Here is a 72,089-nt window from a genome sequence, read left to right as displayed (position 1 = left end):
TGCTACAACAACCGAATAAAGTCTGATGGGCTTCAGATGCACAAGTGAATACAGCAACAGTATCTAATTTAGACAGTATCCTGCCTTTAGTACAACAGAGAAAACGTTTGATCAAGTTCCACATATACTGCAGATGTCCTCGTCAAAGCCTTTTTTCCAGTACTGTAGAAAAAATATCATAGTTCCATTAAAACACTCTGTTTCATCAGCAGTAAACGTAAAAAATTACTTGCGTATATAGGAATGTTTCTCACGTTGTCTGCTATACTAAGTAAGCAAAACCGCATCCCTATAAGTTTACTCATTCAGAATATATTTCTGACGGTCGGATTAGCTGTTTCACCTTGCATATCGAATATGGTTTACAACTTTTTTTTCCTTTATTATATTTCAATTCCCCACCAGGGCGGGCTGGCAGCAGCATAAGCGCTGCTCTTCAGCCGAAAGACGTAGAACAAACAATAGAAGACATTTAAAAAGAACAAAGGAGAAAACGTGGTGAACACAGATATAAAAAAGGAGGAACATCATGCAAGACAATAGACAAAAAAAGGGGCGCTTGTAAAATGGAGATAAAAACCGTAAAAATGTAGCGCACACAAAAACCCCACAAACTGGGACAATTAAAAGAACACAAGGCACAGCATGACTGGAGCATAAAAGTATCGACGGATGTCGTAGCACATAACAAACACTGACAGTAGCACTAAGTACAAGGCCAGCAAACAATTAAAATCACACCTCTCGACCCACAGGAGCAACAGTATAACACACAACACTGACGTGGCACACTGATGATCTGACAGGCGCAAGGAGATGAGGGAGAACGGAAGAAGGGAGGGAGGGGAAGAGAGGGGGGAGACGGGCGGGGGGCGCGCCGAAGAGGGCCAGGTAGGGAGGGACGTGGGAGGGAAAGAGACAAGGATGGGATGCAGGGTTATATTGTTAACAATCGCTGTCCGTCTATTTGAATCCTCCAAAAGAAACGTTTCACTTCGGCAGACATTTTTCAATCATATTATGTATTTTTAGTCAGCAACTTTCTTCCTTGCTATTCTGTGACAAAGTGACACTGTATCTCAATTTGCTCATGTTCGCTTCACGTCACAAGCAATATGCAGCTACGATAATTCCTACGCAATGAGGTGACAAAAGTCATGGGATAGCGACATGCACGTATACAGGTGGCGGTAGTATCGCGTACACGAGGTATAAAAGAGCACTGCATTGGCGGCTGTCATTTGTACTCAAGTGATTCACGTCAAAAGGTTTCCGTCTTGATTATGGCTGCACGACGGGAATTACCGGACCTTGAACGCGGAATGGTGACTGTAGCAAGAGTCATGGGACGTTCCAGTTTCGGAAATTGTCAGGATATTCAAAATTTCGAGATCCACGGTGACAAGACTGTGCCGAGAATACCAACTTTCAGGCATTATTCCTCACCACGGACAACGTAACGGCACATGACCGTCACTTAACGACCGGGAGCAGTAGCTTTTGGTAGAATTTTTAGTGCTAATAGACAAGCAGGAACCACAGCAAGTACTATGACCAGCGGGAGATGAGAAAACTTGGATTTCATGACCGAGCTGCTGCTCATAAGCCACAAATCACGCTGGTAAATGCCGAACGACGCCTCGCTTGGTGTAAGAAGCGTAAACATTGGACATCTGGCGATCCGATAGCAGGGTGCGAGTGTGGCGAATGGCCAGTGATTGTCATCTGCCAGCGCGTGTAGTGCCAACAGTAAAATCTGAAGGCGGTGGGGTTGTGGCGTGGTTTTGTTTTTCATAGAGGGGGCTTGCACCCGTTGTTGCTCTGTGTGGCACTATCAGAACACAGGCGTACACTGATGTTTTAAGCACTTTATTGCTTCCCAATGTTGATGAACAATTCGTCGATGACGATTGTATCTTTCAGCACGATAGAGCACCTGTTCATTATGCACGGACTGTGGTGGAGTGGTTACACGACAATAACATCCGTGTAATGGACTGGCCTGCACAGAGCCGTGACCTGAATCCTATAGAACACCTTTGGACCGTTTAGGAACGCCAACTTCGTGCCAGGCCTCAGCGACCGACATCGATGTCTCTCCTCAGTGCAGCACTCTGTAAAGAATGAAATGCCATTCCCCAAGAAACCTTCCAGCACCTGATTGAAAGTATGGCTGCAAGAGTGGACTCATCATCAAGGCTAAGGGTGGGAAAACACCCTACTGAATTCGAGCATTACCGATGGAGGGCGCTACGAACTTGTAAGTCATTTTCAGCCAGGTGCCCAGAACGTTTGGTCACTTAGTATATACTTTTGTTTATGTCGAGAAACACTTGCCATACACCATGCTTCGCTACTCTGAAGATCTTTATGCATTTTGCTACAAGATTCTAGCGCTGCGACTTCTCCGTATAAAACAGTATCATTTGCGAAAAGCTACGTCTGTCTTATACAGGGTGTCCCATTTGTCTTGACTACCCTAGATAATTGTCTGTCCAAATACAAATTACAGAATATTTCAAGCAAATGTTCTTTAGCCGTCAGGGGGACATCAATCAGCATGATTGCCTTCGTTGTAGCTTTGTTTTTTACAATGAGAAGAACAGTGGTATGACTTTTTTAAAATGGCACCCTGTATTTTTTATTCGGTAATTCATTTCCTCTCCTAAAAACCTATTCAAAAATGTATCACAATGTACCATTCACTGAAACACAACGTTATTAATTACATAACTCAACATTGACTTTGAGCCTGGGATCACAACTCGTCGACTTGCTGGAGTGGCCAGAGAACAAATGAAAACCAAGTAAAAACATAGCACAAAATTGACTTTGACTCTCCTGTACCATTGTCCAGGACTAGGACATTCAAAGGTCATCAGAGTGGTGACTCTGGCCACCGATACACTGGTGCACTCGTTGAATGAAAGAATTACTTACTGCTTCCAGTGTTGCCTGCTGAAGAGAATTACAAGCAAGCACGATACGTTCCTGAATGTAATCTAGAGTTATTGGAATATTGCAGTGGACATCTTTAATGCATCCCCAAAGAATCACCCTGTATGCCTCGTACAATCATTTATGGTGCCACTTGGAAAGCTACCAGCTATAGATATCGTGTAGTTCTTTCCTGGGAAATTATGATGTGTCGTTCTGGATATACGGAAGGTAGTTCAGAGTCAGAATCAAGCGGTAACTGAAGGAAGAAAACTTTGTTGCACGGTCGACACCAGTGTCATTAGAGATGCAGCTGAAAAAAAAATTGAACGAGTCTGCAGTGAACCGGCGGTTACATTTTTTAGGAACCATTAGCCAAAGGTACATTAGGGACACTCCGTAAAAAACGAAGACATGACAACCGAACAGTGCTCTGAAACCATTTCTTCCCGAATAGAGACCAGCGACTTAACAGATGTGCTTTTCGTGCTTTGGCAGTAATATTAGTGTAATGTTGACGTCGACGGCATATTTGTGATATATGGCGTTCAAGGATCTACGAAGAACGGTTACAGGCATGTTCCGTGATGCTCTATAGAAATTGGTCAAAATACTAAGTAGAAAATATCTAACCATTACAATACTTACTTTTTTTACTATATGATAAGGAATTTCTACAAGTTACCATTATTTCTTGATTGTAACCACTTAGACGCCTAGTATTAGCAACTGAAATAGTGTTTCAGGAAGATGAGATGGGTTATAAAATCAGAATATTCTTTATCGCACTAAAATCACAATGAAATAAAAAAGAGTGCCACGTTGTAAAGTATTTTCATTAATTTTGCTCTTCACTGTTAAGTTTCATTGTGGCTATACTCGCACGCAAAAGAATGATGTAGGAGAGAAACCAAAACACTTAATTCTATTGTCCCGAAAATGTTTCACTGAGGGAGCACCATAGTGACAGATACCGAAGTAAGTGGCCACAGAACAGAAAAATCAACTAAACTGTTCAATAGGGGAAAGGCGACTGAGCCTACATAGCATATGCGAAAGAACTATCTCGTCTTTTATCAGCTGCCTACAGCGTGCCACTCAGTGAGCCTCTTTGCGGATAATATCTGGCCTGTCATTGTACGTTTAAACGTTTCCCTAAAGCGCAGGGAGCAGTGACACTCATTAAATAATTGGTAGTATTTGTACAGAGCAGTTTTAAGCGAAACGACCTCATAAAAATAACGGCAATACAAGCAGAATCCACACTGAGATTCATTGGAAGAATCCTCAGGAAGTGTAGTCCACTCCTGAAGGAGGTAGTTCATAAGACGCTTTGAAACCAATGTATCCGTTTTGCTTTCTCAATCTGGAAACCATACCAAATAATACCAAATAAGGTTCACAGAAAAAACAGAAAAGGTCCCAAGAAGAGCAGCGCTTTTCGTTACAGGCTTATTTACTAAGCGCGAAAGTTTGATGTACATACTCCTGGAACTCCTGTAGTAGATGTTACAAGAGAGACTTTGTGCATCATGGTGTGCCATATTGTTAGAATTCCGTAACCGAACTCTCCTAGTAATGTTAATCAGTATATTGCTTCCTCCTACTTACATCTCGGGAAAAACTTATTACGGTACAATTAAACAGAATCGAGTTCATACTGATTCTTACCAGGAACCACTCTCCCTGCGAACCACTCGCGACTGGAACACCAAAGTTGAACAGTGACAGTGGTTCCAAAATATCCATTCATTCACTTTATAGCATGGTTTTTGGAACAGAGATAACATCTAAGTAGCGTTCTTGAAATGTATGTAATGAGATGTCAATCTTTCAGACATCATTACTTAGCAATTCCCTGCAACAATAACAACACACCCTACAGTGAGCAAAGTTCCGTTCTCTATTTAGTGTTGAAGAAAACAATAGATGACATAATATAAAATTTTACTCTGCATATTTTCACGCGTTCAGAGAGTAGTTGCAAGCAGAAAACTATGTCGCAATTCGCGTATGCGCAGATGCAGTGACATTATATATGCATCGAACAGTTGCTCTTCGGGAGCCTGGAATTCACAGTAATCTGTCTTGCAGCTAACGGAACAATAAGAAAATATGAAGAACGCTATCCCTACGTGAATAACGAGACAGAAGAGCAGCGACAAGACTATAAGCGAGTTAAGAGGATTCGCGCTGCTCTTATCTAGAGAGCCATGCGAAAGGGATTCTAGAGCTGCTGCAGAGGAAAGTGAGACGTTCGTGGAATCGCCATTGGTAGGACTTCAGTGAAGAGAATTTCGTCTGTGACAATAGAGTGCAAGGATCTCATTAATTATACGCTCATTTTCTACGAATTTTCCGATTTTGTCACGTGTACTAGGCCACCACATTGCGGAGTTCTGTATTAAGAAATATGCGTTTGAATCCCAGGGCGCCATATGTTGTTGTTACTGCGTACATACACACAGTTGCAAGGGGTCAATTTTTTTCGCTTATCCTCGCAGTGATTTTTACTCTTTCTCGTTACTAGCAAACGTGCCGTTCCACAATTCGGTAATAAAATATGATACCGTCTGTAAATGACGAAACGAGTACTTCATAGTCACTTTTACCACACTTCGGACATTCTTGTCGTCTGTTAGACACGAAATTTAATATCATATACCAATTATGAGCTGGAAAGTCTCACGTCAATGAATCATGCTTTCTGAACCTATCGGACGTGGGAGTAGGAAGCTGCAGAACTACACTGAAATATTTCGTAGTACTTTATATTCAACCAAACAGAATGTCAAAATTTAGTGTAATCTGAGTCTAACTATACAGGGTGAAAAGTATTTAAACCGAAAATCTCTCAGAGGTTGTAGGGGACATCAAAACAAATATTTTTCCCTAATGTCATTTTTTCCTATAAGGATTATTTAAACCGGTGGAGGCCGTATTACGCTCTTCAGTTGTTAGAGGGCGAATTACGCTCTTCAGTTGTAGGCAACTGCTGTCCAAGAGTGTAGTAGTGCATTGTCTCTGTTCATTAATGGAGCAGTACACCTGGAGCGAGTTCACTGATATGGTTGGTGCGTACGACGTAGCGCACTACAACGGACGAGCAGCACAGCTGGTTTATGAACAACAACATCCTAATCGCCGTATCCCGCATCATAAGACCTTTGCTGCTGTGCACCAACGTCTGCGTGACACCGGGTCATTTAGCAGATTATCTGGATAGGGACACCATCGCACAGTAAAAACTCTGCAATTTGTGGAAGCTGTCTTGCAGCGTGCTGAGCGGGGTCCTTCAATCAGCACTCTTGCAATTGCATGTAACATGGGGACGAATGAGATGAATGTAATAATTGTTACGATCATTACACTTACAGCGTGTCAAAACCTGGAACCAGTTGATTATCCACCCAGAGCACAATTATAGCAGTGGTGCCTGGAACAGTGTGAAATGCCTCCTATATTTCCATCTTCTGTGTTACTGACCGATGAAGGAACGTTCGGGGGTGATGGAGTCTTCAACATGTACAATTCACATGTTTGGAGTAAGGATAAGCCACATGCCAAAGTTTCTAGCGCTCATCAAGTGCGGTTCTTCGTTAATGGGTGGGTCGGTGTTGTTGGGGACTGTTTAATTGGGCCGTGTCTGTTAGTGTCTGCTACCTAGGCCATTAAATGGCACGCACTATTACAATTTTCTCGCCAGAGCATTGCCAGAACTGCTGGAAGACGTCCCGCTCCCTACAAGACAACGCATGTGGTTCCAACATGACACGGCGCCGGCACATTTTAGTCGTCGTGTGCGTCGATTCCTGGACCAACGGTTCCCAGAAACGTGGATTGGCAGAGGCGGTCTTGTATCATAGCCTGCTCGATCCCCAGCTATGTCCTCTCTGGACTTTCTTGTGTGGGGAAAGATGCGCAACCTTGTTTTTGGAACTCCTGTTGAATCAGAAGAGGATCTGGTTGCCCGAATAGTAGCAGCAGCAGGAACAATTCAAGATACTCCTGGGGTTTTTGCCCGTCTCAAGCAGAACATGATCCGACGGTGTAACCATTGTTTACGTGTCAATGTAGGAATTTTTGAAAATCTACTGTAATTGAAATTGGGTTGTGTTAATGTGTAGTCTCTTGGTCATAAAAAATGGAAAAGTGTTTGCTGGTTTAATTAATTTGTCGCTAGAGAAATCTTCCTCTACCGGTTTAAATACTCTTCATAGGAAAAAATGACATTAGGGAAAAATATTTGTTTTGATGTCCCCTACAAACTCTCAGAGTTTGTCGGTTTAAATACTTTTCACCCTGTATACTCACTTAATGTGTTGACAAATGTTTTCTAAAAATAACGACCTGGGTGCGTAATATAAAATGAGTCTTAATATATAGTCTGTTGGGGCTCTTCAACATTCCCCATAGTGCTTTGCATCGTCTCTGAGACTCATGTACAGATGTAAGAAAAGCAAAAAGGGTACAAAAAGTATGTTGTATGAAATTTAATAGTGCAGTAATTGTTAGTTATTCGGGTTGTTCAATAACCTCTGATAACGGCAAAATGTGACTTGTAACTACTGCTATTTAACAACGACTGCTACTTTGTGCTGTACTCTCCGTGAACTGTAACATGTGTACTATTTTGTGTATCCCTGAAACTGACATCACGTCAATGTTTTGCGATGAATAAACGTGATTCGTATTTAGGAAAGCAAGGTAGTGTTGTCAACTGAAACATGGTAATGTCTACATAGAATGGCTGTGTTTAGATGTTAAAGATAATCATTTTATTGTGTAATTATTTATCGCTGAAAAAAAGAAACAGGTCAGAAGCTAATTGACAGCTTCCAACTTCTATCATAAAGAAAATTTTATTCAATAGCTCACTTCTATATCAGCTTACACACTCCAAAATTCATGAAATAATTTAGTAATACAAAAGTTAAGAGTTATTAGTTGCAATTAAAAGGTGTAACTTATCCTATTATTGCTGTCAACGGAGGCTTTATGATCTTTCACTATGGCAAAAGTAAAGTTACGTGTCTAAATTTTTGGTCCTGAACAGCAGATGACAGCAGCGGAACTATGAAAAAATTGTGTCTTGTTTAAACAGGAGACTCTCATGCAAGACCGTCTACTTTACCCACCGTAATGCCTCCAGGCAGCTCCTAAGTCTACTCAAGTTGCTGACCCCATTATATCAGAAGTTTCGTACTTCAGGGGATGCTGAAGTCCAGCTGACACATAGTGTCGGCAACACTATCGTCTCGCTGCCATAACAAGCCTTTGTTAGGGCCAAGTTCGACCTCTGTTACCCTGAAGTTTTAATGAGCGTTAGTTATAACTTTGAGTTTTATTTGTTTTCAAACGACATATGGATTACCTGGAGGAAGTTCTATATGCCTTTGATAACATAGCGTAACAAAATTTAAGCCACGTTTTTGCCTATCATAATATTTTAAATCTTGCTTACGACTTTATCATGCTGATTAAGGATATAAAACTTTATTTTGCACAATTTTTATATGTTTAGATGTAATTTCAAAATATTCACTCTCACTAAACCTAGATTATTATAAGTAACTATTCCGTATATATATACTCCTGGAAATGGAAAAACGAACACATTGACACCGGTGTGTCAGACCCACCATACTTGCTCCGGACACTGCGAGAGGGCTGTACAAGCAATAATCACACGCACGGCACAGCGGACACACCAGGAACCGCGGTGTTGGCCGTCGAATGGCGCTAGCTGCACAGCATTTGTGCACCGCCGCCGTCAGTGTCAGCCAGTTTGCCGTGGCATACGGAGCTCCATCGCAGTCTTTAACACTGGTAGCATGCCGCCACAGCGTGGACGTGAACCGTATGTGCAGTTGACGGACTTTGAGCGAGGGCGTATAGTGGGCATGCGGGAGGCCGGGTGGACGTACCGCCGAATTGCTCAACACGTGGGGCGTGAGGTCTCCACAGTACATCGATGTTGTCGCCAGTGGTCGGCGGAAGGTGCACGTGCCCGTCGACCTGGGACCAGACCGCAGCGACGCACGGATGCACGCCAAGACCGTAGGATCCTACGCAGTGCCGTAGGGGACCGCACCGCCACTTCCCAGCAAATTAGGGACACTGTTGCTCCTGGGGTATCGGCGAGGACCATTCGCAACCGTCTCCATGAAGCTGGGCTACGGTCCCGCACACCGTTAGGCCGTCTTCCGCTCACGCCCCAACATCGTGCAGCCCGCCTCCAGTGGTGTCGCGACAGGCGTGAATGGAGGGACGAATGGAGACGTGTCGTCTTCAGCGATGAGAGTCGCTTCTGCCTTGGTGCCAATGATGGTCGTATGCGTGTTTGGCGCCGTGCAGGTGAGCGCCACAATCAGGACTGCATACGACCCAGGCACACAGGGCGAACACCCGGCATCATGGTGTGGGGAGCGATCTCCTACACTGACCGTACACCTCTGGTGATCGTCGAGGGGACACTGAATAGTGCACGGTACATCCAAACCATCTTCGAACCCATCGTTCTACCATTCCTAGACCGGCAAGGGAACTTGCCGTTCCAACAGGACAATGCACGTCCACATGTATCCCGTGCCACCCAACGTGCTCTAGAAGGTGTAAGTCAACGACCCTGGCCAGCAAGATCTCCGGATCTGTCCCCCATTGAGCATGTCTGGGACTGGATGAAGCGTCGTCTCACGTGGTCTGCACGTCCAGCACGAACGCTGGTCCAACTGAGGCGCCAGGTGGAAATGGCATGGCAAGCCGTTCCACAGGACTACATCCAGCATCTCTACGATCGTCTCCATGGGAGAATAGCAGCCTGCATTGCTGCGAAAGGTGGATATACACTGTACTAGTGCCGACATTGTGCATGCTCTGTTGCCTGTGTTTATGTGCCTGTGGTTCTGTCAGTGTGATCATGTGATGTATCGGACCCCAGGAATGTGTGAATAATGTTTCCCTTTCCTGGGACAATGAATTCACGGTGTTCTTATTTCAATTTCCAGGAGTGTATATATATATATATATATATATATATATATATATATATATATATATATATATATATATATATATTCGTTTATGTCATGTTCCCTTCGTTCCACACATTAATCCCCTGCTACAGCTCCCCTTCATAGCTGTACACCTTCTTTGGTATCATTTTTCTGTAGACAAAGGGGTTGGGTTGGGTTGTTTGGGGGAGAGACCAAACAGCCAGGTCATCGGTCTCATTGGATTAGGGAAGGACTGAGAAGGAAGTCGGCCGTGCCCTATCAAAGGAACCATCGCGGCATTTGCCTGTAGAGATTTAGGGAAATCACGGAAAAACCTAAATCAGGATGGCCGGACGCGGGATTGAACCGTCGTTGCCGGCCGTGGTGGTCTCGCGGTTCTAGGCGCGCAGTCCGGAACCGTGCGACTGCTACGGTCGCAGGTTCGAATCCTGCCTCGGGAATGGATGTGTGTGATGTCCTTAGGTTAGTTAGGTTTAAGTAGTTCTACGTTCTAGGGGACTGATGACCACAGCAGTTGAGTCCCATAGTGCTCAGAGCCATTTGAACCATTTTTGAACCGTCGTTCTCCCGAAAGTGAGTGTAGACAAAGTATTGGTGAAAACGTTCGCCATGTTCTTCACTCACATCTCCCAAATTCTAGCTAAAGAAATCAAAAAGTGCGTTTTAATTGACATTCTGCATCCAAGGGCATTGTTACCTACAAAAATGAATTACACTATGTTATTTTCAACAATATTCAAAAAGTACAGCTTTTTATCTCTTTAGTTGCAAATACCTTATTAAGTGCTCCAAATCTTCCTGTTTCGGAAAATATGGTTCCAATGCCGTGTCTTCCTCACTGTCGCTTAAACCAGAGTCATTGTTGCTGTTTTGTGATAAATGACTTGGTGGTACTGGAATTGGTAACTCTTGACTTTGTGGCACTGGAGGCATAAATGAGGCTACGGTAGGGTGAACCAAACATATTCATTTCTTTGTACTTCCAAAACTTCATATGTACAGTACAAAAATAACAATACCCACGATGTTGTGTCGGCTCTCTCCAAAATCTAGAAAACGCATACTGTTTCTTGTCCCACGAAGCTATCCTTCCAATGAAGACTTGCAGTTTTCACATGACACATAAGAAGCCCATGAAAAATTCAGATATATAACCGGCATTCCAAAGTAAGTTTTATATGCATCACAAAAATTTGTCGGTAATACAGTGTTATCTTAACTTGGTTAGGCCCAATTTAATACCCACAGATTTAGCAAAAAGTGTAGCTGGTAATTTACACCTTGTTCTGCTTGCAATTCTTTTAAATGATCTTCAAAGAACACACAACAACAGCTTACACACAGTTTTGAATAATCTAGAAAACAATGGAGTAATTTTGTCCATGAATGTTATCTTCTAACCACCTTTGGTACCAACAACGAAAATGAAGGTACAACTAGTAAAATACAAGACACTAGTAGCTGTTTGGTATTTATTTATATAAATTTTTTTATTCCATATGTTACAAAAACAAGTTATTCTAAACACTATAAAAGATGATTGTTATTTGGACAATATTCTGGCGATTTACGTGTTCTGTAGGACATTTCTACTCCGAAAGTGCTGCTAAATTTACAAACAATTTCTTGTTACTTAGTGCAGTGGATCGTGGACTATGCTTTAATTGTCTTAAGGCGTTCTTAGTAAATGTCTGCGTGAAATTTTACAGCTCAGTATTTGTTTACCTATCTCCATCTTTTATTAGATCATAAGATATTTCTGAGTAAAGATAGACGTAGTCCCTAATGGTCATCCTATTCGTTTCACAGATCTTTCTAGATAAGAGGTCAGCGACAGTTTTTGTGGCAGAGAAAATTAGAATTCAAAGGAGAATGAGTATAATTCCCTGTCACAAATGAGACTGCCACCTATTGAAAGTTCAGCCACAATAAAGGTAGTGACGTGGCAAAAGACCGAGGGACATCATTGGAGGCTACGTCGTATCTCTGTTGTTGATATTATCGTGTCAGCGTCTGAATTGATTCAAGCGAGTCACATGTTCATAACTTCAAAACACTAACCATATCGAATGTATTCTCAAAGTATGACTATTTTAGCAGGTCACATGGCGAATTCTATGTTTGATACTATAAATGACCACGCATTACTGTGGGGTGACACACCATCGTGGGTATTGTTATTTGTGTACTGTACATATCAAGCTACGGAAGTACAAAGAAATGAATATGTTTGGTTCACCCTACCGTAACCTCATGTATTGCTCCAGTGCCACAAGGACAAGAGCTACCAATTCCAGTACCACCAAGTCATTTATCACAAGAACAGCAACAATAGCTTTGAGCACTATGGGACTTAACATCTGAGGTCATCAGTCCCCTAGAACTTAGAACGGCTTAAACCTAACCAACATAAGGACCTCACACACATCCACGCCCGAGGCAGGATTCGAACCTGCGACCGGAGCAGTAGTGCTGTTCCGGATGAAGCGCTTAGAACCGCTCGGCTGACAAAAGTCATGCGATGGTGATACGCACATATACAGATGGCGGTGGTATCGCGTCCACAAGTTATAAAAGGGTAGTGCACTGGCGGAGGGGCCTTTTGTAGTCCGGTAATTCAAGTGAAAAGGTTTGCGACGTTATTATGGCCAAACGACGGGAATTAACAGACCTTGAACGTGTAGTGGTAGCTGGAGCAAGACGCATGGGACATCCCATTTCGGACATAGTTAGGGGATTCAATAATTCGAGATCCACAGTGTCAAGAGTATGCTGAGAATATCAAACGTCCGGCATTACCCCACACTACGGGCAACGCAGTGGCCGACTGCCTTCACTTAACGACCAAAAGCAGCAGCGTTTGCGAAGAGTTCTCAGTGCTAACAGAGAAGCAACGCTGAGTGAAATAACTGCAGAAATCAGTGTGGGACCTACGACGAACGTATCCTTTAGGACAGAGCGGCGAAATTTGACGTTAATAGGCTATGGCAGCGGATGACCGACGCGAATGCCTTTGCTAGCAGGACGACTTTGCCTGGGTTCCTGACAATCCTGGTTGGACACTTGACGACTGGAAGACCGTGGACTGGTCAAAAGAGTCCTGGCCTGCAGTTGGTAAGTGCTGACTGTAGGGGTCGAGTGTGGTTCAGACCCCATGAACCCAAGTTGTCAACTAGGTACTGTTCAAATTGGTGGTGGCGCCCTAATGGGGTGGGCTTTATTTACATTTCGTAGATTGGGTCCTCTGGTCCCACTGAACATAACATAGACTTGGAGACCATTTGCAGCCATTCATGGACTTCATGTTCCCAAACAACGATGGAATTTTGTATGGATGATAATGCGTCATGTCGGCGGACGACTGATTTGAAGGACGTTCTGGACAAGTGAAGAGGTCAGTCGGTGTACAAAATCCTACACTGGCCACACTTTCGCAGCTATGGGCGGTTATGAAGGCAGCATGGCTCAATATTTCTGCAGAGGACTTCCAGCGACTTGTCGAGTCGATGACACGTTGATCTGCAGCACTACGCCGTTCAAAAGGATGTCCGACACGATATGAGGAGAAATTCTATGACTTTTGCCACCTCTGTGTAGGCCATTTGTTTCCAAAAATTATCAAAAGAAGACTGACTTGCTGTTCATTGTACTTAAATGATAATGGATGGTCTCAGTTTTGGAAATGTATTACCGGGTTCTGTACTTTAGCCTTGAGGAAACATCATGAGAAGAACTTCGACATGGACCGATGGCCTTTGCAGTCTGGTCGCTTCAAACCCCACAAATCAACACCGACATGAAGATATTCCGCTAGCGAGGAGGTTAAACATTGCAGATATGAAATGTCTGTGTGCTGATTGTTCCGTGGACGTGGCAGGAGTTGACAATTGTTACGCCTGTATATTCATATGTCAATGTTACACACTACCGTTATTATGGAAAATTAGTTTCGCCTGCTTTGCTGTGAACTGTATCGTTAACCAGTGTCACAACATATCCTTTAACCTATCTAGTTACATAACATGTGTCGGTAAGTACCCCTAATATTTATACAGAATAGGAAGTAGAATATTGGGATTATGTGACTGTGGATTAGGAATCCCTTAGCATGCGGTTCTGACATTCATTCTCGAAGCAGAAGGTAGGTGGTATGAACATCCTTAGGAGGAAATGTCGCTCTTAGAATACCGAATCATGCATGTTATCGAACAATGAAACAACTATGTACCTAGTAACGAACTAAGATAGTACTGAGTAGATATTACCAGTAGTGATAGGCACAGAGGTTTGAGTGATGTTAATATACTGTTCGCCAGTAAAATTCAATCATAGGGGTGGACTGCAAGAAAGGCCAAAGTGGTATGAAGTGTATTACTACATGCATTAGCATATCAGCAGTATCCACATAAAGTAGCTAAAAGTAATGTGATCCACATTCTGTGTTGTAGAAAAAAGACGAAACGGGTTTCTGACTCAGAAATCTCACTTCAGTGCTGGTTGTTAGCGAGAAGGTCGTGTTGGGTCTCACGTGAGAAGGCGACATGTCTAGCAGCATGTGTCAGTAACGCGACAGTGCCGTGTCGTATTGAGACTGCTGTTTCTCGTTCCGCGATATTGCCGCTGACGTTGATAGGGATCCGAAGATTGGAATGCGTATACTGAGCGAAACACCTAAAATTTGCACAGCAGATATTGCGGAAATGGAAAGTGCTATTGATCTGCGATGTTTACAGATTGGACTGGTAGTCAGGGGCTCGTATTTTTCGTCAATGCGCAGATTGCAGTAATACTTAGAAAGTGTATTTTTGTGCAAACATACACTCTTTTAAATGGAGCAATGCCTATTGACAGTAACAGACTAACAGATGAGTAAATTAGTATGTCAGTGGTGTTCCAGTGCGATTAATTTACAATATGCCGCATTTTGAAATGATTCCACATCGACACTTGTTTATGACATACAACTTGCGTAGTTGCTAGGTACGACGTTGTCATGTTTCCTTACAGTGTGCTTGTGTGTTCCTCGAGTGCGATTCGACTGGCTAGTCAGAAGTTGTGTGGCAGTCCAAGCAGCAGGTCTTGAATGGACAATGGGATTTGTCAGTGCAGAACAGGCCGACATGCTTATGGTGTATGGAGAGGGGAGGAAGAATGCAGTCTGTTCTTATAAGTGTATGAGGCAAGATATCCCAATAGACGTCAACCATCTCGGCAGTTATTTATCAGTATCTTCAACCAGTTACGTGAAAGTGTTAGTGTAATACCTAGTCAACGTAACAGAAGGAAACAAGTGACGACAGAAGAGGGTAAAATGAATGTTATTGTTGCTGTTGCGGTTGACCGGCACGTTAGCTCCTGCGCAAGCGCACAATGAAGTGGCATGAATCAGACAAATGTCCCACTCATTTTCCATCAACATAGGTTCCATCCCTATCACATATATCTCCATCAAGAGCTGCAAGTAAACGATTATGAGAAGTGCGTAAACATCTGTACATGTGCGTGAAGACAGGACACTCCAGATGTATCATGTATCTTGTTTAGTTATGAGGTCACTTTTACCAATCATAGCCAGGTAAATCGCCGTAACATGCGCTATTGGTCTTTTGACAATCCCCACTGGTTTCGTAAGGTGGAACGTCAGCGTCCATATAGTGGAAACGTGTGGTGTGCTATAGTGAACCATCGGCTCATAGGCCTGTTTTTCATAGACGGAACAGTGGAGGCACACAAGTATCGCAGCCTCCTAACAGATCATCTTCCACGGATGCTAGAAGACGTTCCTCTGCAGACTAGGAGGGACCTGTGGTACCAACACGATGGCTGTCCAGCCCGTAGTGCACAAAGCAATACAGCAAGTCATCACGAATTGTTTCCAAATTGTTGGACTGGAAGCAAAGGACCTGTACTTTGGCCAAACCGTTCCCCGGATGTAGCTCCTGTAGACATTTATCGCTGTGGGAAAAGCTGAAAGTCGCTGTATACAAGGGCGTACCAGCTACACTCGGTGATATGCAACAAGTATAACTACAGCCTGCTCGGACATCTCCGCTGAAACGATAGCATCTATGCAGTAGTCGTTCCATACCAGACTGGAAGCATGTATTTCCGCTGCCGGTGGTCATGTTGAACATAATCTTTGATGGTCAATTGCCTCGTCACTTGTCGGAATCCACATAACTAGAGTATACTCTTCTGTTGTTTTTAGTGTGTGCTACTTCCGGTATTGTACAAGTGTCGGCGTGGGAACTTTTCAAAATACGATATCTCGTAAACGACTCGCACTTGAATCCTCCAACAAACACCACTACATTATACTTTAACCTACTTTTAGTTTACTAATGTCAATAGGCGTTGTTCCATTTAAAAAAGTGTTTTTTTTTGGGTCATCAGTCTACTGACTGGTTTGATGCGGCCCGCCACGAATTCCTCCCCAGTGCTTACCTCTTCATCTCAGAGTAGCACTTACAACCTACGTCCTCAATTATTTGCTTGATGTATTCCAATCTCTGTCTTCCTCTACAGTTTTTGCCCTCTACAGCTCCCTCTAGTACCATAGAAGTCATTCCCTCATGTCTTAGCAGATGTCCTATCATCCTGTCCCTTCTCCTTATCAGTGTTTTCTACATATTCCTTTCCTCTCCGATTCAGCGTAGAACCTCCTCATTCCTTACCTTATCAGTCCACTTAATTTTCAGCATTCATCTATAGCACCACATCTCCAATGCTTCGATTCTCTTCTGTTCCGGTTTTCCCACAGTCCATGTTTCACTACAATACAATGCTGTACTCCAGACGTACATCCTCAGAAATTTCTTCCTCAGATTAAGGCCGGTATTTGATATTAGTAGACTTCTCTTGGCCAGAAATGCCTTTTTTGCCATAGCGAGTCTGCTTTTGATGTCCTCCTTGCTCCGTCCGTCATTGGTTATTTTACTGCCTAGGTAGCAGAATTCCTTAACTTCATTGACTTCGTGACCATCAATCCTGATGTTAAGTTTCTCGCTGTTCTCATTTCTACTACTTCTCATTACCTTCGTCTTTCTCCGATCTACTCTCAAACCATACTGTGTACTCATTATACTGTTCATTCCGTTCAGCAGATCACTTAATTCTTCTTCACTTTCACTCAGGATAGCAATGTCATCAGCGAATCGTATCATTGATATCCTTTCACCTTGTATTTTAATTCCACTCCTGAACCTCTCTTTTATTTCCATCATTGCTTCCTCGATGTACAGATTGAAGAGTAGGGGCGAAAGGCTACAGCCATGTCCTACACCCTTCTTAATACGAGCACTTCGTTCTTGATCGTCCACTCTTATTATTGCCTCTTGGTTGTTGTACATATTGTATATGACCCGTCTCTCCCTATAGCTTACCCCAACTTTTTTCAGATTCTCGAACAGCTTGCACCATTTTATATTGTCGAACGCTTTTTCCAGGTCGACAAATCCTATGAACGTGTCTTGATTTTTCTTCAGCCTTGCTTCCATTATTAGCCATAACGTCAGAATTGCCTCTCTCGTGCCTTTACTTTTCCTAAAGCCAAACTGATCGTCACCTAGCGCATTCTCAATTTTCTTTTCCATTCTTCTGTATATTATTCTGTATGTTAGGTCAAAAAGCAGACATCATAAGAATCATTACAATCTGTTTATTGGCTAACAGTACAAGCCCCTCATTACCAACCCCATTAGGAAACCCGCAAATTAATAATGCTTTCCATTCCTGCAATATTTGTGGTGCTAGTTGTAGGTGATTCACCCTGTATGAAAGGGCGATCAAAAAGTTTCCGGGTGCAGGCTTTGCTGTAACCTATACGCAACGTAACGTGATTCTGATGCGGTTATATCTCAATGACGTTATCTTTCAACAACATAACATAAGCCTGCATGCTGTCAGTGATGTTTAGATATACTTCGATACAGAGCGTCGTCCACTGTTACCCTGACCAGTACGATCCTCAGAGTTTTTATCCACTGGCAAAAAATAGCCATGGGCTCCCAAGAGACTCGCACAGAGCTGAAGCAGCATGGATTGCCATTCCCGTATCTGGAACCAGAGGTCTGTTCAACTCAATGTCGTTACAGATTTAATTCATTATTGATGCCAGAGATGACAGCTCTGTTTATCACATTTCGCACTCTATACACACCCTAATCATCTGCAAGTTTAATCACGTATTCTTGCTACTAAGCTTTACATGCAAAATGAATAAAGTTTCGTATTTCAACTGGCGATAAATTCATGTGCAATGTATGGTTTTGTGCGAAAATGTTAGTATATGGAAATATTCAATAATTTATTATTAGCATCCTGGTTTTCGCGATGAACATCTAGCACTTTCCCTACGCAAATATTTATTTATTAAAACGGAGACCGCAAAGCAGGCAGAATTTTTTCTCGCATTTAAATCACGTAGTTCTGTTTAGACAGTAGCATCGACTGATCCCCTTTTTCATATGACACAGACAGATTTAATTACACGGTGCCCGTCACACATTGCGTTAACATCTTATTTGCACGGACCTAATCAAGGGTCCAACGCTGCGGGGTCCACGCCTTGAGGATAGAGGCCGTTCTTTAACGTCTCTCGCCGGCGCTGCAGCACATTTCTCTCCTTCAACAGGAAACCACACACACATTTTTCTGAGAGCTCTGGCACAGAGACGTCAGCTTGTTTGAGACGACTTGTCGGCCTCTGGCACGGCTGCTGCCGCCGAATTTGCTCGCCCACTTGCCAGGATCGATTAGCGACCGCAGCTTCAGCAAACAGAGGTACCTTGCCTCAGACGCACTGTCACCCAGCGAACCATAAGCCATCACTCGCTACCCGCAGCAGGAAGTTAATGTAACTGCGAACTTTGACTCCAGTTAAGCAGCTAACTCTTATCCTTTACGAGTGATGTGTGCCTGAAACCTGGAAAGTGTAAATATATTTCCTACTACGTGAACTGAACCGTGAAGAGGACCGGGCACCATGTTAACTGTGTCATAGTTACAATGACAGCGTTAAGCAGTTTTGGATTTAGACATCACTCTAAACAGTCCGTACAAAGCTGCATTTCATGTTTTGACAATGTACTTGAACGAGGAAAACTTTATGAACTTACTGTCAATAAAACACTGAAATGTGAATGTGAATAACGTGCCATTAATACTTTGGAAACCAGTAATGATATGGCCTATAAATTTGAAGCACATTATATAAGCTAGCCAATGACAATGCGTAGTGTAGTCATATTAATTTGGTCACCATAAAGGGTGGCGCTCGATTTCTGTTACCATTTTGTTTTTGAATATAAACTTTATTGTCAATACAATCTGAAAGGAACATATACTACAATGAAGAGCCGTCCATGGAGATTTGTTCTAACTCAGCACATGCTCAATAAGTCCACCATTTCGTTTCCTAACTTCCTTCAAACGAACACTGGAGTTAGTGATTACCCTACGGCACATGTCTTCCGTAATTTCACTGCAAGCTTGAAGAATAAGTCTTCTGAGCTCCATTAAATCACGTGGACGTTTCGGGAAAAAATTTTCCTTTAGCTACCCTAAAAGAAAAAAGTAACATGGATTGAGGTATGGACTATTTGGGGGGGGGGGGGCAATTTTTTCCGTCATTGAAGCGATCTGGAAACGTGAGTGAAATGATCCGCATGTCGAAATGCTCGTGAAAAAACTCCAACGCAGTGTTTGCAGTATGAGGCCTTGCTCCATCTTGCATGAACCACTGCATGTTGAAGGGCAAGGCAGTAGCAAGAAGCTGTGGAAAGACGCTATTGCGCAGCATGCTCAAATAATGCTCACTGTTCACAGTTTCTTCAAAGAAAAAGGGTCCAGTAAATCCGTGACTGGGAATTGCTGTCCACGCTGTAATCCTCGGAGCATAATGTTGTTGTTCATGAAGCACTTGTGGGTTTTCAGTGGCCCAAAAGCGTACATTTTATTTGTTAACCACACCGTGTAAATTAAAATGCGCCTCGTCTGAAAACCAAACGTTGTTGAGAGTTTCTTCCCTATCCTCCGCCCATTGAGCAAACAGTAGTCTCTGCTGCTTGTGTTCTTCAGTGAGCTTCTGTGCACAGGTCATCTTGTATGGGTACATATGGAGGTCACTTTTAAGAGTGCGTTGAACGGAGCCTCCGGATGTTCCCAGTTGCACTGCTGCCTTTCTACAAGATTTCCCGTGACTTCTCTGTACAGCTAATCGTACCGCTTCAATATTCTCCGGGCAACAAACAGGCTTAGGCCGAGGTCGCTTCGCTTCCCATACTGCTCCCTCCTGTACAAATTTATCGTACAACCTATGGATAGTCTTCTTGAAAGGGACCCATCGTGTGTTAAACTGTTGTCGAAAACGCCTCTGAGTCACAACAAGGATTTTCGTTTCATGAAAAAGTAGCACAATTGCCGATCGTTGCTGTGCCGTCAGTCTTCCATTGCCAGCCATTGCTGCTTACTAGTCTCCTAGCGGCAGTATCGTGAATTACACGTCATTTTGTAACTCATTTGTTTTTCCGAGCTCTGCTGGTACTGCTGTAGAGATCCCAGAGGATATATAATGTGCGCCGTGAATTGTGAAAGAAACAATTGGTAACACATTTCGTGCGCCACCCTGTATGTTCGACGTCAACGTGGAATAACCACTCACAGACGGCAGGAGACAACACTACCAGTGGAGGGTGAATTAAGCGTGTCGAGCCGACGCGGACAACAGTGCAGTCGTTGCAATAATGCGGAAACGGAGCGCTTTATGTGACGTCCAGAAGGGGATGATCATGCGCTTTCGGGAGGTAAGTGGAAGCTTTCCCGAAACAGCTATGTTTGTAGTTTAAGTACACCGTGGATGTCGAAATAGTTCTATCTAGAACCGATGCCGGGGCAGAAGCGCTGCACCATGGCCATAGACGACAAGGGTGAACGACGTGTTTGGAGATGTGGACGGGCGAAGAGACGTCCATCTGTTGAACAACTGACAGCCCGGATGAACCGGGCTGGAAAATGCACGGCAATATCGCAACTGGACGTCTTTCCAGATTAATCATGTTTTATACTCCATGGGACTGATGGCCATTGGCGTGTACTGCGTGGAACGTCTGAAAGCAAACACTGTGCAGTAATCGTCGGAAGGGTCCAGGCCGAAAGGCAGTCAATCCATGATCTCGTAATTCTGGAAGACAAACTGGATCAGCATAAGTACGTATTTGTCCTTGATGACCATGTTCAGCCCTAGAAGCAGTTGGTTTTTCCTAAGCAGGATGGTATCTACCAGCAGGACAATGCAACGTGTCACACAGCTCACAGTGTATGTGTGCTGTTCGACAAGCACTTCGTACTTCCTTGGTCACCGAACTCCCCGAATTTAAACCCAGTCGATAATCTGTGGGACCATTTCGATCGGGCTGTTCTCGGCATGGCCGGCTGGAGTGGCCGAGCGGTTCTAGGCGCTACAGTCTGGAACCGCGCGACCGCTAATGTCGTAGGTTGGAATCCTGCCTCGGGCATGGATGTGTGTGATGTCCTTAGGTTAGTTAGGTTTAAGTATTTCTAAGTTCTAGGGGACTGATGACCTCAGAAGTTGAGCCCCATAGTGCTCAGAGCCATTTGATTTTGTTCTCGCCATGGATCCTCAACCGAGAACCCAAGCGCAGCAGGCGACCGCAGTAGAGTCAGCATGGCTGCAGATCCGTGTCGGTATCTTCCAGAGCCTCACTGACTCTCCTCCTGCAGGTCTCGTAGCGATCCGCGCCGAAAAAGGTGATTATTCAAGCTTTCAACTGATAGTAACATTAGCGCTACTGCATCTACATCTACCTACATCTACATGGATACTCTGCAAATCACATTTAAGTGTCTGACAGAGTATTAGTTATCCCCTGGTTGCCTTGCAGTGGTGCCATTTACGTAGACCTTGTAAGTAAAACATAGTCATGATGTTATATGTACGTGATAGTCAGTTGTATGAAATTAACACCTTGAGATTGTCAGCCTGGAGACGTGACAGAGTGACAGAGATGACCTACATTGTCTTGAAATGGCAATAACCACACCGTGAGTGAAGTTGCCCGATTTGTTGATGTACGAAAGCAGAATGTCCAATGTGTGTCCAAAGAATGGTGTACCACTCACTGGGATGTAACATGACTTAGGAACGGTCGTTGTAAAACGATCTTAACCGACTGGGACTGAAGATGAATTTCACGCTTTTATTCTGTGGGTGTCGGGAGGTGGTGGCAAGGAGGGCACATTTTCTCACAGACCTTCACCTCTTCCTCAAATATAGTTTTCTGTCACCATCATATTTAACGTGTGACAGATACCTAGGATTTTTGTAATAATAACAACAAAATGTAGAAAATATTATGTATATCAGTGGTTAATACGGTACTTTTGCTTGTGGTAGGAAAAGTCATGACTTCTATGTAAGCCCCGCTTTGAATTCGCGCCTGGACTTACGCTTTGTCAGTGACAGTCGGTTTCATATCAGAAAGGAATTGTTGCTGTCAGTGAATGCAAGTCTATTCCAATCAGATTGCGGGCGAGTATTGGATAGCAAACTTCATACAACGGGCATCGTTCACAGGGCCACATAACGCTGCACATAATCAGAGGACAACACAGACATTGGACAGCAGGTGACCGGAGACGTTTAGCGTTGTCGAATGAGCCACCATTTTAGCTGTTTCCGAATAGTACGAGGTGGCTATTGCGCCTACAGCCCAATGGATGTTTAACGTGCAATGTGTGGAGTGTGTAATACAAACCAGAGGTGCCTTTGTGATGGTTTGTGAGTGATTTTCGTACTACGACTTTGATCCACTCATTCAGGTTATCGTAAGCATGAACCACGATGTATATTTAAACAGTCTAGGTGACTAGGTATGGTCCTCTTCCATATCTTCGTAATGAGTAGACTGTGGACATTCCCGGCTTTCAAGATAACAAAATCTGTGTTCAGCCCTTGTCCGAGACTACTTGGAACAGAAGCAATCAGTTGTCCAGAGTGCTTGTAAATATCTCTGCAGCGCATGCTCCATCCAACAAGGGAATGGGCAAATACGATACCTCGAAAAAATTTTCACACGCGTAGAACCCACCAAAAGAAATGAATGCACTGTCAAAATTTTAGCTGTGCACTGCAAGAATTTAAAAAAAGTATGTTAATCATTTTTAAAGCACGAATACCCGCTTATAACAGCACTTTCTACAGCCCTTTCTGCCTACGCGGAATCGGCGAATATGCAGACGCAGCAGTGACAAGAGAACGTAGCGCCACCTAGCGCGAAGTCCAAAATACACACAAGTGAATATTAAGCATCTAAACCATATCAAAATGAGTCAAATGATTTAATTTTTGAAAACTTGTAGTTCATAACGGCAACTAAACTGTTACACAAGTGACTAGAAGAGGATGGAAAAACTAAGGCGTTGCGTCATATCATGTTACAGACTATTTCCTTCAATCAAGACTTGAATTTCTTGACATAAAGATATTTCGGATGTAGCATTGAAAAAAATTCCTTTCAATGTTCTCATATTTTGCTACCTTGCCTATAAGAATTTCTTAAATCTTTGGTTCTAGTTTGCCTTGAGGCTCTGGAAGATAAAGCTCGCTTGTGTTTTAAGCTTGCAAGAAACCTGACTAATTGGCTTTATACACAGCACTTTTGTGGATAACAAGAAGCTTTGCCTTCATGTCAGCTACAAATTTTTCTATAGCATTACCTGTTAAAGGGATGTCCTGTACATGTTTACTAGAAATAAACTTTGTAATTTAGCGACATCCTTATCCGCATAGTTTCCTGACTCCTTTTAACCAAGTCGAAGAAGCACAGAGATCAGTAATGTTCATGTCATTCAAAATTCAGAGGGCCTAGTGTCTTAGATCTCCCTTGTTAACAGTGCACTGACTCTCACGAGCAGTTCTAAATCTTTTGAATAAAATTTCCGTCAATATTTTGCAAATTTCTTTTTGGCGCATATTTTATACTATGTGTATGTCTTTCATCTATTTGCACAATTCTCGTTCTGATTTTACGAAACGAAACCAGCTTTGCACACGCTTAACTTTAAGCATATTCGCCCTCCTCCTTCGTTTAACCAAAAAATTTACAAATCTTTCTTTGTCACTGAATGCGAATACTGTACATGCGTTCATTCGGATGGGAAGATAGTGAATTCTTGTTGTGCACTTTATTTAGCACAATAACTATCGTTCTAACAACAATTCATGCAACTGTCAGAGTTAGTTCTTGTATTTTTGTGGCTGTTGTTCCACAATTTCTAACGAAATGGCGGCATCATTCGAATGAACGTCAAAGAAATTAACTACTAAATGCACATATGCAGGTCTTCGGGAGAAGGTGATCACGATTGCATACGACGTTCTTCGTATTTCATCGTTGTAAGATTTAAATCATCACTGGATTCCACATCAGTGTGAAACTCTAAGAACCGAACAAAGACAGATGCTGTTAACAAGTATACGCGAAGGAAACACACAAAAAATTAATTGAGCTTTATGATCATTCTTATCACTTAGCAATATCGCAAAGGCAATTGCAAATTACAACGGATATTAAATGATTTTAAAATTCGAGCGAATAGCAACTGTGAACAACTGTGGTAGACAAACAATCGACTGAGACTGAAATTCACTTTACATATTACAATCGCGTTGTGCCTTGATATCTGTTTACCGATGTGGCGCCAACCGTGTTGCGTGTGCACTGTCTGCTACAGCTATGATAGGGGTGTACAGTTCTCCATCTGCCTGACGAGCAAAGAATTTGGGAGTTTTCAACATTTTTTTAAAATATTTGCAATGTGTCTCATCTGCTGACATTGTGTTTCTTTCGATGTATTCTTCCTGTATAAAAAATTTCAGGGCAGCTTCCGACGTATCGTGTTGGACTCTCCCCTTGTAAGTTATATAAAGTGCTAACAGTTCAGCCTCGCCACAATATTTGTTCAAGAATTCGAGGTTTTTGTGTAGCCCAGCTTACAAAGTAATTCGTCGAAATGGAACAATACTATCGTTCTAAGAGCAGATTGGACACTACGAGCGTCAGTGATAACGTCGGTTCTCTATCCACAGGGATGAAACACTGCCGTCTGTACAGTAAGACAATCGATTCTCCTGCTCTGTCAGACATTGGTATAAGTCTGATAAACCGCATTTCTATCTAAACCGAGTACGTTTAGTTTCTCTGATTCAAATCTGATTGTTAATCTAGATGTTCAGGAAGTCGGTGTGATGGAAAAGAATGAAACCGCTCAAAAGCACATTGCAAAATATCGTAACAGGTTTATGAGTTCTTAGACAGGCACTGCATTTAGTTTGTATTCATAAAAATACATATGCTATTCCGGTCAAAGCAATAACTGAACTGGAACGATCTCATGAATCAACGTACGAGAAACAATGAAAATGATTTTACTTCCTTTAGTTAAGCATCACAGAGATAATATAGAAGAGATGGGAGTCCGTGAGGAAATATTTATTTACGTAGATCTATCACGGTGAAGCAGCCTTCAAATTAGTATTTTTCCTGTCGTTCATTGTGCGAATGTGACATGTAAGAAGAAGAATACTATTGGCACGACATTCATTATGGTACTCGTAAATCATATGCTTTGAGAATATGAATTTATATGTAAAATAAGAATCTAAACTGCTTAGGGATCGACTGCAGTGATACTAGCTGCAAACATTAAGCAAACTGTAGAACTACGAATAATTCTAAATAATTTTCTGGCAGACGTTAATAGTTTTAAAATGTATCATCATACTACAATATGTCACCAAACGTCAATATATTATTACCGTTGCGATTTAATGAACATTCGTAGCAGTTTGGCGTTAAAATTCGGCTTGCACAAGATCTTGGTCTTAGTTTTGTAAATAGGCTGTTTAGGTTTTTTTATTGGTAACGCCGCCGCCACATAGCGCTCTGTATGAAAATCACTGGCTGTGCCATGTGCAGTCTGTGGCTGGTTGGCATTGTTGTAATACCCGACATTGTAGTGTTGGGCAGCTGGATGTTAACAGCGCGTAGCGTTGCGCAGTTGGAGGTGAGCCGCCAGCAGTGGTGGACGTGGGGAGAGAGATGGCGGAGTTTTGAAATTAGTAAGAATTGGTGTCATGAACTGATATATATATTATGACTATTAAGGTAAATACATTGTTTGTTCTCTATTAAAATCTTTCATTTGCTAATTGTGCCTATCAGTCACTTATCTCACAAAAATCTTCGTTAATCAAGCTACTGCAATACAGCGAGCGCCACTACTGCCAGCTAAATAAAAGACTCAAACTACTGAAGGCACTAACAACTGTTGGCATAGTTAACAAATGAAATATTTTAATACAGAACAAACAATGTATTTACCTTAATAGTCATAATATATATACACTCCTGGAAATTGAAATAAGAACACCGTGAATTCATTGTCCCAGGCAGGGGAAACTTTATTGACACATTCCTGGGGTCAGATACATCACATGATCACACTGACAGAACCACAGGCACATAGACACAGGCAACAGAGCATGCACAATGTTGGCACTAGTACAGTGTATATCCACCTTTCGCAGCAATGCAGGCTGCTATTCTCCTATGGAGACGATCGTAGAGATGCTGGATGTAGTCCTGTGGAATGGCTTGCATTGCCATTTCCACCTGGCGCCTCAGTTGGACCAGCGTCCATGCTGGACGTGCAGACCGCGTGAGACGACGCTTCATCCAGTCCCAAACATGCTCAATGGGGGACAGATCCGGAGATCTTGCTGGCCAGGGTAGTTGACTTACACCTTCTAGAGCAGGTTGGGTGGCACGGGATACATGCGGACGTGCATTGTCCTGTTGGAACAGCAAGTTCCCTTGCCGCTCTAGGAATGGTAGAACGATGGGTTCGAAGACGGTTTGGATGTACCGTGCACTATTCAGTGTCCCCTCGACGATCACCAGAGGTGTACGGCCAGTGTAGGAGATCGCTCCCCACACCATGATGCCGGGTGTTGGCCCTGTGTGCCTCGGTCGTATGCAGTCCTGATTGTGGCGCTCACCTGCACGGCGCCAAACACGCATACGACCATCATTGGCACCAAGGCAGAAGCGACTCTCATCGCTGAAGACGACACGTCTCCATTCGTCCCTCCATTCACGCCTGTCGCGACACCACTGGAGGCGGGCTGCACGATGTTGGGGCGTGAGCGGAAGACGGCCTAACGGTGTGTGGGACCGTAGCCCAGCTTCATGGAGACGGTTGCGAATGGTCCTCGCCGATACCCCAGGAGCAACAGTGTCCCTAATTTGTTGGGAAGTGGTGGTGTGGTCCCCTACGGCACTGCGTAGGATCCTACGGTCTTGGCGTGCATCCATGCGTCGCTGCGGACCGGTCCCAGGTCGACGGGCACGTGCACCATCCGCCGACCACTGGCGACAACATCGATGTACTGTGGAGACCTCACGCCCCACGTGTTGAGCAATTCGGCGGTATGTCCACCCGGCCTCCCGCATGCCCACTATACGCCCTCGCTCAAAGTCCGTCAACTGCACATACGATTCACGTCCACGCTGTGGCGGCATGCTACCAGTGTTAAAGACTGCGATGGAGCTCCGTATGCCACGGCAAACTGGCTGACACTGACGGCGGCGGTGCACAAATGCTGCGCAGCTAGCGCCATTCGACGGCCAACATCGCGGTTCCTGGTGTGTCTGCTGTGCCGTGCGTGTGATCATCGCAGTGTTCGGAGCAAGTATGGTGGGTCTGACACACCGGTGTCAATGTGTTCTTTTTTCCATTTCCAGGAGTGTATATATAGCAGTTCATGACATCCAGTCTTACAAATTTCAAAACTCCGCTATCTCTCTCCCCACGTCCACCACTGCTGGCGGCTCACCTCCAACTGCGCAACGCTACGTGCTGTTAGCATCCAGCTGCCGCTGCCCAACACTACAATGCCAGACAACAATGCAAACCAGCCACAGACTGCACAAGGCACAGCCAGTAATTTTCATACAGAGCGCTATGTGGCGGCGGCGTTACGAATAAAAAAACCTACAGCCTACTTACATAGCCCCCATGCTCCCCACAAAAAAATTTACAAATTGTTTTGGGCAGTGGCCAATACAGATTTGAAAAGTATTTTCATAATTACAATAACAAAGAAATGAAATGCAACACTTATCGATACAATGTTGGTCAAAAGCTAAAATTTTCTCTTAGTCCATAAAGACAGTCCTGACTGTTAGTTGCACGATTACGTAACGACTATAAGGCTTACATATTTAGAACATATACTGTTAATGAGATTTTAAGGCAACATTTTGGTTTAGTTGAAAAGACATTCGTTATTTGAAGTACTTTCTGTGAGATTAAAGATGACTTAGCGTTTGGTTTCTTTGATAGCTACACGATTATATCACGACGCTACTAATGTTTGACACAATTTACATTGTGCTTTTGCGGTGTATCTGTTTTATATCTGCACAGTTTTTCTGAATTCTTCTGGAAAGTATAACATGTTTTAGTAGTAACTTTTGTGTTATAGCTACAATGAGACAGCCTTTTCTGTAGCACAACAATACGTTACAGCATAGTACTTTCTTGATCACGACAAGGTACATAATAACTACGATATCAATATGCATAGCATTTCACTTTCGTTTATGATGAGGTAAGTACATTGACTTCAGCAGAACTTTGCTTACAGAGGACGATAACTACGACACTTCCAGAGAATTATCTTACAACAAGACGCACATTTAGCGCTACAGGACACGCATTTGAGTGGTTAATTTTGTACTTGAACCATTTATTTTTCAAGATTTTTGAATTACAATGGTTTCCCATGATACATTTCATTCGAATGCTGTAATGTCTAACACCTGAGGGTATACTTACATTAATCCTCAGGGGGGTACACTCTTACTTTGTGTACCATGTGTTTGGCAAGCACAAGGATTCCTAGCTAATATGGTATTTGCTTATACAACCTTACACATCGGTACCATATTCCTCTAAAACATAAATTACACAGCTATCTGATGATTTAATGAGAGAAACAAACATTTTTTTTTTACTACGTCAGTGACACATGTTTACGCAATTACATCGTTGGATAAATTCACACTCATGAAATTGGCTTTTGTCTGTACTTCGTGAAATGTTCATATTTTTTTGGAACTATTGTGATACTATGAGAGCTTTGAATGATGTGTTTGGTATGGGATCATTATTTTTAAAGTACGTTTGAGGCAGATGACACTTTTGACACGAGCACAGAATTTTTTTTTAGGTTTTGAAAGTATTGGAGGAAGCTACGACGATTTTGAGAGTTGACTGAGGTGTTATGTTGTTATTATTACGATGACTATGTGCATTACGCTGTTGCGGTATGTTTATGATCAATAGGCTGATGCTATGTGAGGAATCTGATTATGGTACGTATTTATTATGATGAAATATTGAAGAAGTTTCTACGAATATGTATATGTGTAATAAAGCAAGGAATCATTAGTAGTGGTTAGGGACTCTGATTTGTGCAAAAGGATGTTGGAAACCAAGAATCGTACTTTAAGAATTATGAAATGATTGTACATGCGTGAATGTATTACAATGCTGTCGAAAATTCTTTGGACACTGTTATATTTATAGGATTTTATTTTCTACACGTTTGTAACGCAAATTCTCAACCTGTGAAAATATTTTTACATGAAACTGTCACGGTAGCGGAAACTGCTGTCGTAAATATTTCGGTAAGAAAGGTAATAGACCGTGACGTAGTGCGTTGTGAGCGGCCAGGTGTGCCAGCCACCTTGAGAAAAAGTCATTAGTGTGTGCCTTTCAGAGGCACAGGTGGAGAAAAAAGGAGGCCATTAACCTCGTTACTGACATTCCTTTGTAGAAAGCATCGCAAATACGACACGCCCAAACGTGAAAACATATGATTACACTGTGAAGCTCTTAATTTATGATATTTACTGAAACGAAATGATGAGAAACATTTTATATCTATTGTGTTTCTAGCTGAGAGATTGCTCATTTTGTTTAATATCCAGTTTCTATCTGCACTGCAGCATTGGTTAAAATAAAATGTAATAGATGTACAAATATCACTATTTTCTGTCTACAGACCCAGTAAAGAATCATTTTATGGCGTACTTTCTTAGAAAAGAGAGCACAAATAGACATTTCCCTTCAAAGGAATTGCAAAACTAATTTTTTTTTACGATTTGGTAACTTGTCTGCTTGCGTATGTTCTCGTGATGCATCACTCTAGTGTTAAGATGTGACATAGGTATTAAACATTTTTACTGTAATATTTTTTCTGCTTCAGCTTTGTCATGCTTAGATATAAGTTATCGCATTTGCTGCTGCTGTTTGCCAGGCATAATGTTACTGAATTTGACTTTGTATTACTTTGATAAGTCAGTTTTACTGCGGATTTATTTTTCTTGTTTGCTGCGCATTGCCTTATATTACTTCTAATATTGCTGCTTGCTTTGACAACTTCCACTTTTTTAATTGCCTTATATTAGTTGTAATATTGCTGCCTGCTTTGACAACTTCCATTTTTTTCATTGCTGTTTGTATTAATTGTTTTGCTGCATTGCGTCGTCCCTTAGTTTAGCATCTGAGCTCAGTAGGTTTAAGTTAGCTTAAGAGGGGGTAGACTATATTAGAAACTAATAGAATTGGAAGAAAAGCATTGAGAAGCTATAAGAAAATGGATTGGCCAAAAAAAGTAGTGTACAGTGGAGAAAAACTATTTTTTAAAGAGGATGTGAACAGAATACAGAAAGCATGCTTGGATAGGATTTTTTTGGCTGGAGCAAATGTTGAAATAAGAGGGACGGTCTATGGAATGAAGTTTTGGGTTGGACTGCAGTACCAAATGTTACCCTGAAAACAAACCCTGTCCTTCCTTTTGTGTTATCCCACTATGTGTTTGTGTACCCTTGTGTATTTATTTTCTTCCTGTCTCTGTGTACTGTTTCATAGAATTTTTTCTCTTCTAATACTAAGCTACATTCACTATGATGAGGAATACTGTTATCCTCAAATATAATTTGCATTAATAACATGTTATTTACTTCGTAAAGATGTTTACACATTATTTATTCTGTTTTGTTCTAATGCTCATGTGTGAAGTTGATGTTTCAAAAGTTATTCTGATTTTCATGTACGTACTTATGTCATAATTCCTGCAACACTGATGTATATGTTATTTCGATTCTTTAGTAAAGCCTGTATTACTGCAAATGTTATCTGTACTATTATGTTCCTTAATGATATATTTTGTACCTTTGTTATTGGATTCTCATATTATAAAATTGTAATTGACACCAGTTCATCAAATTAAGTAACTTGTAAATTACATTTCACTGCACATGTTTCTGTTGGTCATAGTATATGGACAATATGTGAGAAGTAGTGACTGATAGTGTTTGCACGTGTGTTAATAATTCAGCAAGGGACTGGATAACAGCATTGCTGGTTCTAAGGACATTTCAAACAAATTCTTTGTGAGTGGACAAGTGGTGGTTTATGGACTTGCTGTATTCTCTGCAAGACTTTTCAATGGTGATTGTGCACCTGCACAGTTGCAACAGATGGCTGCTGGCCATCTCTACAAGGACTACAGTGGGTCTGCATTTTTGATGACCCACCAATACCATTATTTCTACAAGGGCTGCAGTGGGTCAGCACCTTTGATGACCCATCAATACCATTATTTCTACAAGGACGCCCACCAATAACATAATCTCTACCAGGACTACAGTGGGTCTGCTCTGTGATGACCAACCTACCAATATTCTTCAAAACTTCGACTGACTCTGCTGTGCGTTTGCTCTGTTGTGGCCCATTACCTGTCAGCATATCTTTCCGTTGGAAGGACAACACTACTTCTTCAAGACTGCATGGAAATCCACTACTTCCGTGTGCATTTTCTTTTACTGCTCAGACATTGAACAAAAACACTGCAATTTTACTGCGATGAACGATCAGGACTGTCTTTATGGACTGTGAGAAAATTTTAGCTTGTGACCAACATTGTATCGATAAGTGTGTGCATTTCATTTCTTTGTTATTGTAATTATGAAAAAATTTAATCAAATCATTATTGGCCAGTGCCCAAAACAATTTGTAAATTTTTTGTGGGGAGCATGGGGGCTATGTAAGTAGGCTGTTTAGGTTTTTTTATTGGTAACGCCGCCGCCACATAGCGCTCTGTATGAAAATCACTGGCTGTGCCGTGTGCAATCTGTGGCTGGTTGGCATTGTTGTAAAACTCGCCATTGTAGTGTGGGGCAGCTGGATGTTAACAGCGCGTAGCGTTGCGCAGTTGGAGGTGAGCCGCCAGCAGTGGTGGACGTGGGGAGAGAGATGGCGGAGTTTTGAAATTTGTAAGAATTGGTGTCATGAACTGATATATATATTATGACTATTAAGGTAAATACATTGTTTGTTCTCTATTAAAATCTTTCATTTGCTAATTGTGCCTATCAGTAGTTAGTGACTTCCGTAGTTTGCATCTTTTAGTTAGCTGGCAGTAGTGGCGCTCGCTGTATTGCAGTAGTTCGAGTAACGAAGATTTTTGTGAGGTAAGTTATTTGTGAAACATAGGTTAATGTTCGTCAGGGACATTCTCTTGTAGGGATTAAAGAGAGTCAGATTGCGTTGCGCAAAAAAATTTTGGGTGTCAGTTTAAGCACAATCTTGCACAATTTTTCTAAGGGGACGTTTCAGTTTCAGTTGAAAATAGGAAAAATTACTAAAAACTGCAGTTAAGCTTCTCAACTAAGTCTGATTATGGCGGCATTAATACTTACAGATTACTCTCAAAACAAGTGGAGTTTGTGAACTGCTCATTTTATGCAAGTTTTCTTTTATTTTGTTATAAAAGATGACCTTAACCTCTCGAGAGCAATTATCCACTAATTGCGGTAATCCGCTGTAGAATATACCAACTGCTTAGTAGCAGACTACTCGTTCAGATGTTCAAATAGCTCTGAGCACTATGGGACTTAATATCTAAGGTCATAAGTCCCCTACAACTTAGAACTACTTAACCCGAGCTAACCTAAGGACATCACAAACATCCATGCCCGAGGCAGGATTCGAACCTGCGACCGTAGCGGTCACGCGGTTATAGACTGAAGCGCCTAGAACCGCTCGGTCACCCCGGCCGGCATTACTCGTTCAATGTACCACCAGACTACTTATGAAAATGAGAATGGAATAGAGGCTAAAGGTCATGGGCATGCAGATGGTATTAGGAATTTTGCATGTGTTAAGTGAAGGCTGTGGTCCTCAGCCCTGTCCGTGATGAGAAGCAATAGCAGAAATTTGGTATTTTCGGATCACGCTTGACACTGTGGGTCTCTTAATACTGTATTCCCTAACGACTTCCGAAACAAAATTCCCCATACGTTTAGCTACAACTAAAATTCCAAGTTCGTTAATTCCCGTCGTGGGGCCATACTCACGTCTGAAGCCTCTTCCCATGAAGCACCTGAAAAAATATCTCCGTCAATGCACGGCCTTTTTATGCTTTCTGTTGGCGATACTACCCCTCATCTGTACACACACATATCACTATCCCATGAGTTTCGTCACATCAGTATAATATGCCATCTCAAATAGATCTTTTGCTGGGTGCATGAAATAACCTGCCGTTGCAGCGGTTGTAAAGAAGGGGGAGCCCAAAAGCTTACAGATATCCTGATTAATCACGCAATTAACCTGGATTTAACATTATTGATATCCTAATCAATCAACAGCTTATTAGGCGCTTCGCTGGGTTCTGCCGATACGGGAGTTAAATGAAACATCGACTCTTGGTTGGGTCCTGCCGCCCAGAGTGTACTGGGGAACAGCTGCGCATCCGTCCACAGTGCTCCTTTCTTGTCCTTGCACGCTGCTGTCGAGTGCGCTCCATTGCGACAGTCGTGACATGGTCGAAAAAAGGTGAACGCCGGCGACGCTCATGGCACTTCGAACAGTCTGCACAAGACTCCAGCATCAATGGGGGAAAATCCGACGCTAAGAGGGAATTCTTCTTATCATCTAAGGAACGCGTGGTAGTTTGCGTCGGTTTACTACGTATATTAAAATCTACTTTGGAGGGGCATATTCACATTTCGGTTCACCGCTCAATTACTCTTGATTATCTCCTGCATCTATCCCTGTTGTAGTTGTTGTAATCACATGTGTTCCTGCTGTTGCTTCTACAGCATTATTCGTCGCTGCCAAATATCCAGAAACGAATGATCCATAGCTACAAGCTATTTCAGACCTGAAAGTCAGCCTCCCTGCCACTTTTGGAACACAGAACCCTGGTGAGGAAGTGCCAACTATGGTTTCTGAGGAAAAGAGGTGAGTAGTCGTACACATTTGGAAACTGACAGCAAACTACACGTATAACAAAGAATAGCTAACACGGTAAAAGGAGAACTAGACTACGAAACCGAGAGAAATAAGAAAGAACAAGGTGTTTCAGTGTGCGAATAGTAATGTCGGCGACCGAAAAGCTTCGGATGCATTACAAACGGTCCAGGAACGCGCGCACTCTTTCCTCCTTGCCGACATAGCTAAAGAGATTTACGAACGGATGCAGCATCCACAACGCCCGCAGTGCGACCGTGAATACTTACAATTCTGAACGACCAACGCTGGTGCGCTCATCTCGATATCGATGTCTAAATCCAATGAAATAGTAAATCATGTCTTTTAAATAAACGACTCCCAGCCTGCAAAAGGGTCTCAATATGAGAACTGATGTGTGAAAGAGAGATGCCCTGCATTAGTATTAAACGATTTCGTTCTGTGCAGGAAAAAGCTGTTTTTAAGGAAACATGCTATTATTGCGTCTTTTGATACTTTATCGAGAAGTCTCTTACCGAAAAATTTCTTTCATGGTTTTTTTTCCCATCAGTCTACTCACTGGTTTGATGCGGCCCGCCACGAATTCCTTCCCAGTGCTTACCTCTTCATCTCAGAGTAGCACTTGCAACCTACGTCCTCAATTATTTGCTTGACGTATTCCAGTCTCTGTCTTCCTCTACAGTTTTTGCCCTCTACAGCTCCCTCTAGTACCATAGAAGTCATTCCCTCATGTCTTAGCAGATGTCCTATCATCCTGTCCCTTCTCCTTATCAGTGTTTTCCACATATTCCTTTCCTCTCCGATTCTGCGTAGAACCTCCTCATTCCTTACCTTATAAGTCCACCTAATTTTCAACATTCATCTATAGCACCACATCTCCAATGCTTCGATTCTCTTCTGTTCCGGTTTTCCCACAGACCATGTTTCACTACCATACAATGCTGTACTCCAGACGTACATCCTCAGAAATTTCTTCCTCAGATTAAGGCCGGTATTTGATATTAGTAGACTTCTCTTGACCAGAAATGCCTTTTTTGCCATAGCGAGTCTGCTTTTGATGTCCTCCTTGCTCCGTCCGTCATTGGTTATTTTACTGCCTAGGTAGCAGAATTCCTTAACTTCATTGAGTTCGTGACCATAAATCCTGATGTTAAGTTTCTCGCTGTTCTCATTTCTACTACTTCTCATTACCTTCGTCTTTCTCCGATTTACTCTCAAACCATACTGTGTACTCATTATACTGTTCATTCCGTTCAGCAGATCACTTAATTCTTCTTCACTTTCACTCAGGATAGCAATGTCATCAGCGAATCGTATCATTAATATCCTTTCACCTTCTATTTTAATTCCACTCCTGAACCTTTCTTTTATTTCCATAATTGCTTCCTCGATTGAAGAGTAGGGGCGAAAGGCTAAAGCCTTGTCTTACACCTTTCTTAATACGATCACTTCGTTCTTGATCGTCCACTCTTATTATTGCCTCTTGGTTGTTGTACATATTGTATATGACCCGTCTCTCCCTATAGCTTACCCCAACTTTTTTCAGATTCTCGAACAGCTTGCACCATTTTATATTGTCGAACGCTTTTTCCAGGTCGACAAATCCTATGAACGTGTCTTGATTCTTCTTCAGCCTTGCTTCCATTATTAGCCATAACGTCAGAATTGTCTTTCTCGTGCCTTTACTTTTCCTAAAGCCAAACTGATCGTCACCTGGCGCATTCTCAATTTTCTTTTCCATTCTTCTCTATATTATTCTTGTAAGCAGCTTCGATGCATGAGCTGTTAAGCTAATTGTGCGATAATTCTCGTACTTGTCAGCTCTTGCCGTCTTCGGAATTGTGTGGATGATGCTTTTCCGAAAGTCAGATGGTATGTTGCCAGACTCATATATTCTAAACACCAACGTGAATAGTCGTTTTGTTGCCACTTCCCCCAATGATTTTCGAAATTCTGATGGAATGTTATCTATCCCTTCTGCCTTATTTAACCGTAAGTCCTCCAAAGGTCTTCTAAATTCCGATTCTAATACTGGATCCCCTATCTCTTCCAAATCGACTCCTGTGTCTTTTTCTATCACATCAGACAAATCTTCACCCTCATAGAGGCTTTCAATGTATTCATTCCACCTATCTGCTCTCTCCTCTGCATTTAACAGTGGAATTCCCGTTGCACTCTTAATGTTACCACCGTTACTTTTAATGTCACCAAAGGTTGTTTTCACTTTCCTGTATGCTGAGTCTGTCCTTCCGACAATCATACCTTTTTAGATGTCTTCACATTTTTCCTGCAACCATTTCGTCTTAGCCTCCCTGCACTTCCTATTTATTTCATTCCTGAGCGACTTGTATTTCTGTATTCCTGATTTTCCCGGAACATGTATGTGCTTCCTCCTTTCATCAATCAACTGAAGTATTTCTTCTGTTACCCATAGTTTCTTCGCAGCTACCTTCTTTGTACCTATGTTTTCCTTCCCAACTTCTGTGATGACCCTTTTTAGAGACGTCCATTCCTCTTCAACTGTGTTGCCTACTGCGATATTCCTTATTGCTGTATCTATAGCGTTAGAGAACTTCAAACGTATCTCGTCATTCCTTAGAACTTCTGTATCCCACTTCTTAGCGTATTGGTTTTTCCTGACTAATGTCTTGAACTTCAGCCTACTCTTCATCACTACTATATTGTGATCTGAGTCTATATCTGCTTCTGGGTACGCCTTACAATCCAGTATCTGATTACGGAATCTCTGTCTGACCATGATGTAATCTAATTGAAATCTTCCCGTATCTCCCGGCCTTTTCCAAGTATACCTCCTCCTCTTGTGATTCTTGAACAGGGTATTCACTATTACTAGCTGAAACTTGTTACAGAACTAAATTAGTCTTTCTCCTCTTTCATTCCTTGTCCCAAGCCCATATTCTCCTGTAACCTTTTCTTCAACTCCTTCCCCTACAACTGCATTCCAGTCGCCCATGACTATTAGATTTTCGTCCCCCTTTACATACTGCATTACCCTTTCAATATCCTCATACACTTTCTCTATCTGTTCATCTTCAGCTTGCGACGTCGGCATGTATACCTGAACTATCGTTGTCGGTGTTGGTCTGCCGTCGATTCTGATTAGAACAACTCGGTCACTGAACTGTTCAAAGTAACAGACCCTCTGCCCTACCTTCCTATTCATAACGAATCCTACACCTGTTATACCATTTTCTGCTGCTGTTGATATTACCCGATACTCATCTCACCAGAAATCCTTGTCTTCCTTCCACTTCACTTCACTGACCCCTACTGTATCTAGATTGAGCCTTTGCATTTCCCTTTTCAGATTTTCTAGTTTCCCTACCATGTTCAAGCTTCTGACATTCCACGCCCCGACTCGTCCAACATTATCGTTTCGTTGATTATTCAATCTTTTTCTTATGGTAACCTCCCCCTTGGCAGTCCCCTCCCGGAGATCCGAATGGGGGACTATTCCGGAATCTTTTGCCAATGGAGAGATCATCACGACACTTCTACAACTTCAGGCCACATGTCCTGTGGATACACGTTACGTGTCTTTAATGCAGTGGTTTCCATTGCCTTCTGCATTCTCATGTCGTTGATCATTGCTGATTCTTTCGCCTTTAGGGGCAATTTCCCACCCCTAGCACAAGAGAGTGCCCTGAACCTCTATCCGCTCCTCCGCCCTCTTTGACAAGGCCGTTGGCAGAATGAGGCTGACTTCTTATGCCGGAAGTCTTCGGCCACCAATGCTGACTATTTATCAAAATTTAGGCAGTGGCCAGGATCGAACCCGGGACCGAAGACGCTATCCCTAGACCACGGGTACTTAACCCATGTGTAACCCACATAAAAACACTTATTTGAGAGGTGCACCACAGTTCGTGACCTAAGGCCACAACAAACAAGAAATATTATATTACATTTTGGTTTTACATTACACAGTTTACCACATTTATAAATTTCGAAAAGTAAAAGTTTTCCTGTTGTCACTCAGTGCATTTGTATAGGCTTAGAAAGACCTCTGCCAACCGCCTTGCCGCAGTTGTCACACCGGTTCCTGTCAGACCACCAAAGTTAAGCGCTGTCGGTCTGGACTAGCAAATGGATAATGATCCGGTCTGACGAGCGCTGTTGGCAAACGGGGTGCACTCAGCCCTTGTGAGGCAAACTGAGAAGCTACTTGATTAAGAAGTAGCGGCTCCGATCTTGTAAACTGACACTCGGCTGGGAGAGCGATGTGCTGATCACATGCCCCTCCATATCCGCATCCAGTGACTTGTGAGGATGACATGGCAGCCGGTCGGTACCGTTGGGCCTTCCGATGCCTGTTCTGACAGAGTTTAGTTTAGTTCAGTAAGAGAAAGATCTATGTATCACAGCAGATCAAAGGAACATATTACATCAACGCGGATTGCTCGTGGTTCTCCGTAAAGGGGAACTTCGAACATGTCCCCCTTGAATAAGGGCGGACGCTTTCTTTAAACCCGGAATTCATTACCAGAATATTCCTTCAGTTAGTGATATACGCTGTATCCAATGAACCAGGTATTACTTCCTTATAAATCGGAACCTCGGAGTTCATGTGTACAACATCTTTTAGTAGTAGACATGCGGACTCCATGCGGTGAGATACAAATTGTGGACGTTCGAAGTGATCTTTAAAAAATTTCAAGGATGCAAAAATCTTTTTATTGTTAAGAGTCTTCTTGGTGTTTTCAGTGGAAGCTTAATTATCTAAGAGTTGAAAGTGAGTGTTACCTCTTTGACTTCTTGGTTGTGTTCGGCATAATATAAAACTGTCAAGAGTGAGGTGCATCAACGTGTAAGTTCAAGTGAGAAGGGAATGTTGGGACTTACTTCCATAAAGGGCTGAAGAAATATAGGAAATGGTACTACTAACCCCACAAAAATTATTTCTGACGTCTTCTGCTAGACGGTGTACGGCATAGGCAAAGCAGATGCAAAGGATCGTTTTGGAATTGAATTCTTTTAGTGTTGATCCCCCTTTTAACATATAGGCAGCACAGACTGTCACCAACAGCAGATGTTTCTTATCCTGCTTTGTCCTGGTTATGGGATTCGTAGGGTATCCCTCACAGTGCGTTAATTCGTTTTCTCCGATTCTTCATACAGAGAAAACTAAGAAGAGGGCAGGAATCTAAAGTGTAAACTTGAATTCAACCGCATACACATCTCAGTAAATTAACTTTAAATTACGATTCTAAAAACCGAAGGAAGAATATTAGCTAGAAGACTGGAACATAAAATGAATGACGAAGTAACCAGTGTTTAATTGTTTGTTTTTGAAAGTCTTGGCATAAAATTACTCTGTTGTCAGATATGAAATTGGAGCTTTTTCCAAGTTACTAGCGAACATGACTAATTTTCGACGATTTATGTTTAGGCATGACAAAATTACGCTTAACGCTCACTACTGAATGCGAGTGAACACGACACGCAACTATATTTCGTAACTACGGAAATAAAAATACTCAATTGTGCTGGTTGTATTTTTAATATACACTACTGGCCATTAAAATCGCTACACCAAGAAGAAATGCAGATGATAAACGGGTATTCATTGGACACATGTATTATACTAGAACTTACATGCGATTACATTTTAACGCAACTTGGGTGCACAGAGCCTGAGAAATCAGTACCCAGAACAACCACCTCTAACCGTATTAACGGCCTTGCTACCCCTGGGCATTGAGTCAAACAGAGTTTGGATGGCGTGTACAGGTACAGCTGCCCATGCACCTTCAACACTATACCACAGTTCATCAAGAGTAGTGACTGGCGTGTTGTGACCAGCCAGTTGCTAGGCCACCATTGACCAGACGTTTTCAGTTGGCGAGAGATCTGGAGAATGTGCTGGTCAGGACAGCAGTCGAACATTTTCTGTATCTAGAAAGGCCCGTACAGGAGCTGCAACATGCGGTCGTCCATTATCCTGTTGAAATTTACGGTTTCGCAGGGATCGAATGAAGGATAGAGCCACGGGTCGTAACACATCTGAAATGTAACGTCCACTGTTCAAAGTGCCGTCAATGCGAACAAGAGGTGATCAAGACGTGTAACCACTGACACCCCATACCATCCTGACGGGTGATACGCCAGTATAGCGATGACGAATACACGCTTCCAATGTGCGTTCACCACGATGTCGCCAAACACAGCTGCGACCATCATGATGCTGTAAACAGAACGTGGATCCATCCGAAAAAATGACGTTTTGCCATTCGTGCACCCTGGTTCGTCGTTTAGTGCACCATCGCAGGCGCTCCTGTCTGTGATGCAGCGTCAAGGATAACCGCAGCTATGGTCTCCGAGCTGATAGTCCATATACTGCAAACGTCGTCGAACTGTTCGTGCAGATGGTTGTTGTCTTGCAAACGTCCCCATCTGTTGACTCAGGGATTGAAACGTGGCTGCACGATCCGTTACAACCATGTGGATAAGATGCCTGTCATCTCGAGTGCTAGTGATACGAGGCCGTTGGGATCCAGCACGGCTTTCCGTATTACCCTCCTGAACCCACCGATTCCATATTCTGCTAACAGTCATTGGATCTTGTTACCGCGAGCAGTAATGTCGCGATACGACAAACCGCAATCGTGAAAGGCTACAATCCGACCTTTATCAAAGTCGGAAACGCGATGGTACACATTTCTCCTCCTTACACGAGGCCTCACAACAACGTTTCACCAGGCAACGCCGGTCAACTGTTGTTTGTGTATGATAAATCGGTTGCAACCTTTCCTCATGTCAGCACGTTGTAGATGTCGCCACCGGCGCCATCCTTACGTGAATGCTCTGAAAAGCTAATCATTTGCAAATCACAGCATCTTCTTCCTGTCGGTTAAATTTTGCGTCTGTAGCACGTCATCTTCGTGGTGAGCAAATTTTAATGGCCAGTTGTGTACCTCTCTATTGTCGAACGGCATTTAAGTAAAGTCTGGCTTGGCTTGTCCCAGCGCAGCGGCGCGTTAACGTACACTGAACAGCCAGAACATAATGACCACTATCTAGTAGCAAGTACGTTCACGCTCGGCACGGATAACAGCGGCGACATTTAGTGGCATGGAAGTAATTAGGCCTTCCTAGTTCGCTGGAGGGAGTTGAAAACACGTCTGCACACATAGGCTACCAAACTCCCGTAAATTCCAGGGGGGAGGGGAAATGTTTTGAGCTCTGCCGCCACGTTCAATCTCATCTGAGATGTGTTCGAGCAGGTTCAGATCTGGCCATTTTGGAGGCCAGTACATCAATTGGAACTCGCCACTGTGTTGCTCGGACCACTCCATCAAACTCCTGGCCTTGTGACATAGGGTATTATCTAGATGAAAAGTGCCACTGCCGTCGGCAAACTTGATCGTCATGAAGAGGTGTACATGGTCTGCAACCAGTGTACGACACTCCTTGGCCGTCATGGGGTCTTGCACAAGCTCCACTGGACCCACGGATGCCCACGTGGATGTTCCCGGAATATAATGTTTCCGTCTCTCAGTACAGGTGTCAAGCAGCTGTTCCCGTGGGAGACGACGGATTCGCGCCCTCCCAGCGGCATAATGAAGAAGGTATCGGGATTCATCAGATTATGCAACGCCCTGCCTCTGTGACAACGTCCAGTGCCGCTTGTCACATGCCCATCTCAGTCGTAGTGGCCGATGTGGTGTTAACACTGGCACATGCGTGAGTCGTCGGCTGCGGAGGCCCGTCGTTAGGAGTGTTCGGTGCACTGCATGTTCACACACGCTTCCACTCTGTCCAGCATTAAAGTGCGATGTTAGTTCCGCCACAGTTCACCGCCTGTCCTCTATTACCAGTCTGCTCAGCCTATGACGTCCGACATCCGTAATGAGGGGTGGCTGTCCACCTCTGGATGTGATTTCACCTTGGTCTCGCTACATGTTGAAGACACCATAACATCCCTCGAACACCCGACGAGTCAGTTTCCCAAATGATCGTGCCGAGTCTCCGGGTCATAACAATTTGCCCTCGGTCAAATCTCAAATAGATTGCGCTCCTTCCCGAGCCTATAAAAGGACAGCACGTTCACTGATTCTACACCCGCCGTGCGTGTGTCTTACTAGCAGTCGTTCCTCGCCAGGTGACGCTGCTATCGCCTTGTCGGATTTATATCAATAGTAGGTCCGTGGTCATAATGTTTTGGCTGATCAGATTACTCTCAAAGCAATTATACCGTAACAATGCGTCAAACACAATACTGATTTCAGTGCGGGCTGTATTTCTTAAAGCAGGTCCCGCCAGAAATTCTGCACGCGTGCGGTTCTCCTGCACATGTGCAACTTCCGGGTCACAGCGTGGACGCCGCAGCCGTCAGCGTTCATGTAGTGCATGTGTCTACGCACAGATGTCGCTTTATCCACTTACTGGGATACTCTGTACCGGCGCATTCCAGTGCTCTTTCCACAGCTTGCAAGCCAACCACGAGAAGATATTTCGGGTATTAAACATTTAAGATACTGCCTCAGTCTACTCATTGAGACGTCTACTTTTATGTTAGCAGTTTAACCCAGTAAGACAAGTAATACAGTTAACAACCGTGGGTTTTTATTAAGGCCGCTTGACTGACGGCACGTAAATACGCGTAATGTTTTTGATCTAATATTTAAGAAACAGAGCACTTAGCGACTTCCAACGAACCTTAGTCATGATTTCAAATAACATTAAAACAATGCTAGGTTTCCTGTAACTAATTCTCGGTGCCCCTCAGTTACACCCACATAATTTCTGTCTCACTGACCTCTGAACAGAATGACAACCGCAGACCTCTCGATGATGACCTATACCATTATTGCTGTATCTTTCATCAGTTCCCTCTGAAATCTGCATAATAACCGACAATTAGATGAATATTATGTTTTATCGACTTCAGCTGTGCGTAGCCCTTCACACATTAAAAAAAATCCTAAAATTTAAGTATACAACAATCGGTTGAATGACCAATTTTCCTGATAATAATGTAACATGGAGCAGAATGAGGCAATAATGCACAGTTAGTAAACAATAATTTTTAATTACTAAAGGAATATATCCAAATACGTTTATCACTGGTCATGAGAAATGATATAGTTAATATCGGGCACAAAAGCACGGCTCATTGACAAACGCAAGCAGTTGCGGGAGATTTTCATCACTGATGCTTGATCGAAACGACTGAGAACATAGATCTTCCGTTCTTTGCTTTTTCACAGTACCTGCCATTTCTCAGTACTTCTCTGTTAAAGTTACGGTCACCAGGGGTAAACGAGACTAGGTATGTTGCGCTCTTGCTTGTACCACATAAACAGGGAAGAGGAGCCGCCGCCGTTCATTTAGGACACATGTCTAATAACAGATGTAGCTATCGCACACGTGCGCACATGTGCAGTACTTCCGTACGTCTGCACGCTGTGCAGCGTTTTGCCGGCCCTGTCTTAAACCTTCCAAACTACAGAAGTAAGTAGACTCTCAAGTGTCACCGATGAAGCGGCGTGCTGACTCATTATCGAGTTACAGAGACAAGCCACATAGCGCCATATATGGTCTTGATTTCAGTGTAGTGTATAAAATTTTTATGTCTTTTCCGAAAATCTGCAAATTCTAATCAATATTTTCCTTGGCAGTAACCCAGAAAATCAACTTAAAAACCGTGTTTTCCAGCAAAATTCATCTGTAGCTCCTATTGTCTCTGTGGAAATCGTAATAACTTCCTTTTAGATCTTCAAGTAGGATTTAGCACTCTTTAAGTTCTATAAGATTAAAACCTGAAAATATGTGCCCTGTTTATCACTTCTAATGTTTTTAAGACCACGGAGAACGGATACCACCCTAATATAAATTTAAAGCCAAATTCTTTGGAAATTTTCAAAGGTTATTTGAATGATGATGTTAATTGGAAAGATCGTAAAATTTCTCCCAGTAACTACGCAGATACTTACCTTCTGTATAATTAAGTAACTTTGTAGCTACCCCAATACACTTATGGTGAAGAAAATAGAATAAGATGATGGTACGGGCAGTTCTGTATCTTAAATCGCTGACATCGGTTTCTATACTGCTCTCAGAAATATAATTTGTATTCTGTGCAATTTTCTAAGCACTCTGTGCGAGTAATAGCGTGAATTATTATACAAATTTAATAGCCTTTTGGCGTTTCAATTATTCCTCCCCGTTACTAACACTAGGGCACTCATTAACACAGAAGCGTGAATGATCACTGTTACCAACGTAAGTGCCGTGAGAGCGAAGGGCTGTATCTCCTGTGTGTTTTTCACAAGCGGAAGGCACACATATAGAGAAATACGGTTGATAACGGTACGACATATCCTATGAACCTTAACACCATGTTGAATAAAACTATGAATAAAGTGAAATAGACAGAAACTGAACGGAAGCGATCCTACAAGACCCACAAAAGGACATGATACGATTCCCATTGTGTATGCCTCAAACGTGACGTCTGCATCGTATTAAGTTTACTTGGACAGCTATTGGACTAGACTCAACGATCTGTCCGCCGAAGACAACAACGAAGTGGAAAGGTCCGAAACGACTTTCCGCTTTAAAGGGAACCGCACGTAACTGTTTCAGGGAATGAAGAATGTTAGGAATGAATGACTCGGCGTACTTATGTGAATGAATTTTTTCGACTCAAAGTTTCTAAGAAGACCGATTTAGTATACACCTTAACAACGCATTTTAAATTAATTTTCACGTAGAGAAATTGCTTTTAAATTCCTTTATAGGTATGAAAACTACATTTAACTAGACAATCCAAAAACCTGTTCTGCCTCCCTATTTTTTAGGCAATTCTCTTTATTTTACATTGTATCTGCCAGTACGCGAACAATAAAAGCTTTTATCTACTTACTATGACGATGTGCCTTGTAAATCGCAGTGATGTTTTGGTAGAAGTTACTAACTTCTTAAATACTAAAAACATTCTGAAGCCAAGACTGCATAACTTTATCAAAATTAAAAACTGCCCGTTTTGACAGGCTCTTGAAAAATATTTTTGCCATGAGACGTGTTTATTTTAAGTTGGACCTCTCACCAAGTTGTCACGTGGATAAAAAGCTGCACATTATAAAAGGTTTGTTATAATTAAAATATTTAAAAACATAAAGCACCTTGTGCAAATGGCTATGTCCATACATATACCGCTCACATATGAGTGCTACGTCACAACGTTACAAAAACACATCACACAAGAGCACATCCGTCTTCTAAGACCTGGAGAAGACAGAAAAGTCTGTCGTAACCGGCTGTTTTAAATTTAAAAAAATATTTATACGATCTTGGCTTTAGAATTATTTTAACAAGCAAAGCAGATCGTTCCTCCTGTCTTCTCAAAAGAGAAAATTCAGTGAGTACTGATTTTTATAGGGCTGGTATGTACTAACGTGCCATCTAGCATACTGTGATTCCATGTAAGACCCTGTGTAAAGATAAAAACTTAAAGTAGCTGTGACTGTGATGTCGGCCTGCGAAGAAAGCTGTGTCAATTGCAGTTAGGAGGAAGTACCAGTATGCATAAATTTTGTCACCCTGAATGGTAAAATTTCGGACAACAGACTCAATAGTAAATTAAGCAGTGGTAGAAAGGGAATGCTTGGAGTTATATAGCACCTACAACGACTTGAAAAACTAAATATATTTACAGCTAGTGATCGTCAATATCTTCGGCATGTGGCGCTCTCTAACCGCCGAGTTCCGCCAGGAGACGCCCAGAAGGTGAATCAGAAATCACGACAATAGTGCCTTGATTGTCAGCCATCGAGAGAGATGGCGCAGTGGTAAGACACTGCTCTCGTATTTGGAATGACGACAGTTCAAATCCCCCTCCGGCCATCTAGATTTAAATTGTTTATGATTTCTCTAAATACGTTAAGGCGAATGCTGGGTTGATTTCATTGGAAGGGCGTAGCCCATTTCCTTCCATATCCTTGTCTGCCACACCAAATGTATTTCATACTGTCAGTCACTGATATTTGACTATAATGAATGGCTTGAGTGGAAACGGCTAGAAGAGGGGAAGCGATGGTCCTATTTGCTTATATTTTATGAATGCTCCAGTTCAAGCATTTAAACTGCCGTGGCACTGTTTATGACACAGCACATCCATTTTTCTTCTTCTTCTTCCTCCTCCTCCTCCTTGATTTCTTTTTCTCCTTCAGTTCAGGAAATAGGTTTATGCATGCTGTAGTACCCTCCTTTGCATAAAAGTCTTTCGTCCAGAGAACTGATTCGCATCACTCGCATCTGTGAGATTATGCTTTCTTGTGGCTTGGTTGCTCACTGTATCAGTGCTAGACTACTGTGAGATCAAGTGTTGGTTCCACGTTCCGGCTGAGAACGTACTCTGTCACTCGTTGCTTCCATCACCGCTGGCGATAAATGATTTCTGTGAAAACTACCAAGTAGCGTCGTGGTCAGGAGTTCATACTGAAGTGTTGTTCCCTACATAACTGAAGACCCAAATCAGTTCAAAGGGCGCACGAAGCCACGGCTCCACAACCCGTAATGATCTACTATCAGTCTTCTTTAGTAATTCATTATTTTGTTTTCTCGTGAATGCAGACGATATCTTCAACGTGAAAGTTGGTTTGAACGCCTCAGAGTTTTATTAGGCCTGCTTCTATTGGGGGCGGTATGCAAATGTAGGAACACGTGCTGGGAAAATGACCCTAAGATTTATCTCACAAAACCGGCTGATGTACAATTTGGCTTGTCCTTCTTCGGACGTTTGCTTAGAGATGGCGCCATTGTTTCTGAATAAGACACAAAACTAAAGAATTTTTCTCGTTTTTCTATGGGAATGATTCAGTAACAAGGCATTTAAATCCAACTATGACGACTAAGATTATAAGTATGTTCCGTTGGTAGTTCATCTCCGTGTACGTGTCTGACTAATTACTTGAACAACTTATATTAATGAACTTGTATTGCAGGATGTGCGCAGGAAACGACGTATTAACTTATTTACCTGAACACAACAAACAATAAACTATCTGTTCAGCACACAGTGCTCATTCCGGACCAGAATGTCTTTCCCATGTGAAGACATTCCTGCCATTTGTTGAGAACGATTGGAACTGTGTGCAGAAGGCCTACTCCACTTAAGGACAAAGAACGTGTATGCTATCAAGAAAAAAATTATGTCGCGCAGTAGTGTAGGTTTAACCTGTCGTATATACTACATTCACTTGATTTATTCCTCTGTCATCTTGACAGCTGTGGCAGGTACCTTTTTCAAAAATAGGTTCAGCCTTACCCTTTAGCATGCTTTTGGACTGATTCCAGTTTTCCAGCCAATATTAACAAAATATAATTCTAGCTATCGAAATAAAGTGCCACACTTTATTGTTTGACTATTTGTTCCATGCATTCCTGCCTCAATTCGGCTTTTTGGGCCTTAGTAGCTTTTATCACTTTTTCTAAGTTTATGCCGTGTAAGATTCTTGTTTCGACGAAAGACTGGGAAGTTACACAGGACACACCAACACTTAAGAGAGGAAATAGAAATAATCCGGTGAATTGCAGATCCATTTCACAGACGTTTATTTTCAGCAAAATTTTGGAACTTATGCTGTGTTTGAACGTTATGAATTACCTCGAAGGAAACGGTCTATTGACATATAGTTGCAAAGGATTCAGAAGATATCACTCTTAAAAAATCAGCTAGCTCTTTGTCCGCACTAGGTAATGAGTGCTGTCAACAGATCTAAAAATTATTTCATATTTCCGGGTTTCCAAGTCGGGGAAAACGGAAATGAAGTCTGACGTTCCCCAAGAATAGGCCCACTGATATTTATGGGTCGCTCCCACTGTTTCGTTGGAGTTTTCCTCTCCTCTGTGTAAAACTCCAGGTTTCCTTCAATTGGGGATTTCAGATACCGGAGACAGCTTTATTCCTATATTTTTAATGCCTCCTATTTAATTTTTCATTCCATCTTAATTCTCAGAGACATACATAGCAGTTTCTGCTTCCTAAGAGTAATGGTTAGACACCTTTGATACATATAGCAGATGTATCTTCATATGTTACTTATATTTTATAAACTTCTTTATTTGTTTTATCTTCATGCAGTTTCTTTTCTTTTTACCTTTTTCTTTTTCCAGTCTGTGATACCACAAAGAAATAATTAGGTCCCATGCACATCTTTTAAACACTCTCTGGTTTTAGTTTTCCTTTACTTTTTCACTGTAATCATGTAATCCATTTGAAAACAGTACGCTCCTGACGGCTATTTAAATTTGCCGATATATTTTCCAGTGAAAATATGTACATTAAATCTTACTGAGCTTTGAAAAATAATTGCGTTTTCATTTTCTGTGTTCTCCAGTACTCCAACTATCTTTGAAATATTACTATTGACCGCTCTTATATTTGGAATTCGAGGATTTAGTACCTGATTGCTGATGTTATATTTATCTGTCTATTATTTGAATCAACTGTAGACTTTTATGGACTTATCTCTCCTTTTGTCTTCAGAGGTATATGCAGAATTTACCATGGGATCTAATTTAAAAAAAACTCTAAGTACAGTACATTACAAGGGTATTAAAATGGCCACAGGGGCTTGTAGTGTAAGCCCCATTAGCAGATTATGTGCAAAGGCAGTTAAGAATCACCATTAAATATTCTGTGAGGCTTCCTATTGGCCGGAGAAGCGCGCAAATCTTTGTCGTTCCCACAATGACTAGCTTTTCCTGTTGCCTTTTATATTCGTGCTACTTTAGAGCGATTGTACAGAGATAACGCAAGAATAAAAGAGCCATCTGGAATACGAACAAGAGATGCAATGTAGTCTATTTACTTTTGTCGATGAAAAATACTTCGAGCAAGGACACGTTTTCAGACTTTTTTCCATACTGAATGGTGTTTCCCAGGGTACCTTTAGGATTTTCATTCTCTTTATTCTTGCTGTAAACAGTATTTCATTCGAAGTAAGAAGTCAAGTTCCTCAATGACTAGAATTTAATTGTAGATCAAATCACTTAACTAACAGTATATAAAACCCTTGTTGATACATTATGTGACTACGGTTGCATACTATAGGGATCGGATGTACCTTATTTAAGGACTTGGTTATGATTCGCCATGATGATTTTAGATCGGACTCAGGAACCTACTGAACCCGTCTCATATATAGCCTCCGCTTTGAGAATGGCGAACCGTTTTGTGGCACCTTCTCACGGTATGACAAGCGCTCACAGATAGGTCGAAGTCAAGACAACTCCTTTTCAGCACTATGGCTGCAAAATACATAGAGCGGGTGACAAGCAACATTCGTCGAGTAGCGCAACAATATCCCATTGGAACGAAGGAACGCATTCATATCTGTTCTTCAACAGAGATGAGTGAAGCATTCTCCATGAATGAAAATTTACAGCAAGCTACATGCCTGTCTTTTTTGTGCAAAATGTATCTTAGTAAAAGGTTTTTTGAGTTTATCGAACACAAAATGCTATGTCACGATGAGTCTCAGTAGAGGCCACCATTGCGACTACTGTCGCCGTCTGTTCTCGTGTTATTGGAACTCAATTACCCACTTCATATGCTGAGATGTGGCCGACCTTGGAGACTCTGGAGCAAATGAGACGTCAAGGTGATGGAAATTCATTGTCTGCTCTACTCACCTTAACAAGAATTCGGATACATTTACTAAAGGAATAAACTGATTCAAAACAGTAAGATACTCCTACAAGAGCAGGAATAAGAGGGGATATTCTTCTCGGAACAAGAAAATAAACTGACTAAGGAAACTGACTATGGAACTATCCAGTCCGACATGTTGCAACCTGGCCGAAATTTTTCTCACTGGAAGAATACACAGTTAGAAACGCACTGCCGAAATTTTAGCTGCTGAGGCGCACTGCAAGTATTTTTAAAATAATCTTTTCTACGTCATCCTAAAGACAGAGGTGTCATTATATCCAGGCCAAGAATCCAACAGAAGCAACGAATGAATTTCTGCAACTGGGAAGAAGACGTTTCGGCTACAATGCTGAATATTATTCTCTCTCATTTTTCTAGATTTTGCTATACCAGTTATAAGATTTTTGTAATTAAGCAGTTGCTTATTTTTAACGCGATAAGAACCACTTAGAGCAGGAGTCTATACAGTCCTTCTTGCCTGGCACCCGAGTCGGCGAATAAGCTGATGCAGCCTTGACGAGAGAACCTAGCGCCTCGTAGCTGAGCGTAGCGCCTAGTTCAAAGGGTGCACACGCGAATTTTAAGCGCTTTAACTATTCCAGAAATGTCTCACTTCATTAATTTATGGAATAACTGGCAGTTCATACAGACAGCTATACTGTTCCAGATGTAACTGTTACATAAGTGAGCAGCAGAGGAAAGAAAATCAAGGCAGTGTGTGATGTTACATTACAGAAGACTTCAGTCAGTCGTGATTTTAATTTATTGACGTGAAATATGTTATAACAGTTTCTGTACCACAGTACTTACTATGACTTTTCGCTGGCCGGTGTGGCCGAGCGGTTCTAGACGCTACAGTCTGGAACCGCGCGGCCGCTACGGTCGCAGGTTCGAAGCCTGCCTCGAGCATGGGTGTGTGTGTGTGTGATGTCCTTAGGTTAGTTACGTTTAAGTAGTTCTAAGTTCTAGGGGACTGATGGCCTCAGAAGTTAAGTCCCATAGTGCTCAGAGTCATTTGAACCAATTGATAACTTTTCAATAATTTATATTTTACTAACAACGAAACATTTCGTCCTTTATTCCTTATAGTTATCACAAAAATACGAAGTGCCTTTTGGAAAACGAAAACAAACATTTTCGTCACATCAGGCACACCTGATAAAAGTAAAAATTAATGCTTTCAACCTTTTTACTTTAATTAGTAATTTTATTTACACAGAATTTTTATGGGGTAGCAAATGGTCCTGACCGTTCTGCATATAATGCTGCGTACCAGGCAAACGTGATAAAATGTGTAAAATGTGGTGTTGGGAACTGACAATGTACAAACGACTGATGTTTAAGAATACTATCGGAAATTATACTGTCCGAAAATTGTCTAAAAAATGTACGCTGTAGAAATATTTTTTTATCGAGAAGTTGGACCACACTATTAGTTCCGTGAGGGATGGCAAACGTGTCATTATGTCCAGGCCAGGAGCCTAACAACAGCAATGAATTAATTTTAGCAACTGGTAAGAAGACGTTTCGGCTGTATAACTAAATATTTTTCTCTCAGATTTTCCCAAATTTTGCTACATAGATTACAAGAATTTTGCAGTTAAACAGTCTTTTCATAAATTTTTGGTTCTAATTTGCCTTGAGGTGGGGGAAGACAGATACGAAGCTGCGAAACTGTAAAAATTCGAGTTTGACAGCTACTTGTTTACTCAAAGATATTTCATATATTTTATAAAATACCTTTAAGTAAACAACTAAAAGTATCAACCGATACACCTGTAAAACTTCACGGTAATATGTATAAATATTAGGACTATGGACACAATCAGCTAATAACTTACAAATGAATTTTCTTCGGAGTTATTTTTGTGCTGATTGCTTATGATAAGGTATATAACTCGAGGTACCTGCAAAGAATTTCTAATGTCATGCTTCAGTGAATGGAAATAACAATGTTTACGTGGTTAATGTGTGTTACTGGTGTAAAAAGAAGAAAATGATTTTCATGTAATGAAACGTTTGTCTTCACAACATTTGTTAAGATGCCCTATTTATTTCGCAGGACTTCACTGGAGATCAAAGTTACAATTCGAACATCTATCACTTTTTGCCTACATAAGTAACATTAACTACGATCGGAGCTACGGTAAAAGACGGATTATTTCCAAGGTGTTACTTCTGAAACTCGTAATTTGCAATAACGAGAAGACAATTGCTCTCAATGGAGGTTTCCACGGATCGTTAATTACCTGACATAATCCGATAGATGACGCTAAGGCTGCAGCAAAATAAATCTACCAAGTCCGTAACGAGAAAACTTCACAACACAGAGGAAGGGTGCCTAAGTCTTTACTTTTTTCGCTTCTCAATATCCACGTAAAAATGAAACATAACGTTTACATTTTCATAATTGAACGCCGTATCGACTATAATTGTCTGTAATGTTCATGTTCTTAGTTGAAATTTTCATGTGTACTTGGAAGCATTATGGCGGAAAACTGTTGCTGCTAATTCAACTCAAGATCTATTTTCTAAATGTGTATACACCTTGTTACATCCTGTTTCGGTACAGTGAAACAGTGTTTGAAGTAATCTACTGCTGGCCAGCTTTCTAAATGAAGTAAGTGTTTATATTGAGGTATTTTTACAGTTTTTACTACACTCACAGCCAAAATTTGCCACAACAGTCGTGAGGAAATGGTTTTTGTGGTTTTCCTCCGCAACGTTAGGAGTTGGAGTAAGCATTAATGCAGAAGTACAAATATGAGTACCTTAAAATTTTCTGTTGAGATGATCTACATTTCATCTTACCTCTTTCATTTAGAAATATAGTCTGTCGATAATTATAGTTCCAGTTTGAAACACCGTAGAAGAAGAACCACTGTTCAAAATTTCGTCAGATATGAACAGCATAGAATGGCGCAGGGGGAAACGTCATGGAAAGAAAATCTGATTGAAATTTGACCACTATATGGCGCTGCAAGCGTCAGAATATGCATACCAACAGACACGTGGCACAAGGCAGATCCACAATCTGCGGTCGAGACGACCAACATAACTGTCTCCATGAAGTGTCGCGCGCTGCTAGTAAAGCTCTTTTACAAAAACGGTGACTGTGCGCCAGCAGCCCTGCAGAAGCTCTCAACACTCAACGTAATTAAAGAAGGCTTGGTCCAATATCTGCGAAGGATCTGGGGAAAAGATTACAAAATTCAGAAAGAAAGGTTATTTTGAAGTGCTATGTGGCACAAGGAGAAAAGCAGTTGATGCGACGCCTGTCGAAGACATAGCCACAGAACTACAGGAGTTGTCGAGCGGTGGTGTGTAGATATGCCATGCATGAGGAATTGTCCGAACGTTGGACATGCCTACGAAACATCCTGATTTGCTAGCCATACAATATCATACATGTTCAGGAATTTCTTCTTGCTGACCTCCCAGCATTGATAAACGTTCGCTCTGGAATTTTTGATCGCGTGGAAGTGGACAATGTTCATGGAACATTCTGTGGAACGACAAAGCCCATTTCCATCTGTAAGGCCGCGTGAATTTGCAGAATTGCAGAAAATCGGCAACGGGAAATCAACACCCAAATCAACCGGTACAAATTCATTGCTCACAGGCATCGTAGGGCCGTATTTTTAAGAGGGTATGTGCCCGACGGGTCCTCTTACCTGTGCCGTCACAGGTAAACGCTATGAGAGCCTTTGGCGCACCACCATTATTCCCACCCTTCAACAGCGTGAATGTGTGGGTAGTATCATTTTTGAGCAGGATGGTGCTTCTACGCACATTGTACTACCAGTGAAGTGGCTCCTGCAGCGACGATTCCGAAATGCTAGAATTATCAGCCGTCGTTTCCTTACATCCATATCACCTGAACGTAATCCGTGTGACTTCTGATTGTGGTGTTATCTGAAAGATGTGTTCAGTGCTCGAATTACGAACTTAGATGAATTGAAGGCCCGCATTAAGCAACGCATTTTGAAAGTGAAAGCAGAGACACTCCGATATATTGTGAAACATGCTGTTTCTCGATTTCAAGTTGTGGCAGAGAACGGTGGACAGCATATTGTCTTGCGGCAGCCTCACGCGGTTAAACACTAATACCATTTTGCTTTTTATGTGATTGTGATTTTTCGTCCAAGATCAATTAAAATCCGATGTCATTTTTATTTTATGCGGTTTTTGTTCACAAGACAATTAAAAACCGATTTTTTTCATCCAATTTGGTACGACCTTACCCTGGTGGATGGGCTTACCAAATTAAAACTGCCACGGCCGTTGACTTCCGAACTTCTGCAGCTATGCTCATTGAACAGTACGGCTGGTGAAATATGCAACTCACACCATAGCCGTCGTATTGCGATTCCGTTTTTATTTTATTTTTTTTTTATTTAATTTTATTTTATTTTAATTTTTTTTTTTGTCCCGTGACGTTTTCTCCTACTCCAATAATATGCTGTTCAAATTTGACGTCATTTTGTGTACCGGTTGTTTTTCTAAAGCGTTTTGAAACTGGAACTTTAATTGTGGACACCCTGTACATCCACTTAAAGATTGTGTTTTATCTTCTACTTCTACACGGGCAACTACTGAAAAGCTACTGAAGAAATACCTGCAAGTGCTGAAAAGGGAAAGCTCGGTAACAGTTATTATATGTACAAGGACTTGAAGAGTTTATCCGAAGGGAGGACAAGCACTTGCAGAGCTCACAGACCGAAGAAGAACTTAGTTTCGAATTCCAATAAAGGGAAGGAAATTAAAACTTTATGACCCCATTCTTTTATGCAGTTTAGGTCGGCGCGACGTCTGCGGTCCTCTCCAAACGACTTTGAAAACTAGGAGCCCGAGATTAAGAAGGAACTCTGGAGGTAAAGAAGGCCGCTGAAGGGAACCTCCTTCCAACGAATGTCCGGATTTGGAGGAGAGGTAAATGGCGAGCGGTTCCCTCGAACAATAGGAAACTAATCCCTAACACACTTTCCGAAAGATGAGACCATGCACAACAGGACTGTACGAAGTTATAAAAATTGTGTTTAAACATGACATTAAATGTTATCTGCAACATAATGGCACAACTATAAAGTTATTCTTTATGTTCGTTGTCTGCTATTTTCAATTATCCGGAATATCTTAACCATGTCACATACAAACATGTGTACCACTAAATGTTTAATCAGTACAGTCATCACCGGGCATATGAAAAACTTTTAAATCCTCATGGTAAACTTACGTAACTGAGCCCATCAAGCACCTGCTACAATCCTGCTGAAGAAATTTTCAGAAAAGACACACAATGATATGTTTTAAGATATTTCGTAGAGTGCAAGAGAATTCATAGCCACCAAATAATTAGCAACAGTGAACACCGCATTCCTCTTTTCTCAAGAAATCGAGTAAGTGTCCCCTGACCAAATGTATCATATCTAATCTCAATTTTTTTGATAATAATTTAATCATACTACTTTGAACTGAATAATAAAAAACACTAGACACAGGCGATGCACCTCATTTTCCTGTCACTATTTCATTTACGAGAGATTACAATCCTATAACAAATCTTAAAAAAACCTGTATCTGTAGTTATTTGCCTGAATGATCTGCAGTTTTAGAGTATACGTTTAAGCATTGCTGCTCTTGGTGAATCATGCAGTGACAACTAGTGTAATACTTCTACAAATTAAAGTGGCTACAACTAACGGAAGCTGGTAAGGTGTATTCTTATATTATTACGTGGAGTTGTCGTCATCTGGCTCAAAACTAGTTACTGACACTTCACTTCCCTCCTCGACCTGCCTGCTTCCCCTCATCCACTCCTGGCAAATCCTGGATATCACATTCCACCATTCTCTTTATTCTTACCTTTACTCAATCCAATCCCAATTGACCTAAATAAAAAATGATACTAAAGATACGAGATCGTGGAATGGATGGAGAATATGTCAAGTATCCACCCTCTCAAATCAGCTACAGCTAGTCCCAAGGCCGTTTGAAAACAAATATGTCAAGTATCCACCCTCTCAAATCAGCTACAGCTAGTCCCAAGGCCGTTTGAAAACAAATCCGCCCTTTCAACTCCGTTATAGCTGATCTGAAGCCAGGTTGGAAACGTAACCTCTCCCTCATCACTCCTATTTGATAAGAGGAGCTGACTCTAGGAAATGAGTTTCTGCCAAGGGAATCATGAGGTCACGTTTCTATCAACGCATTTTTTCCCAGTGTTTACTAACTTCAAACTTATTTAATACTGCACAAGTACAAATAACTTTCCGCTTGTGATATGGCGATTTTGAAGCATTTAAAAACCTTCATATCGGTTGGAAAGTGATTCGTTTAACAAAATGACTGTTACTTGTTAACATATTTCAGTTTTTCTTGTCCCACTCTGAGACCTTACATATCTAAATTCCCACTTTGAGGTCTGAGGTCACACATTTTCATTTTTCATTAGTGGTCCACTTAGAGCCAAAGATGAGGAACTTTCTGCTACGTGTCGTGAAGTACAAACAATGTCAATGATGGCAAGCAAGTCTACTGTAGTGGCTATGCCACTTGAATCCTATTTCGTGCTAGTGCTAATTTCAGGAAACCTACGATAGAATGAAAAGTAATAGTATTTTCTGGTCATGAATGACGTTAACTACGTAACAGTTCTACACAGATAATGGCAACTTTTAACTATGGGTCTAAATCGCCTGATGTGCTACTGACAAATGCATCATATGCAGTTCAGACACCTCTGTGATAATAAAATCTACAATACCGAGGGTATGAGACATGTAAGAACCGACATTTAATAAGCTGTTGTATACAGACTATATCATTCCGCTTGTGCTGGCCGAATGAATTGTGTAACATCCTAATTCGTACTGCTTGTATGGAGTGTGTGACTTTATCTTGCAGAGTTGGTGGAGCAGAAGATTCACAGCGAAGAAAAGCATATAATGATCATCATTTGGACGTGTTTCTTATTTATAAGCCCAACCTGTATCTGACACTTGTTTCACATAACCATAAGATGTTTCATAAGCTTTTTATTTTATCCTATCACACTGAATCATATACACATCAATAAAGACTGTGTCTGGCTTATGAAATGTACAACGATTCATTAGGAGTGTTGGATCACGTCATGCAAAATGATACCACTGCCTGTGTGTGATAGTGATATATATGATTACGTGTTCTTACACTTTTGATGCCTTGCTGAATTGAGTGAAAGCGCCTAATCTCAAAATCTCAAACGTTAGTGGCCCAGGCTATGCAATCGTGTGGCAGCGAAATAAAAGTATGGGTATATGTACTATCGAATTTCTGCTCTCTTAATTAATGGGCAAATGAATGCCAATATAACGATAACTACGTACCTGGATAATTGTGTTTGAATGTTCGCATGCATTCCTCAAAACAATGATTTGTTCAGGTATTGATGGTATAACGTACAATGCAATTAGAAATAGCTGTAGCTATAAGCATTAGGCAAAAAAAACTAATTTGTGCAGTTTTGATAACGGAAAACAGGAACCAAGCTCAGAAGTCTGTAAAGTTGGTCCACGACATACAAGCAACATTTTTGTAACGAAAAAATATACTAAAAGTCTTGTCGTCATGTATTATACCGATGACATGAAAAAGATCTGTGGCGACCCACTGACAAATACTAAGTCTGAGTGCAAGTAAGTACAGGAGAGGTATCAAGAAATTTCTGCACGTATATTACGAGGGTGTGCTCAAAAGTAAAGCCTCCAAATTGTTAAGTGGAAACCCTTAAGGCTTTTTGAATAAAACTAATGTTATCAACGTTATTCTTCGAGTATATATAATTATTTCTCAACATAATAACCTTGGTCATGAACACATTTCTCGCAATTGGAGACAAGTTTGTTAATACCGTCACTGTAGAATGTTTGAGGAGGAAAGAGAAGGAGATTCTTGTTGAACGTTCCGTCAACATCTAGGTCATTGAAGACGGAGCACAAGCTCAGATTAGGAAAGGATGGGGAAGGAAATCGGCCACTCCCTTTCAAAGGAACTATCCCGGCATTTGCCTGAAAAGATTTAAGGAAATCACGGAAAATCTAAATCAGGATGCCCGGACGCGGGTTTGAACCGTCGTACTCCCGTGTGCGAGTGCATTGGACTAATCACTGTGCCACATAGCTCGGTGTATAATGTCTGACGTCGCTAACGGACCCACAACCTCACATCTGCTTACACACATTGATCACTATGAAAATGAAGTCCTCGAAGCAGTTCTTTACGTTTTGGAGACAGATAAAAATTGGATGGCGACAAGTCTGGATTATATGGAGTATGATCGCTGACAGTGAAGCAAAGGGGTGGTACTGTTGCAGATGTCGCAGCGCTCTTTTGTGGTCTGGCACTGTTATGCTTAAGGAGAGAGTGCTGCATGTGTGGATGAACTCTTTGATTTCGAATATCGTTTACAACAAGCTGTTCCTCGCGCAGGGACATTGTTATGTCACACACGGCCATGTTACACTCTACAATTCCTAGCCGATAGCTGAAAATATGTAGACATCACGAATAAAGGTGTATAAAGTCAATAACGATCTCCTTATTTAAAAAGCTTTAAGAATTTTCACATTAAAAATTCGGAGGTGTTACTTTTCAACTGGGCTTCATATTTTGGCTCATCACTGTAGTTAACGTTACCGGTGGCGACAACTTAGTCTCACTACGTAGGAATGGACCTCTTACAGTTTTGCAACTATTCTCGTTCAGAGACAAAGACGTCTTCATACAAGGGGATAATTACCGCCGGTAACAGATTGTGGTGTTATGCAGCAGTCCACACTGATTGCTTCATCAGCGATGTCGTCCTCTCAGAAAACCTGGAGTTAAGCCCACGGGTCGGACTGTGACAGCCGTCGCATGTTAATGACGCTTCCTCTGCACTTGCAAATCTTAGCCCGTACCTACAGACGGGGAACAAGGCTATGGCTGCAGAGTCATACAAGCAACTTCAGGCAGCCAAGTCTGCCATGACAGCGAGCGGCTGAACATTACTTTGGTGAGACTACGGCTATGCTGCAGATGCACTGATTACATAAAACACCCTTTATCACCAAGGACCAAACGATTCTGAGCCTAATTAGTTAAATAACCAGCCTAATTTTATACGTCCTTTGACCTCATTTGGTCATTAGAATTCTTAATCATAAAATGTATCTGTTACTTTTTCGCATGTAATTCAATGAGTATCCTATCCATTCAGGTATTATTCCCTTGAGTTCCCAGAAAGCTTGTCGTCAAAGCAATAAATGGAAATATTCCTTTTACTGTTACGTCCTCGAACTTAACAGATTAATAAAAGGACCCGGTGAATGCGTCAAAGACCTGAAACAAGAAGACAAATTCATCTGTCAATCTGGAAGCTCTAAGTTTCACACTTATTACATCTTTTAACTGTACTTAAGCTAATGTTTAGTATATTCTTTACGAGAGAGAGATTCCTTTGTCTGCACAATAACACCCGCTAAATAATGGAATAGCAATGTTTCATACTGCATAATAGTTCCACTTTTAAAAGAATATAGGTCTGTTGAGGTACACTATGTAATTTAACTATCTTATCAAAGAACATTTGTCACGTTTTCTTGTAAACTTTCGTCGTAATATTGATGACTGAAATAAGTGCTCGCTCTGACAATTTGCTCAAATTTTTCGGATATCTCACTGTCGTCAGTAGTAACTTCCACAATACTTTATGTTTTCGGTAGAAATGTGCTCGTAGTTGATTTTCAGTGAATTGTGGTCAATATGAAACTAAACGAAGCCGGTTGTCAGTGAGATGGACGGGTTGCTGCAATCATACGTACGTACATACACACACACACACACACACACACACACACACACACACACACACACACACACACACACACACACACACATAGAGAGAGAGAGAAAGAGAGAGAGAGAGAGAGAGAGAGAGAGTTTCAGAATGACGTTTTAGAACTTTGGGGATAGTTTCCTTTACGCCAAAACAAGAAAATATGTGCGGTAAACATGGGTTCTTAAATACATACCTTAAGAGATACGCACACTTAATCATCGTCGATGATGCGACCCGAAGGGCTTCTACTGAAATTTCATTGCTTTCCATGATTTGGGAAGAGATATATGGACCAAAACAAGAAGAAAACGACCAGCAAACATGGGCTCCAACATCATTGCTACAGTAAAAATACACTCCTGGAAACTGAAATAAGAACTCCGTGAATTCATTGTCCCAGGAAGGGGAAACTTCATTGGCACATTCCTGGGGTCAGATACATCACAAGATCACACTGACAGAACCACAGGCACATAGACACAGGCAACAGAGCATGCACATTGTCGGCACTAGTACAGTGTATATCCACCTTTCGCAGCAAGGCAGGCTGCTATTCTCCCAGGAGACGATCGTAGAGATGCTGGATGTAGTCCTGTGGAACGGCTTGCCACGCCATTTCCACCTGGCGCCTCAGTTGGACCAGTGTTCGTGCTGGACGTGCAGACCGCGTGAGACGACGCTTCATCCAGTCCCAAACATGCTCAATGGGGGAGAGATCCGGAGATCTTGGTGGCCAGGGTAGTTGACTTACACCACACCATGATGCCGGGTGTTGGCCCTGTGTGCCTCGGTCGTATGCAGTCCTGATTGTGGCGCTCACCTGCACGGCGCCAAACACGCATACGACCATCATTGGCACCAAGGCAGAAGCGACTCTCATCGCTGAAGACGACACGTCTCCATTCGTCCCTCCATTCACGCCTGTCGCGACACCACTGGAGGCGGGCTGCACGATGTTGGGGCGTGAGCGGAAGACGGCCTAACGGTGTGCGGGACCGTAGCCCAGCTTCATGGAGACGGTTGCGAATGGTCCTCGCCGATACCCCAGGAGCAACAGTGTCCCTAATTTGCTGGGAAGTGGCGGTGCGGTCCCCTACGGCACTGCGTAGGATCCTACGGTCTTGGCGTGCATCCGTGCGTCGCTGCGGTCCGGTCCCAGGTCGACGGGCACGTGCACCTTCCCCGACCACTGGCGACAACATCGATGTACTGTGGTGACCTCACGCCCCACGTGTTGAGCAATTCGGCGGTACGTCCACCCGGCCTCCCAGTGTTAAAGACTGCGATGGAGCTCCGTTTGCCACGGCAAACTGGCTGACACTGACGGCGGCGGTGCACAAATGCTGCGCAGCTAGCGCCATTCGACGGCCAACACCGCGGTTCCTGGTGTTTCCGCTGTGCCGTGCGTGTGATCATTGCTTGTACAGCCCTCTCGCAGTGTCCGGAGCAAGTATGGTGGGTCTGACACACCGGTGTCAATGTGTTCTTTTTTCCATTTCCAAGAGTGTATTTCTTCTACTGAACAAGTACTCATAATTCATAAGGTATGCATTTTAGGGCCCGCATTTACTGGACATTTCTTTCTTAAGAAATCTGTCCCCAATTTTTAAAACGTCGTTCTGAGAAACGCGCTATAGAGGAAGAGAAATGACAGTTTAAAATTCTTTAAAAGGTAATATGAAATGTTCAAATGTGTGTGAAATCTTATGGGACTGAACTGCTAAGTCCCCAAGCTTACACACTACTTAACCTAAACTATCGTAAGGACAAAGACACCCATGCCCGAGGGAGGACTCGAACCTCCGCCGGGACCAGCCACACAGTCCATGACTGCAGAGCCCTAGACCGCTCGGCTAATCCCACGCAGCAAAAGGTTCATAATGGTTCAAACGGCTCTGAGCACTATGGGACTCAACTCCTGTGGTCATCAGTCCCCTAGAACTTAGAACTACTTAAACCTAACTAACCTAAGGACATCACACACATCCATGCCCGAGGCAGGATTCGAACCTGCGACCGTAGCAGTCGCAAGGTTCCGAGCTGCGCGCCTAGAACCGCGAGACCACCGCGGCCGGCAGCGAAAGGTAATAAGAGACGGATAGTATCATCACTGGGTACTTCTTGCGCATCATGTATCAAAATACTTCAGCAAATTCATATCAATGGAACGTGACTACACAACCAACCCCCGAAGAGAATTCCGCGCGTAGACTATGGTCGCTTAGGCATTCGACGTGACGATACATAAAAGTTGAATACTGCTAATCTGTCAAACATCACGAATTTCTTCATTTGTTGTTATCAAGAAGTGATAGTGGACAAAGATGCTTCACTTTTTAGAGCTGTTAAATATGTTGGTTTCACTGACAAAATGTTTTGCCAAAGTAGCTACATTACTTCAGTGTATTGCTGTTTTCATGAATCTTGACGATAATGCTCTGTGTCTAGTAGATTGTCAATGACTTGATTCCTCAAAATAATGATAAAAGATGTGTTGAGTGTTTATGAGGAAATATTCTTTCCCGTGCTAACTTGTGGATAACATGTGGCTGGCCTCCGCTAGTTTCGTCTTGTTATGAATTACACCATCGTATGTGATAAGGAAAGGTATAAACTGTCTTACAAAACTAGTTAAACTTTTACTTTGTTACGCAGTGTGTATTCAACATATAATTTCCTGGAGAACTGCAAGAAACACTAATAAAAGTGCTCTGAGGAAACAATGCAGCCGGCCGTTGTGGCCGAGCCGTTCTACGCGCTTCAGACCAGAACCGCGCGACTGCTACGACCGCAGGTTCGAATCCTGCTTCGGGCATGGATGTGTGTGATGTCCTTAGGTTAGTTAGTTTAAAGTAGTTCTAAGTTCTAGGGGACTGATTACCTCAGATGTTGAGTCCCATAGTGCTCAGAGCCATTTGAACCATTTGAAACAATGCACAAATTTATTTCCTTAATCATTTTTGAAACACTCCCACTTGTTGTGATATCGGTAAGAAGACAATACATATTTAATAACAAGTTTTGTCAATAAGTCATTCTTTTCAAGGAAAGGTTCACGTTCGTTGTCCGCTCGTAGAAAACAGAATCAAGTTGAAATGTGTGTATCTGCCTGCACAGGTAAGTGCCATTACGCTGCTGGCCAATGCTGCACTGGTGTCGATAACTAAAGAACACTCAGGCAAGTGCCGTAGATAAAAGAATCACATACTGCTTTGTTCAGTTTTTATAACTGTCTCAATACAGCTGACGGATATGAAAAGCATAATGCTCATCATAAAATAATTCAAATGCTAATTGATTTATTTTGGCATTACAACTTAATTTCTTACACTACTGTGATGATAGATTGCCCAAGAAGTTTAAACAGTGGCAATTTAATATTTAGTATGAGGAGATGTCATACTTCAGTACAATTAATTTACTCATATTTACCGCTCCACCTTAAGTAATTAATTTACTTGTTATGTGAAATTATCTTCCAAAGTAACCGTGATTTCTGTGATCAAATTCTAGAGTGTACTACCTACTGCTACTCTTTATGAAAAATAGCAGCAGAATTAAAATATCTGTCAGATATACTGGCTACTGTAGTAACGTCACAGTCATGTTCAGTGAACTACATACCAGATGAATGGGTTGAGTGGTAAAGAAATAACATCTGTTGTGAAGGCCTGATTGAAATTACTCCTGTGGATTGCAATTTCCGCATCACACGGTCTATATTCGTGACCATACAAAGAAATAAAGGACCAACGGCGGACAGATTGCGGCCACTTGTTCGATGTCGAGCACAAGTGAGCGTGTTTTTTTTTAAATTATACGTTTCCCGTGCCCAGCTCCGCACACGTTGAAAATCTGCGGTACCCTGAGCTCCACAATAAACCCGTATGGCCAATTCATGCTCACTGTCCGCAATAATGTACTGATGCTTCAGTGGCGTAGCCTCCGGATGATTCCCCGGGGATGCAATTTGGTGGCCTTACTGCTACTGTGTGAAGGCAATTTTTTTAGACTACTTTCTTAGGCGGCAAATAAGTGATTATCGGCAAGCCACAGACAGTACGACAGTTTGACTGGCGACAGACGAGACACGGTTTCATTACAAGAGACTTTTGACATCTTAGGTACAGTCTCAAGATGTTAAAAAAAGTATATTTTTTATTTGGATATTGGCAGTTTTTTTTCCTTTGAAAATTACGAGTATCAATAATAATAAGAGTTTATTTTCGAATTTGAATCAATATAGTCCGTACTGTAGCACTGTTCTTGCTGGGCAGCTTCTGAAGCTAATAGCACGCACTAGTAAGATCTCCTTCGCTTTCGGTGTTATCTCCCACTTCAGATGGTACCACAACAGCATATAGATTTTACTTTCACAGCTTAAACCCTTCAGGAAGTGTTTTTGGACGCATGAGAGGATACACGGCATCCATCGGCATGCTACATCGGAATAATATTACCAATGCGGTTAGTTACATGTTCCATAGATCATTCCAACAATTCTTTAATCGAAATAAATTGTATTAACATTATTGAACACGTATTTATAGTCGTACTCATCTAGGTACTCTTATTTTTTATTGGCAGCCAGTTATGTAGTCGAAATTCGTGAATAGAATAGAAAGTGTTGTCCAGGATAAATTATTTTAAGTTAGATTTAAAACTTGCATTGTGACTTGTCATTTGGCTTTACTGGGGAAATGATCAAACATTTTTGTTGCTGTGTAGTGAACTTTCCGAGTCACTATTACTACTTTGTTACTTTACAGCCTAATTATCGTCAATGACTGAGGTGGGCCCGACGAAAATTAATATCTTAATTATTTGCTTAGTGTATGTACACAAACAATGCAATAAGGGATCCATTTTTCTTGCGAGGCGACTGGTATGCCAGATAACTGAGGTAGGTGAAATATCAGTCCAGGGGGAAGATCAGTTTCTGATATGTACGAACACACGAGACAATACTGACCCTACTACTTGTCTTAGAAGATGGACTGAAGAAAGGCATTTGTAGACTGAGAGAAGGCTTTTGATAATGTTGAAGGGAATGCACTCATTGACATTTTGAAGGTAGAACGGTAAAATAAATGGAGCAGAAGGTTGGCTATAACTTGTACTGAAACGACACTGCATTCAAAAGCGTCGAACGCCATAAACGGAGCGAATGATTGAGAAGGCTATCATACAGGACTGGTGCTTATACCCAGTGTCATTCAATCCGTACTTAGAGAAAATATAAAAAAAAGCAAAGAGGGATTAGAAAAGAGAAATGAAATTCATGGAGAAGATATGAAAATTCTGACGTCTGCCGTGGTACTGTAATACTGTTAGAGACGGCAAAGGGCTATGAAGGTCAGTTGAACGGAACTGATAGTGTCTATAAAAGTAAAACAATGTTATAGAAATATAGCAACATTAAACCGTGTCTTGTTGCTTAAATAACATTAGAAAGTAAGCACCAAAATTATTAACGACTGCCAAAATAGACAGAAAGTACACCATCGAGTCACATTAATGTTACCACCATCTATGTTCAACGTCAACGTGTAATATCCATGCACAGATGGCAAACGGCAACACTAGCAGTGGAGGGAATACAAAACATGTCTGGGGTCTCGGACAACATTGCAGTTGTGGCCGTAATGCGAAAACTGAGCGATTTATCTGACGTCCAACACAGCATGATCATGGGCTTTCAGTCCAAAAGGTGGAAGCATTCCCGTAACAGCTAAGCAAATGAACACCCAAATAAACCAAGGTGCTACAAACAGTGTCTCCTCAGCGCCGTTCAGTGAAGGTTGCTGCGTATGATCCTCCCCAGTACGCGCCTATTTCATGTACCCATACTGACTGCTGTTCATAGGCGACAAATGCTGGAATTTGCACGACAGCACGGCAACTGGACCTCCACTCAGTGGTAACACGTGGCGTCTTCAGATGACTCACGTTTTATACATAATTGGACCGATCTTCGTTGGCGTGTACTGCGTGGAAGTCTGAAAGCAAGAGCCGAAGGAGCAAGCGATATGGTTTAGGGCAAGGCTTCCCAACCTTTTTAGCTGGCGGTCCCTTTCTTCAGTCAAAACTGCATGGCGGACCCCTAGTTACTCAAGAGCACCTTAACTTTAAATTCCAGAGCGAAACCCATACAAGTGCCACGGTTCTAGGAGATTCAGTCTGGAACCGCGCGACCGCTACGGTCGCAGGTTCGAATCCTGCCTCGGGTATGGATGTGTGTGATGTACTTAAGTTAGTTAGGTTTGAGTAGTTCGAAGTTCTAGGGGACTGATGACCTCAGATGTTAAGTCCCATAGTGCTCAGAGCCATTTTACATACTGAGCTTTACCCTCCTTTGTCTCCATAAAGCCCATTTCTAAATAGCTTTCGTTGTACTTACGCTTCTTGGTTATTCCACTTCCACAGGATATTGCAACCAATGGAGTGCTTGCAGCGTTTCCACACAATGAATCTGGCTGTGGAGCTTCTTGTGACTGTTCTTCCATTGGTCGTCCTCTCTCTTCATTCATGTCAACTGGAAACTTCCCTTGTTGTGAAGGCGATGGAGAAACTGCACCCTGCTTCAATGATCCTGGCTTCAGCCACGGATCCATGTTAGAAGTAATAAACTGGCCAAAACTCGACTTATGAAATACGTAGTGCACTGACAAAGCTAGTTTAGCATTTAATGATGCCTGGGGCCGCAAACGTGCCAGCGAATGCTGTGAATGGTCGACAAAGCTCGCTCCGCGCGTCTACCGCCGTGAGCCGGCGCACAAACAACAGAAAAGCGGTCGAAGCATTGGAGATGTGGTGTTGCAGAAGGATCATGAAGTATAGATGTACATTTCGGATAACTAATGAAGAGGCATGGCATCGAATTGTGGAGAAATGAATGGGTTGGTTTTGGGACACATAACGAGGCATCAAGGAATCGCCTGTTTGATAACGGATGGAGGTGGTGCGTAAGTGTGGTGGGGGAGGCGGGCAAAATGAGGTGATGTAAATCTTACAGAGGACAATCAAGGCTTGACTGTAGAATGCAGACTGAAATAGATGCAGGCTGCAGTAGTTTTGGAGAGATGGGAGGCTTCCACAGCTTCACTAGTAAGGAGAGTTGCATCACACCAGTATTGAGAATAAAGACAACAACAACGACAAAAACCACAATGTAAGTAACTAACCACTGGCAGTCAATTTCTCTGTAGGGACGGTCTTCTTGGCCAAAATTTTGTCACCCAAAAACATACCTATGACTCAACTAATTTCATCCGAATTTCTAAATTCATATTTACCTTCCAATTTTCTACTTTAGACAAGGCAAAATATCAATAAATTACAGTAGTCATTTAAACGCCTAAATTTTCGCATTTGCCATATTAAATACTTCACTCAGAACGGCAGATTTCTTCAAGCCTTAAGAAGCATAGATGTGGAAGACAGGAACAGATTCGTTAATACTATCTCATACGTAATTAACTTTAAATAACGGCAACCATCTCTCTTTGTAACATAGAAGTAATTCGAGACATTCTCTCCATTATTGAGCGTGCGTTAGAGTTGACATTTTTCGTAAGGCTGTAAGAACTGCAGAAAGCATGGTCGTGGCCCCATTGCACACTGTTTTCATGGTGGTATACAGGTATATACTATGCTGTGTGGTCTTTCTTTGAGAACCCAACCAAAAATCTTTGGTTTTCTTTATTTGTGATTCTGGTGAACATATTTAGATAAATAAACGATATTCGAGTGATCTGATGTAGGTTGTAAGCCTTCGCTGATGATTCAACAACGTGGCAAGATTAATACACGTTGTAGCGCAGGGGCAGTTAATCATCACTTATGAGCTATTTCCCTTCTAAATATCATCTTCATTTTCTTATAAAAGACGCTAAAAATCTTACAAGCTACATCAGTATTCCTCAAACTTAGAAACGTTTCCCATTTATTGTTAGTTTCCAGTTTTATCCCTCTCTGAATTAGAATGTGATATTAACTATGTGTCTCGGATCACGATGTAGAAGCCTTTCCTACATATTCTCCTCACGGCCAGTGCTTTCCAGAATTTGAAATCTGCCGTCAAATTAGTTTAACAGTACACTAAAACAATTACCTTCTAGGTATAAGTGGCACACCAGGAGAACATTCCCAGGACGTGTAAGCCTGTTCTAGAATTTCGTTTATTGACGAGTAGTTCATAAATAGTCCGTACAAATCTCTTGTCCCGAGCACGTACTGATCAAAATAAAGGTGGCTAAGGCCCGTATTAAACTGAAAAGGAAATTTTCAGAGATAGTTTGTAAAATATAGTTTACCAGGTTGACTTTACCTTACAAACAAAAGACCCAAAGAAACTGGTACACCTACCTATAGCATTTAGGGCCCCCGCGAGCACTCAGAAGTGCTGAAACACGACGTGGCATGGACTCAACTAATGTCTGAAGTAGGGCTGGAGGCAATTGACACCATGGATCCTGCAGGGCTGTCCATATATCCGTAAGAGTAGGCCGGGATGGAGACCTCTTCTGAACATCACGCTGCGAGGCATCCCAAATATGCTCAATAATATTCATGTCATGGAAGTTCGGTGGCCAGTGGAAGTGTTTAACCTCAGAAGCCACTCTGTAGCAATTCTGGACGTGTGGGATGTCTCATTCTCCTGCTGGAATTGCCCAAGTCCGTCGGAATGCACAATGCACATGAATGGATGCAGGTGATCAGACAGGATGCTGACATACGTGTCACCCGTCAGAGTCGTATCTAGACGTATCAGGGGCCCCATATCACTCCAACTGCACACGCCCCAAATCATTACAGACCATCCACCGGCTTGAACGGTCCCCTGGTGACGTGCAGGGTCCATGGATTAATGAGGTTGTCTCCATACCCGTACACGTCCATCCGCTCGATACAATACGAAATGAGACTTGTCTGACCAGGCAACCTATTTCCAGTCATCAACAGTCAAGTGTCAGTGATGACGGGCCTAGAAAAGGTGTAAAGCTTTCTCGGGCCTCAGCGATGCCGGAGATTTTATTTTTTACCGGATTCCTTATATTCACGGTGCACTCGTAAAATGGTCGTACTGATAAATCTCCACTCCATCGCTACCTCTGAGATACCGTGTCCCATCGCTTGTGCACCGATTACAATACCACGTTCAAACTTAAATCTTGGTAACCTGCCATTGTAGCCGCACTAACCGATCTAACAACTGCACCGGACAATTGTTGTTGACGGCAGCGTCGTATTCTGCCATTTACATATCTCTGCATTTGAATACGCATGCCTATACCAGTGTCTTTGGCGCTTAAGTGTATTTTGTTAACCGTGGAGCGTGTGTATATGTCTGTGTAATATGGGCCTAAGTGCTTCCCGAAAATGAAATTAGCCAACACACGTTTTGACTTAGTGTTTCTTGAAGCATCTTACGAAATGTTTTGTCTGTTTCATCATAAGAGTTTCACTTTCTGGGCAACTAACGAGTCTATAGTTTTCCAACGTTATTTGGAACAACTGACACCATCGATTGCAACCGAAGGGTGTGTGTGCTTATCCAAGGCGACGTCCACAATTTTAGGCATATATTTCGGTTACATAGGATCAAAATTATTTTAAGACTTTCGGCTACCATAAATAAACACTGAAAAAGTTGACCACGAAGGTTATGAAGCAATGCCTTCTTTTTAAATCTATTTGAATAAGCTGTTTCTTCATGAAAGCAATTACGTTCTGTTGGAGGACGAGTACGATTAATCGACAATGTTTACACTTTTTTCAGTGAACACACCGCAATTTGACTGTATTGTTGTTTATTTAGTTACGGCCAAGGTTTCGGTCTTTTATGCTATCTTTTCCTCGCTGCGTAGCCGTGCTGTCTTGGACATCTTGTCACGGTTCGCACGGCTGCCCTTCCCCTCTCTCCCCCCTCCCCCCTCCCCCCGTCGGAGGTTCGAGTCCTTCCTCGGGCATGGGTGTGGGGTGTGTTGTGTGTTTTCCTTAGCGTAAGTTAAAGTAGTGTTAAGTAGTGCTTAAGCCTAGGGCTCGATGACCTCAGCAGTTTGGTCCTTACCACAAATTTCGAAAAAAAAATTTGTGCCATGTCCAAGTGACTGAGTTTATGGCATTAACGTATAATGCAGGACACTTTCCACTGAAGTGTAGGTATTGCAGTCATTGTCGATAGGTGGTTGTTTATACTTTTAGAAAGTCAAATATATTTTTGACTCAGTATTATACCATTTATAGTGGGATACTTTCTGTCTGATCGCTTGGAAAACTTTAAAACTTCATAGTAGCTATGGTTTAAATTCTATCCATACCAGTGCTTACGATATACGATGCCCTTCGCTGGACGCTGACACAGATGACGATGCGGCACACATCCACTACGTCACTTCTACAGTATATATACGGCCATTGCACTGATTTTCAGTTTTGTAATATTTCTATCATATTTACGTACAGAGGTCGGTAGTGTTTCAAAAGGTAAGTTCTCTTCCAATGTTGTTTACAAACGTTGTAACTTCTTTGCTGACAATACTCAGTAAATGCTTGAAGATGGCCTTTTAAGCCAAAAACCGGTTAATACAATAAAAGTAATACATTAGAAAAAAAAGCAAACTAGGGATTTTCATTTATTAACATGTTGTTCTACCAAGAACCGACTGAAGATTCAGTTAACATGATCAGTATCACTTCACTGTCTTCTTCTGCTGATATGTCAAGTGCTACCGGTGCTGTACTATGTCGTTTCATCTCTACGATACCCTCCATTATAGCTATCATAAACGCTTTTATGAAGTTCGTCTTTATATTAATTACTGTAACAACTGAATCACGTTCCTATAATTTCTTGTAACTTTTAACCTATTTTCTACCCTGTAAAATTTTTTCTTTGGTCACCGGCAATTAAATCGTATCAACGGTAGTGAATCGTCAGAGTTGTGCCTCCATCTAAGAAGTTTATTCTTTGTTTAATTATTTGAATCTGGTATCAGATCTCAATGAAAAATGTAGTTGGTCTGAAACAACAATGCTAAAATTTCTAGACTCGTCATTAATGATAAACAGCAATGTTTTACGGCGGAGGATCGGTCAACCTCTGCAAATATTAAATGATTTAATCTGTAGTATCTGTCAGAAAATCTATGAGGATGCAAGTAACCCAGGAAATATATATGAGTCCAGAATCAAAACTCTGCCTATAGCCTTGTCGGAGAGTGAGAGAGATTTCTGTGACACCCGGATGATAAATTTTGCTTCAAAGTTAGTCGGTCAGCAGTTAGTCTTCGCGTGGTATAAGAAAAACACAGCTCAGTAGCATTCAGCATTCGGACTCTACGCGTATCTTTTTGCCGCGTCAGACTTTCCAGGACTTCTCCTTTTTCCGTGAAGACCGTATTTCTAGCTGAGAGTCCCCTGTTGGCAGGATGTAGCGTCAAGACACCACAAAATAAAGTCGTTCTTTCTCAGTTTCCAAAGGCATTCTGTAAGTTTACCTTCTGACATTGCTTCATATATGTAATAGAAGAAATGATAAAATTTTCAAAAACCCATTGTAAGGACGTAAGCTGTAGTACATGTATAAGAGTGTAAATAATAATTTCTACTTCATAACTGACGATGCAGTTATAATACAATGTTCATAAACTCTCGGGAATGATAAACCTTTCGAGGTATATGGTCTGTTCCTGACGTTTCGTCCAGAAATACGCTGTGCATGTTTAGAATCGTTGCTCCTTCTTTGATTCTTTCCGACTGACGGGTCAGACGTCTTCTTGCCTATTTAAATTATTTCTTTGTTTATCTATTCCAATGGCTTCTCTTCATAGCCGTGGATAAAAGTTCGTCATCGGAAATACAATTTTTGTTTCAGAAAACCTCATTTCACTACTTCCTGATTAGAGAGCAGTCTCTGCTAAGCCGATTTGTCTATTTTCCCGAATCGGCAAAGAAACAAATCAGATTGGGAAGACATTAAAGTAACTTGACGTTAGATCGGGTTTTAGACCAACATGGAAAATAGGTCAAGCACTCCTGCGTGTAATGGATTAACGACCTCCTCTCTCAACATGTGGCGTGTGCGTGTGGTAACAAACAAAAGAACTGTGAATACACGGCTACAGGAACACAAAAGTCTGCCCGCATCTCGTGGTCGTAGGGCAGCGTTCTCGCTTCCCACGCCCGG

The sequence above is a fragment of the Schistocerca gregaria genome, chromosome X (assembly GCF_023897955.1).
Source record: "Schistocerca gregaria isolate iqSchGreg1 chromosome X, iqSchGreg1.2, whole genome shotgun sequence".
Lineage (NCBI taxonomy): Eukaryota > Metazoa > Arthropoda > Insecta > Orthoptera > Acrididae > Schistocerca > Schistocerca gregaria.
This window is presented reverse-complemented; position numbering follows the sequence as displayed.